Here is a 60,948-nt window from a genome sequence, read left to right on the forward strand (position 1 = left end):
TTCTAATACGAACTGAACATTCTGCACTTTTCTCTACAATCTGTGACTTTTGGAGAGTGGTGGTAGAAGCTCTCCTATATTACGTACAATTACAAAGGTAATGGCATCAAAACATAAACTACCAGAAGTAAAAGTACTCATTTGGTAGAATTGACCTTTTTTATTGTTTTGTGATTGATGTATTAATGGGCACGTCACTACAGGCTAATTTGATTTATTATTGATATATTTATTTGACTATTATATCTTTTAATCTGAATCTGGAGAGTGACTGGTACTTTTAGTTATCAAAGAAATTGAGTTGAGTAAAAAGTACAATATCTGCCTCTGATGCAGTGATTAGAATTATAAAGTAACAGAAAATGGAAATACTGAAGTACAGGTACCTAAAAATTGCACCTAAATACAGAATTTATGTAAATGTTCTTATTTCTACTGGTTTTGGTATTATCAATCAATAAATCTAGAAAGCTCTATGTACATTTTAGTACTTGCTGACACTGTTATTATAAAATTTGATTTGTGGTCTCACATACTATAGTAACATGACTGCAGATTATTATAAAATAATTCTGCAAGAAAAACAATAAAACTATTCATCTGCTTTTTAAGTTACATACTAAATATAAGTTATACAGTGATGATACTTCTCATTAGAAGTGCCTGTGATGTTTGTAAATATGAATGCAACATCCATTGAAATTAAATTAAAATTGATAAGTATGTGTACAAATTAAACTGTTAATAAATGTCAAGTACCACCTTGTATTATGTAAATGTATTGAGGAAATCTGCCTTCTTACTGAGTAGTTATATTACAAAAGAAAGCATTTTTGCTTGACACAAAACATTCAATCAGAATAGGCCTTTAACCTTAAGTTGAAAAAAGGCAAACATTGTTGACAGTTTACACAGCCACATAAACAAAATGGTACCTGTACAGAGGAGGGTAATAATGTAACTGAATAACACATGCGGTGCAATTCTGTGGTCTTTTTTTATTCATATCATATATTAAGTTCTTCTTTAGGTGTTCATTTCTTCTTCGCCTCGTCCTTCTTGTTGTCGGGTTTAGAGCCCGTCTGGGAAGCCAGGGAGCCCATGGCGCTACGGATTGCCTCGTTGTTTGGGTCGACTCCAGGAAGGTTTTCCAGGACGCTCTGAAGAAACTCTGGATCCTGCATAACATCATAGTCCTCTTCATCCTGGACAAAGAAAATGACATATTGTAAAGTTTGCCACGCACATTTCAATCTGGTGAAAAAGACAAATGAGAACTAATGAAGGCTTGTGCTTACCTTAGCCTTGCTGGAGTCAGCTCCTGTGTCCATGTCCTCTGCAAGAAAAATGGAACAGAAATGTTGTTCGATTCGGAAAAAATGGGGTTTATGGACAACTGTGGTCATTTTTAACCTGGATTGATTCAAAATACTTATTGCCAAAGGTATTGCATCCATGTGTCTTATCTTAAGTAACGAGAGCAATACCATGGTTGTACTCTCATGCTGTATTTAGTTTGAATAGAGAACTTTGTAAATATGGACCTTAAACTGTAACAAACTGCTCTTGCCAACTGTTAAGTCATTAATGACAAGTAAGATATGTGGGAATGTTTTCCAATACAATGTATCATGCCAGGTGTAGTAGAGTAATAAATTGTATTCGAGTGCCAGTACAAACAAGCCAATAACCCTTACAGCAGCATCTCCAGGTAATCATTAACCAAATTGGCAGTTAGATATATACACTTCTACAATCGATCATACCTTTTGTCACAAAAGGTTGACATACCATGGCTTATTTTAGATTCTGACATACAAATAGTACAAGTAAAACACATAAAAGGACACCCACCAACTACAAAAAAAAAAACGTTCTGCTTCCTCTAGCATGCCGTGAACATGATTTCATATTGTTGATGTGATGCATACTGAATCTCAGCTTGTATTAGAGGTTATCAATTCTCCTAGTAAGGGAAATAAAGAAAAGTCAAAATCCGTGTTTAACCTGCTCCTTCTCCCTGCATGGACATCTGCAAAGCATAGGCAATCTGTTCATCCTCAGTCATGCGGCTGAAGTCTGGTAGAGCAGGTGTGGATGACTCTGTTTGGGGAACGGACATCTTCAACAGGGCATCATCAGACTCTGCAACAGAAGGAGAGAAAACACACGATGTGAACTCACTCAAAATGGGAGCAATATATCTACTGAAAGTAGATGGGCAGAAATTGGCATCTATGATGGCAAATCAAGTTGTTGGACATTTTTCTCACCATCTGCAGCAGGAGAGGCAATACCAGCTTCAGTAGATGTGACAGCGGCTCTGCGAGCTTCATCCTCCTGTCGTTGTCTCTGCTCCTCCATAGACACTCTCAGAGCCTAGAGAAGAGAGGAAGAAATCAGAAGGTAGCATAATGCCACACACACACACACACACACACACACACACACACACACACACACACACACACACACACACACACACACACACACACACACACACACACACACACACACACACACACACACACACACACACACACACACACACACACACACACACACACACACACACACACACACACTGTGGTGTAGAAGGTAGGGAGGGAAAAACAGCAATATGGACGAATAATCCAGAAGATTTTAGAGTCAAAAGACAAGAGAAGCTGTAAGTTCAATAAACTACACAAACAGTGAGCCATTTTTACCCACTTTCCCCTGCTCTCTTACCAAGGCAAGCTCTGGGTCTGCACTGGGATCCACTCCAAACTCAAAGTCACCAGCACTCAGGCCCAACACTGCACCTCCCTCTCCAGCCAGGATGGGTGAGGACAGCAGGGCATCAGCCAGACTGGGGCCTGGAGGAACAGTGACCAGGTGGGAGCCTGCTCCCTCTTTGCCATTCAGTGTGTTGATGAAGACCGTCAGCTTCTCTGTGTTCATCTCCTGCAGGGGTGAGAAAGAACGAGGGTGAGCACGTGGACCAGACAACAGCGTAAGAAATACATTAAGAACATTCGACATTCAAGACGAGTGTTAAAATACCTCTTCTCCAAAGTTAATGATATCCACATTGACCTTTTCCTTCTTTAGACGCTTTGCCATTTTGACGAGCTACAAGAAAACAAAAGTACTTCAGTGACACATTCATATTTTATCAGAAGGCTGTAATGGAAAAAAAAATACTAACTCAGCTAGAACACAACACATTTAACTACACAACTGCCCATTTTCAATAATAATGTAGTTTACATTAATGACGTAGTCAGTCATTTCTTTAGGTAAGCCAAGTGTGAATAATTATGTGTAAAATATCAATTTGGTGCACACCAGGTAGCCGTGTTTAAAGAGCAGCATGCTTTTCCAAGATGTCGACCATCCCGTCCAAAGACAATCTCAATTGTGTGATATTTTTGAAAGTATCCTCCCTGGTTATAAATAACAAAATCCCAAATACATAAAAACACATTGACTTATGTCAGAACGTAGCTCACTTCTTTTTCGTTGTCCTCCACGGGGCTGCCAACAAACGCAATAATGCGCATCTTGTGGTTTTTGCCCTGTCTGTGCTTCAGTGCCAACTACAGAGAGAAACACAGCAAATTGGAAAAAAGAAACTTGATGAACTGAAAAAAAGATTTTATGTGACAAATAGGACGATGGATCGTTTCACCACAGACATTCTGACATGTAAACTACAGGTGTAATTAATAACATTTAGATGAGGCAGTTCTTTAACTGACTCAATAAGTCCCATTGTTCCATAATTTTACTCTCCATATCTCTCCCAGCTCCGCTATTGGTTTTCCTGCAGGAGCAGGAGAAGACTCACTTTGTAATGAAAGTCACAAACTCACGTGTGCAACCCTGATGCCGGTGCAGAAGCAGATATTTCCAATAGGCTGCACAGCATGCAGCTTGGACAGTATCCTGCCCGTGTCTGGAGTCAGTGTGGTCAGCACCTCACAGTTGCTGCACAGAGACACACAACACGTGTGCTATTTTATCTAAATATTTTAGATGTTAGCACTGTCAGTCAAACACATTGCCTCTTACTTTGCCATGGTGATGAGGCCCACGTTGTTTTCGGGGTTGGTGCGGGTCTTGGAGTGACAGACCATATTAACTGCGTCCTGCTGAGCCTGCAGCCGGGTGGGCAGAAAGTCTCCATTGCGCATGTACTCACTATTGTCCACACTAAGAATGAAAAATAGTGTCAAGAATGTAAACAATGTAAAGTACACTGATTGGACTAATATTGGTATAACCAACGTGCATCTCTAATAGGTACTCTGTATAACATGTGAAGGGGTGGACACTGAAACAATCAGTTCATTAATCAATTCAGTGATGGAAATTAATGCAAACAGTTTTCATAAATGATTTATCGCTGAAGTGATTCCAGCTTCTCAAAAGTGAGGATTTGCTGCTTTACGTTGTATATTTTAGAGAAACACGTTGCTTTGTGGAAATGTCATAAGCATTTTAAACTTCTTTCTAACATTTAATAGACAAAATGATTAAACTGTCAACATATTTCACATTACAATCATTGTTGTAGCCCCAGTGAACACAATAACCTGATCTCATACAATGTAACGTTGCGTCCTACAGTACTGCTATCTGTGAAAAAACATATTGTTCAAACAAAACAGAAGGTTTCTCCCTGAATGTACCCCAAACTGAGAGACAGTGTCTACTACTTGTGATAGCTGACTATTGTTTGCTAGCTAATGCTAACGCGTTAAACAAGAGACATTTCATCTCAACTTGAGGCTCAATCTGAATTTAACAGCTACGTTCTCGTAAACATAAAAGAGCAACTTCACATAGGCTAGCGTTAGTAATCATATAACTTGTTAAATGTGCATAACGTGACTAAACAGCCCTTTGTTAGCCGTGTGCAGACAGGTCCTCCTGGCTAATGTTAGCTAACGTTAGGTGATGGAGTGACTCAGGGAATAGATTGAGCATCTTAACACAGAGAAAACTAAATAAAAGTACAAATGTTTCAGCCAAACGACGTAAAAGAGACGAATATTTATTTGATCAAACAACAGCTCATTTTGAATAAAGTTACGCTTCTCCATTTATAACTTTAACGATATTTCTTATTCCTTACCAGACCATAGTACTTTCAAGCACCATCTTGATGTCCGTGGTTTACAACGTCATCGTGAGGGTTTATGGGTAATGGTGATTTCTGTTTTTCTATAAGAAAAAAAGAAAAACACCGTGTATTTCATACAATGTTAGGATTAAATGTCAGGATGATTAACTGTTTAAAAAAAGTGGGATACAATAAGCTCTAAAAGTTTGCTGTAATGCTCAAATATAATGACGAGCCTATAATGACAGTATCCTCTATTTATCTTGCTCTGTGAACCATGCTCACTCTCAAATGCCAAGGACACAAATGTAAAAGGGGCACCTACTGGGCTGTGCATGCAACAACAGATATCAATGAGAATAATAAATAACAAAAGACACATGTGCATATGTGTACACAGTGCTATCACAGGTGTGTGCATGGAAGCAATAATGTAGGTGCCCTATGATAGAAAAAACTGCTTCCTTTGTAGGTAAAAAAACAATCATGCAAGTGTCACGTTAAGAAATAGTTCTGCCCTTGATTCATTCACCACTTGGGAAATAGTACACAGTCTGAAGCAGATCAAACATCCTTAAACTGGGGCATCCAGGACAAGAAGCTGACAAGGCTAAGTCACAAGGTAACGGATAATTGAAACATCTTAGACCTAATAGTTCCACCTTCTTCAAAACAAGGGATTTTACTGATGCTTTACTTATTTTTTCTTCAAACCTAATATTTTTCTCATTCATTTTCAAGTTATTTGCTAGATGCACGTGATCCTTTGTTTTTTGTTGATTTGTTTGAATTCACTGTCATAATACAAATAACCAATTGAATGAAGTGACCATTTACTGATTGGTTGCTGGAAAAACAGTCTGAATTCACTTCCCTTTGTAAAAAAAAAAGTAAAACAAAGAAAACCATATAGTACTTGAAACATGCAGACGCTGCCAATGCTGCAAAAACTGTTAACTATTCTAACTAATAGGCCAACTAAAATATTGACTTTTGAAATCTCAGATGGAGAAACTCTTACTTTTGATGATGTTTGCAACATGTTGAGTAGCACCCCGAGGTATGTCAACCTTTCATCAACGAACAAAGCTTTGTGCAGAAGTCTGTGTTCACACAATAGTTAAATAACATCCCTCAAATACTTGTTTGTCTCAATCACAGAACATTTTAGTTCATGTAGTCAGTATTCTTGCTCACTCCCCTCTGAAAGAATTTCTTGGTTAGCTTTTCAACCTTTGTGGATTTATCAAAGTCTTTGTCTTCCCCAAGCAGACCGATATAGACCATATGAATCTCAAACCAAATTCAGCTCTGTGACCCGCCGTCTCTGGTGACTGGTTTTGCCATAAGAAAGCGTCTATATTCATTTTAATGTTTGAAGAACTGTTTGCCCCAGATCTCACCAGGAGCAACGGGCTCTTCTCTTTGTCTACTCCCACGCACAGCAATGACTTTGTGCTCTACAAGATCAACTCAGAGAATGTCATAAGAATGCATGCTCTGCAAGGGGTACAGACTTCCTGATGCTGCTATTTGCTCCAAACACCTGGCACTCTGACAATATGTTGGCTCAGCTGTGGACCGTCAAGAGATTCATCCAATCTGGGCCCATTACTGGAGCACCCAACACCATCCTGGGCCAAGAGCAGGAGTCCTTTGGCGGGGGTTTGGATGAGAATCAATCATTCATCGATACGATTACTAAGGTCCACATGTAGGACTACGTCATCTCCACCACTGATATCAAACGCTATATCGATGACATGTACTTCACTCCAGGCAATGTGTTCAAATGAAGAGCTCTGGAGTATGAAACAAGGCAGGTTTTGGTGGATGAGGAGTCTGATCTTATGTAACAGAGCGTAAGACATTGAATTAATGAGACAAAACGCAAATCAAACGCATTATACTCTCTCAAGATGATTTGTCTCTTCAGATACTTAAAAGATGGTAGTCCTTTCAGTAAACATGCACTATTATTCACAAACCCGTAGCTGGATAACACATAACAAAATGGACCAAAACAAAGATTTAGAAAATATGTTTAATCCTTTAAAATCAAACATGAAAACATCACCACCACATAACTGAAACATGGCAGGAGGGACAGGCAGCACATATTGCATGAGAAGGCATTTCCGTGACTCCTATGTACATATACACATTTTATACACAGTAAAAATATAGTAATTGAAGCACAACCAGCAATGTTGGCTCGTAAGCCTTGAGAAACATTCATGTAGAAAAAGTTTGGGAGATTAACGACCCAGAATCATCGTGGAGCGAATATATCCATATTACAATCTGAACCTTCAAATATAAAAAGTGAAATTGTCGATAGTCTCCCTTCAGAGGCAATACACGCTATAAAGTTTCAGACATTGTGTCAGTGTACAGTAAAGGTACAATCATCTAAAAAGGTACATAATACAACTTTTATCATTCCAGCCTGCAGCAATCATATTAATAAATATACTTCTTAGAACTGAACTGTGGCAGAGTTTGTGGTTTGTATATATATATTGCATTACTTCAAATATCTTGTAGTGTCCGCACTGAGTGCACCGCCCTCTAAGCACCGTAGGATGTTTCTATCGTGCCATGGTGAAGTACACAACAACTGCGACAGAACTGGTCTGCATCCGGCAATTACTTCGTACCACCCATCAAACAAAAGAAAACTACATAAAACCTCAAAAACAACAAGGGGACACAAAACAGAATCTGGAGTTTTCTAATGACAAAGAATTTCCTGGAGTTTTTTCTTTGGTGGCTGTTTGACTCTCAACCAACTAAATACAACTTTAAAATGACCTGTTTGAAATAATCAACATATTACACTTCAGCATATTATCAGAAACAATACATTTCAAGTACATCATCCTAATTACACAAAGGGATACCACGACTGTAGTGAATTTAAACTGAATTTCACAGGAATGTGGAGTTAAATCTTGAAACGTCTCAGGCCAAAAAGTAAACGGATTCTTCGATAAAGAAACAATAAATTGATGTCAGATACAGCTTATCAGACAAGAAATTAGTTAGCAAAAACAGACAAACTTCCAGTTTAAAAATAAATCCTTAAAAACACAGGTCAACCCAGTGTTATTACCATGTACAACGCATCAGTCCAAGCAGGTATCAAGGAGCGTCTGATTTCATTTTCATGTCAACTGCACTGGATCCTGAACAATCGCAGGAACTCCCCACTCTCTTCTTTGGTGCCACGACTGGCTTATGATACAAAAGACTCAGTCCTAAATCCTCAACTTAACACGAGTAGTTTTCCTCTCTGCTATATTCACAACTCACATTTCCCCTTCTCCCTCTCTGCTGCATAGAACAAATGTGCCTGCAACACATAAATAGTAATACCTTAAATGAGATGATGGCTAAGATCTTGAGTGTTGCTACAGTCACTTTGTAGTGATTAGAATTTCTGTGTTAGAAATACCTTGTGGGGTAAAAAGCTTTCTGCAGCTTGTTTAGTGCCTTAACCACATCATAAACACAAATTTTTTTTGTGAAAAAAAGCACAATTGTTATGAACAGCCAAGTACGAGCTGAGATAGACTACATACAAAAAACAAAGTACAAATATTAAGTTATACACATGGTTATTAATTGGTAGGGGTGTAACAATACGCGTATTGAACTGTTCGGTACGAGGCTCACGGTTCGGTACGCATGACGAACCGATTTTAAAATCAAGTACATTTCTCTGGCATTTATAGTTTTCTACTGTACCGAAACGTACCGAACCGTGGCTCCACTGTATCGTACCGAACCCAACCGTGAATTTTGTGAACCGTTACACCCCTATTAATTGGTCCAAGAACGGATGTGGGTGGGAGTCATTTCTGTAACCAGCAGAAATGACTAATGAAGAGATAAGACATCCTTACTGTCCGACATCCGGAGAGTTAACAGGATTATCTGAGCTGATGAAACACAGCGGCTGAGCACTCGGCATACACATAACCAAAATGTGTTGCATTCAAATCTGAAATTCTTTTTAAGCCCCGACTGTTGGTCCAGACATACAAATGGCAGTTTGACCACTTCAGCTGTAGTGATAAGGCAGGTTTTCTCTGTGTGACCACAACACTAACCTATACAAAATGTCAGTTATACGTCACATGTTAGGGAAGGGACAAAAATGTAAAAGGCACGGACATGACAGACAAATGACAGTAGCTGGAAAGTATTAATATTCTACGAGCTCAATACCACGACTTCATTTAACAGCATCTACTGGCCAGCAATGCTGCCAACAGCTCTTCTCTCTGTATATATGTATAGCACATATGGTCACATCAGAGGGGGAGATTTTCCGGGTTGTACAAATGTGGTCTGCTATGTTAATAAGACACATTCTATGTAAGAAAAACATTGTAGTGTACATTCAGCAGTGGCAAGATCCAGCTGGATCTTTTGCAGCACCACTGAGGCTTCCAGCAGAATAACTTAGAACATGAAACAAAATGGCCGTATAGGTCTGGATGAAGCCATTCCTCCGCTGTTTTCAAAATCCTATTCCAAACAAATACTGTTCATCCACAATCAGGAAGAAGAAATGCATACACGATTGCAGAGTCAACAGCAGCAAGTGTTGATTTGAACGAGGATCGCTCAGAGCGCCCCTGCTCATGAGTGACGAGGGGGGAAATGGAAGTGCGGTGACGGGAACACTTCAGCGTGAACCCACTTAAGACTCTGCATGAACACAGAGGCAAATATTCACTCCTACAAATGCAGGCAGTCCCCTTTATGTGCTCTTAAGTGGGTGCGTTCCCGCTGAAACGCCGTCTGTGTCGTCTCCCAATCGCTTCATGCAGCGAAACACAATGACGTCTCTTTGTGGATAACTTGACTGCCTTCACCATCCACTGGGGAATGGGGCTTGGGCTTTTAACAATATACAACTAATTAGTCTTTTATTTCCATCCAGGTGTATATAAAGACAGTTGGGCTTTGGGATGTCGATGGCTGGGAAAGCAAAAGCCTTCCGCATATCATCTTCTTCTTGATCTTCCCCTCGACTATTTAGCAACGGAGGGTCCGTGGTGGACGGGTGACTTTCACTCTCTTTATCCTTACCTTAGCCCACCTCAGCTCGTCCAGAAACATCTCGTCTTCAAATATCTATTTTCTACTGTCAAGATGAAACGAACGTCAATACCAGGAAATGTACAACTAATACGTCCCGATTTAAAATAAGGTCAGAAATAATCGGCATTATCGTGTGTAAGATCTAAACGTTTAGACTTACAAAACAGATGTTGGTCTCAGGGATGATGTCAGAGAGTGAAATTACATCTTCGTTTCCAGACAGGTTGCCCGAATTATCGACTGCCCCTTCTGCCTCCAGACTGGAACAGAGAAAAGGGAATTAACGCAAGAAAAGAATATATATATTTTTCAGTCTGTAATTTCATGACCCATCATTGCCTCCTGTACCTTTGATGGTCAAGCTCTGTGTTTGCCGATTTGTGCACCTCCACCCCTACAGACCTACGGGAAAGTAGTCAGAGCAAAGACACTTAAAACCGAGCGTGAAAGTAAGGTGGAAGAAAACAGTCACGCATTATTAAGTTGGTGATGCTTTACCGTAGGGGAGGAGAGGTGGAGGCGACTCCTGTGCTGCCGAGCGACGAGGTGGACAGGTTGGCCTCATAGTCAGAAGGGTTTTCTCCCAGCGGAGGGGTCCTCGGAACAAGATCTGGTCTGCCCAACTGCACACCTGAGAACAAAGTACAGTTCAGAAACCAAACACCAGTATCTCCAATCTGAGCACAAATGTGACGACAATAGATCTACTTGATGTCTCACCACTGTCTGCCTCTGAATCTGTGCTTTTAAAGTGGCTGTGGTAGACTAGTCTGCCGTCAACAGCTGACTGTCCTGTTGAGTGGGAGAGCAGGGTGGGAGCTCCCAGGGTGGGGGCCCTCCTAAGACCTCCCTGACTGCCGCCACGACTCTTCTTTGATGGAGATGGTTTTACTGCGGAACATGGAGGACAATGATCAATACGGGCAACTAGAGTTTCCACCCCTGGGATTTCTATCCAGGCAAGTAACTTCAGTGTGTTTGAAAATACACAGACCTGCATACTTACGTGGAATTTTCTTGAACGCCGTGTTGCACATGAATTGCTGGAAACGATCTGCATAGAAGCCAGGTCTGTGAACTGAAACTGTGTCCTAAAGTGGTAAAACAGAACCGGAGCCATGAGATCGTCAAGTCTAAATGCACTGAAAGACAAACAGCAGTATCTACTCCTTCATTTTATGTTTGTTAACAATTACCGATAAGTCTGATAAGAAAAAGGCCTTTTATCAGTCACTTAGCAAAATGATTTTTCTGTCAATCGACTAATCAATTAATTGACAAACCGTTCCAGTTCTGCATTGTTTACTGCAATTATAGCCGTGAATGATATATATATAGTACTCTTTGTCATTCTGCTCAGTGTCTCTGCTTAACAACACTTTGTTTAGCTTTATAGAACATTTAGTGTGTAGGCGCTTACCCCATCATGGACCAAGGCCTTCCAGGAGTGCTCCAACTTCTTAATAAACCTAAATAATAAGACACGATTAAACTAATTACTGGGAGTTACATAAATGGGTGATGTAGGTGGGAAGCTTGTCAGGGAATTAAGACCAACTGTTGAAACAAGGAACTGATTCGGCTGCTGTGAACAAACCTGTAGGACTGGAGAATGTCAATGATGCCGATGTAGATCAGCAGCCTCTCTCCTTTAGTATTACGGGATGGAATACCGCCCATGCTGAAAGGAGAAGGCCAGAGAAACAACAGCGGATCATTTAATTGTCGTGTCACAAATGACAACACGCGACAGACAAACACGAGTTGAACGACTCACTGATCTTCTGAATCCAAAGCTCCCTTCCCTCGAGCCTCCCCCTGAATGGACTCCATGGCTGTACAGTACAGACTTTTCTGAATTTGTGGCCGGCGCTGATCTGGGGTCACTGCTCCCTCCGACCCCCCACTGTCACCCGAGTTTCCGCCGCTACGCTCTCGGTCTCGACTGGCCTGGTCCATGTTGTGGATGCTCATCAACAGACTGTAATCCATGATCTTGAAACTCTGCAAGAGCTACATAAGAGATAGAAATACAATAAATGCACAGTTGTAGAGCCACAACGGAAATATAAAAACTACACAGAGCGGACATGGTAATTGAGATACCAGAGAAGATAATAAATGTGTGGTGAGAAGTCCATTTATACCACTGTAGCGTAAATTTAAGTGGGTTGGAGAAGCATAGTAACAGTGACCACAAAGACAGATTAGCCTCTAATGGAAAGAGATATTTTAAAATTCTAAGCAGCCTCTGTTACATAAGTTGTTTGGCGTGTGAAGGCACAATGATAATGTATTATGCTGGTGTACAATCTGAGCTTGTTTAGGATTTTTACACTTGCGCATATTGTAACGATGCATGTCCTGTAATCCCCTGTGGGCTGAGAGGCTTGAATAACGATCACGTCAATGAGAAACAAGTGTCTCTGTGACTCACCAGACAGTCCCTCTGAATCGTCTTGCACAGGGCATTGTAGTTGTCTGCTTCCAGCAGCAGACCGTCAGGCAAGTCCTGGATAAAGTCCAGGTCTTTGTGAATGGGAACAGCCTTTTCCCTCTCCTTAAGGGAAGCTCGTCTCTTGTAGGTGGAGCCCTTCAGGTCGTATTTCAGGTGCATGGGGATGTTCCGAGGCAGAAGATTGTTCATCACTACGATGCGGATATTCTTGCCTCCTGCCTGAACGCAATACAGTCCGTAGAACTTGGGCAGCAGGGTGCGCTTGTTTTGGTTTATGTTCTGGAAGGGAGTAGGAATATGGAAACAGATATATGACACACTTCAATTTAAAATAAATGATTAGTAGTCTCACTCTCCAGAACTACAGATGATGCAATAAAATTCACTCATATTGAACATGCATGATGATTACACTCGCACACTCAAGGCTCACCATGAAGTATCCCGGCAGGAGTTTCTGGAGGAACTCTGCCTCTTTGTGTTGAACAGTCTTGATTATGAACTCGTCATCACTGGAGACATAGAAGAGGGACCCGCTGGCTCCGGGGTTGGACAACTCGATCAGTGGCTCGTTACACAGAGAATACTTCAAGAAGAAGCGGAGTCTGCATTAGTATCCAATTGAAACAAAGCAAATATGTTGGCATATCCAGAGCTCTAATTTAACTAAACCAGTGGTTGTTAACGGGAGTATTTTTTTTAATTGACTGTTTAAAATACTTTTAATGGTACTACCTATAGGCCACGTCATATGAACAACGGCAGACTTCTGACAGCGACTCTAGATTGCTTAAATTACTTTGTTGGCATAGTTAGACCACAGAGAAATTGAGTGATTTGTAATCAGTGGGAGTGTGAAATTCTGATATTACAAAACAGCCAGCTTTGAAAGAATCAAAAGAAAAAACCCAAAAGCAGGAAATATGACAAAAAAGTATTTTGATTAAGGCTGTACTCAGACCTGTGATGGCCGGGATCTATCGCTGTGTCAACAATTTGTGGTCATGTGTTGCCGCTGATTTGCAAACAAGACACAAATTATCGCAGATAAGGGTTTGAAGATTAACCGATACGGCTTTGGAAAATCGACACAAGAGTCTTAGGTACGGCTGAATGGATACAAAACTCTGAATCCTTGAGAGGGAAAGATGCACACGCCTAATGGCAGGCATTACTGGATTCGCAAAACTGGGAGCCTCACAATTTAGGTGACAGTGTTCATCCCCAGAAGGGGGCACAGGTTTAAACCTCTGAACTAAACCATTCTACAAAAGAAAGATTAAAACAGTGATTAATGGCATCAGATATTTAATATGGCAGTGTGTGTTTGGTGTAAGTACTGACCAGATAGTCATCTGGCCGAATGCCAAAGAGCTCTCTGAAGTAACGAAAGGCAATAGGAGCGTAGGTCTTAAAGCGAAAGTCACTGTAGTGGTGAGCAGGAGTCAGGTTACTGCCTTCACTGAAAACACACGAGAAAGAGACCCAAAGGCAATAAAACTACATGAAATCAAAAAACACAAATTCATAATGTTTTTTCGACTACAACTTCAGTTCCCAACCTGGGGAAGAAGATGCTTTCGACCACCACGAAGTCCTGCATGAGAACGTCCCTCTCCGCCTTTTGGCTTAAGCTGCCAACTGTGTGCGTGATGCCCAACTGGATGGCACCTTTTAGGGCAGATGACGTGGTCTAGAGGGGTCAGAGAGGAAAAGACAGTAAGAACTAACTGGAACAAACTAGATTTTACCTTGCTGTTTCTTTCACCATCTAGTGAGAGGAATCCCCCAAACTAATTTTAGACCATGCACACCAAACGTTTACACTTTTCATCAATGCTGCTTGGTGCTGTGGGTGTCAAAAAAGCACTGGTGTCACCACAACCCCCGCCCTGTTCTAACCTTTTTATAGGTGGTCTCTCCTGTGGTGGTCTCAACACCCCGGTGTCCGATGGTCTTCTTCATACTCTGAGTTGTGCCTGAAGAACCCGGCAGCTGAGGAGACGGACGGAGAGAAAAAATGTAAATATGGCGTGGTCTGGCGTGTGCGTGTGTGAACACAGAAGACAAAGCGCAAGCTGTATGTAAACACCTTCACATGACAACCATATCCTGAGACGTTGCTGAACTCTCAACTTGTGTGGAGGAAGTAGGGAGCGAAAGCAATGTCAGTTGGCCTGGTCCATTTATGTGTGACTGATACCATTGTGTCTACTGCAATTAAATAAGTACCAAAGAAATTGACATTAATTGGTAATCTTTTATTGACAACATTTCTGACATCCTTACCTCTGAAGGGGCCATTCTTCGGATGCCACTGGTCCCTTAAGACAGAAAAACAAGTTAAAGACCGATTCACAATGTGAGAAAGACACTGAATCTCGAGAACCGAAAAAGGAAAAACACGAAAGCCTTAAGGAACCGCTGGTTCTCTTGTTCAGACTTAACTTCGTGAGGCCTGAATGTCAACCCATGCAGTCAGTGTAAATGTGATGCTTGCAATTATTTGAAAAGACATTACGTTCACAGCTATTGAAATGGAAGAATTTGTTAATGACTGTTTAAGAAACCCTGTGCTGGTTAATTAGCAGGGCTATTTCCAGTACTGGCTGATGACTCTGAGCCAAGACCTAAATATGGCCACAGTAACTTGCCCGACTGCTGCCCTCGATACACCAGCTCTACGTGAATTGGAACTACTTCTCCCCTGAGCTGGCTGCTCCAGATTCATCTGGTCCCTGAAGAAGATGTGTGTCTTCACTCACAACCTCCTTCTGCAGAACTACAACATATAGCTCTGTTTGTAGCATCTCACAGTAACTTTGCATTCTTTGCAATGCATCATTCTGGGCAGGCATGATAACAACCACAGCACATGGTAGTTTTGTAAGAAAGGCACACACTCAACATGATTCCCCTTATATAAACTTGCTGTTGAAACTCGCCCACTCTGCAAGCACCTCTAGTCTGTAACCAATGGCAACATGTACTTCAATGCTGCAGTGTCATAAGTCAATATACACAAAAAAAAGGATGTTGGGAAGATTACACACCTGCAATAACAATCCTGTGTGTGGAAATTAAGCTACGCCCAGCAAATTCATTTCCAGAATGAGTGGACACTTCTCAAGAAAGGTGGGCGTGTTAATAATAAGACAGACTCACTGAATGCCATGCATGTCTTCTCAGTTAACACACGCCAATCCTCACACAATGAGCATCATTCTGTCCACGTTCCCTCTCTCATTATGTAAAACATCACACTATATCATTACTACTCATGCCATTTCTGCTTACTCACAAAGAAACACTTGCACACACCCATGCGAGTACCTCGCTGAAACGCTCTCCTCCAGAACTGAGTCCTAATATCTGTGGAGTAGGAAACGGTCAGCCTCGACAGCTTAACCTAGTAAACAAGCAACACTGAACACGTGTACTGACGGTGTACGGGTACGAGAAAGTGTGTTTCATGTAGAGCTGAAATGATCCATCAATTCAAGGAAAGTTATACAAATAATTTTAGTATTTTTTAGTCTGCTTAAGCTTCATAAATATGAGAATTCATATCTTTGGGTTTTGGACTGATGGTCCAAAAACAAAACGATGCCTTGGGCTATCTTTTACTATTTTCTGCCATCTTATTAAAGACAAAACAGTTAATTGATTGATAAAGGAAATAATCAGCGGATTAACCGATAATGAGAATAATCATCAGCCGCATTACTCATTTCATCACATTGACTTTTTTTCAAGAGCCAAAGTTGAACGAGATAATAACACACACACACACACACACACACACACACACACACACACACACACACACACACACACACACACACACACACACACACAGGGTAGGAATTACCCAACTCAACCCAATTACATTAAGAATGACTTTAGCTCATCAGCCTTACAACAATAGGCAAACCATCTGTTCCTCTCTGTATACTAAACAACTCCCTGCCAGCCCCATTCACTTGTAGCCTGCAGCCTACACAAGGCAATAATATGGGACACGCGCACTCTCCTAACATCATTCGGAGCCTGTGAAGACTCCATAAATATACTGGTTCTTGCCCCGATGAGAAAACAAGGCCAATACGGGCTGGTATTCCAGATACCACATTATGTTACTGTCACTCAACTCTGTGTGCGTGTGCATGCGTCTGTGTGTGTGTCTGACAGATCGCTGTATCTTGTATTTGTACACTCTCAGGCTCTCAGCCATGTGAGAGACACTATTTTTAATTCACTGATTCAGACTGGGTGGTTACCAAAGGCAGAGCAACTCCTCTATACACAGAGGAGCTCATAAGTGGCACACAACTTAATGGATTAGCAGGATGCAATCTCCCCATTAGCTGTCCTGTCTACAATATCAGACAAATCTGAAAGCAGCACCACCACCCATCTGTGTGGGCACTAAAAACTGAGACAGACCAGTTCATGAGGGACTCACCATACAGATATCTGACATTAGAGATCCTAGATCAGCTGAAGAAGGATAGCAGAATGGTTTAAGCCTGTTTATAAACTAGATAAGGATGACAAGCATGTGTAATTGGTTTTAAGAATGTAGGAAATCAATAAGATCAATATTTGCTTTGATATCAAATCAGCTCGACTGTGAAACTTTGGAAAGTAAACTAACTGGCATGGTGCTTGTGCTGGAGGTACAAAATGGAAAATAGATTTGTCTGCTGGCTTTACCACAAACCTGGACAGACAGAGGAAGAGGAGGGGTATAACACAGGGATAACAGCGTTACGCTAGTTTCCATAGATGTAAAGACCCATTTCAAACAGCAGCCACTTAGCACGCCCCATATTTAGGAAACAACGGACCGTTATCTATTAGAGCTCATATCATCCTCCTCCGGCTAACTCATTAGCATAGAAACTACAACAAAATTGCCGGCTTGCCAACGTGGTCCGGGGAATAATTTCTTTACTAAGTTATTCATCCCAATATATCATTTGATGTAAATACTGGCGGCTAGCTAACTAAAGTGAGTAATACCAACACCAACTAAGGTTCATCAACAAGGCAGTTAAACAAGCTAACCCAGCTAGCCATCGCCTGATTCATTTGTTAGGTTTGAAAGCCTCGATGCTAATTAGCTAACTGGCTAACCGGGGGACGTAATAAAGCCAGTCACCGAGTCAAGACCTTATCATCGCGACAAAATGTCACATAGTTATGTTTGTGCGTTCGTTGGAAGACAACAAAGGAGGAAGATTTATCATTTAGATACCTGTCGGGGCTGTTGATCCACAGTCTGCTGTTTCAGCAGTCGCCATTACGATTTGACTGTTCTCATCCCAGGCAGTTGAGTTCTGATGCTCGTGCCGCAGCCGCACGACAGCGCCCCCAGTGGACGCACGTGGAACAGTTTCAGTTGTTTCAGTTTTACTGTAATGCTACAAATAATCATTTATTTACACCAAACCTTTTAAGTATATAATAGCAGGCGATCTTATTCCAGTAGTTTTGAATATTTACTTTACAATGAGATATGTTTCAACTATTTAATTAATAAAGTTACCGAAGAAGCTGGACTATGATTTCAAATGTGTTTATTCGGTGTTACGCTTCAGTTGTATCCATAATACCTTGTTTGAGTTACATTATGTATAGTTTGTATCTTTATATTTTTAGTCTGTCTTTACATGTCATTGTCATATGCTGGATTGAATCTGTGTTACATGTATGTTGTTTATGTGAAATATCATCAAACCAAATCATTTGTAGTTTTCATCTAATGTCACTAGGCAGATGTTAAAAATCATGAGTTGCAATGTTAAGAACACAATATTAAAACATATAGTATGAATGACTATTAGAAAATGTACAACACAAAAAATAAGCTAAATCATGGCTTGTTATTTGTGGAAATTTGTCCAAGTGATATTTTGACTTCTGTAACATCTTTCAAATGTCCACCTAATAGACGCCCTTTCATTACATATTTCATTGACTTATTTGTCTTCAACGCATGAACATTTGCTTCCCAAAAAATCGTCATCAACTTTTTGATGTTTAATTAACATGTCAACTCATTGTAGCCTACCAGGCACACCAATGCACGCTTAAACGAAGAACACAAGCCTTGCATGTAAGAAGAAAGTAAACCACACGGCAGGTACATGTAAAAACGTTTTTATTATAACTTTTGTAGATATGACCACCACAAAACCATATACGAAGAAGAGAACTGATCTTGCAGCTTCAACTGAATCAATAAAATGAATTCATACTCAAATATATAATGAGAAGCCTATAACAAATAGTGGTAAAATGACACAGACAACAGTCTGTTTTCCAAACTAAGCATTTAGCTATATTTTTGTTTCACTATGAATGTATTCTTGTGATAACAACGCTTCTAATGTGATCTCAGATGTAAAAAAAAAAAAGAAGAAGCAAATAACATTGGCAGTCAGAAGCCTATAAAGCTAGAATTTTGACCACATTTTCTTACAGACTTCTAATTGTTCCTGTTCAGTGATCTGAGGTCAACTATGCTGCTAGCTTGCCGTTGCCCTGAAATGCCCAGTGCCAGTAGGGTCAGCAGCAAAAGGTCATAAGTGTTTAGGAGAGAGGGCACCTCTTCTTCTTCTTCTTTTGGGGTAAGACGGTGGTTGCTTTGGAGATGGCATCCATGATCATTTTGGAGAAACACTGTGCAGACTCTTGTGAAGATCTGCGGCAACAGCGATGGATAGCTAAAAGAGAAGCCTTCCTTGAGGAACACACCCGTGCTATTTCCTCAAGCTGATTTCATGGAGAAAGAACAAGATGACAAACAAATGAGTAATAGCATTAGAAAATCGGAATACTGGTTTAAAAGCAACAGCTCCTAAACTTTAATTTTCAAATATTCCATTTGAAATTTTCCCAGCCCAAACTTTGTCTTCTGATTTGTCCACCTAGATTTTTGTACAGACTCACTTCCTTTTTAACTCACCTCGTGCTCAAAACAAGCAGTCTTGGATTCTTCAGAGAGGGGGCAGCATTGGTTCACCAAGCGCTTGAGAGGAAAATCAACAGGGAACCTAAAGCACAGTGACATTGTTACTGTTTCTAACTTTACACTGTGCACAGATTGTGACCATGTGTTAAGATCCATGACAACACTCATAACACAGAGAACGTTGTGAATAAGTGGCGACAGCACATTTCATAAGAGATATTCAATTGTGTTCTTCGACAGCAAAGAAGAAGGAAAAGAGAAAAGAGAAACTGTACCAAACAAAAAAAAGAACATGAAAGAGGAAGAGAATGAAGGAAAAACACAGACAGATGTCGGAAGTTGTGTCTTACTTCTTCTTGACAATCTTGTGAGTGTCACAGATGTTGTGAAGTGAGAGCTCTTCAGTGGCAGCGGTCATGTTATAATGTGGGTCAGGAGAAGCATCTTGGAAACAGTTGTAACGGTCAATTGACAAATCGCCCAAACAACAGAGGAAATCCACCTGTCCACCGTTCTTGTCGACACAATACTTGTTCAGCTCTTCACGCCACTAAAATACAAAAGGACAAAGGACATGGGAAGACAACAACAATGACTCATTTAAGCAAAATATGTAAGTATGTAGATTTTTTACCTTACCTTCTGATCAGCACAGTTGAGCACACCCTGCTTCTTTTTGCAGCACTGTTTGAATCCCTTTTCTATACGATTAATGGTCTTTGCCTGACGAGCCAGCCATTCGTACCCGACACCTGTCAGGCAATTTATTTTATAGAGGGGGCGCTGTTTCCGGTGGCGACACAGTGTCTCAATTGTGTCAGCGGTGGGTCGTCCAGGAGGAAAGCGCATGTTAACTTTCCGGGGAGCAGATGGTTTCTTCTCTATCTTTCTTCTGTTTTCTCTGGCACCCTGCGAAGTCATCACTGTCCTGTAAAGTATGAGGCATAAGGTCAGAGCCAAACCTGACCTGCTTCAGCCTCTAGGATGCATTTACTGTAGCTCAAAGGAATTGTGCTTTGCAATGTGATGTGCTCTACGCTTTGTTTCATTCAAGGATAGGTTGGCCTTACATTTGCCTTATTGTCATCAAATCCCATGAAAAGACCCAAACCAATGTCTTCGATTGCATTCATGTGAATAGGACCACTACACTGATGCAGCTGGCTCAATGCAGACGGTTCCAGCAAAAACAAAATGATACATATTTTGTGTTGTGGTGTCTGATAAGCCTTAAAACTTATGGATCAGTCAACTGGACTTCCTGGGTCACATTTCATTGTCTCGCTGGTAACTATAGAAGCACAATATTTTCTGATTTCTCAACCCTATCTCTTTCAGACCCGTTTCCAACTGAAGATGTAACTCACAAAAATATATATTGTTAAAAGAAGGCATGGTAATAGAAGCTGGGCACAGCTGGTTTTAGCAAATGTTATTCAAAGAAGGGTATGTTGTGCATTTGTCAATGGTCATTGTAAGGAAGGAAAATATCGCCCAGTAAAATAGTGTGGCCATCAACACTTTTAATAGTTTCCGGGGGAAAAAAAGTGTCAAAATGTTTGTCTTTCTATGGGATTTATTGACCATAAGAAAAGTATACAATTTTGCAGGGCATATTCTTCAAGGCATTAGCAGGTGTTAAAGCAACTTATTAAAAGCTGGAACTAATTTTGTCCTCTGAATAAGAGCATCAATGTTAAGTTCCATTTGGCAACTTTTAGGTGGAAATGTAGAAATATCATCGAAACTTTGTGACACTACTTAACCAAGACTTGATTGTCAATATCAACATTTTTATTGGTGCTCATTTGACATCTTTCCATGCATAGACTACCTCTGGCAAGTGTTAGGGTCAAAGCTGAAGTTGTCCTGAGAGGGAAGCGGTGGTACCGGCAGCTCCTCTGTTGCCTCGTAGTTTGGGTTTGGCGCGTCGTTTTGGAAACAGTTCAGCATCTCGTTGCCCCTCAGTTTGCAGCAGTGATAAATACGATGCTTTACTGATATGTCGTCTTCACAGAAGGATTGGACTGACAGCTCCCACTGAAACAATAACACAGACACAGGAGGTACGCATTAAATCCTTAGATACTGATATGAAGTCTGCATGTTGAGTGACTTGCCATCTGCAATTATGTAGATTATCTTAAAACACACTGAACCAAATCTGGAAAACAAACAGTGTAAGAGGGAGGTAAAATAAGATTATGCTTAAAATCTGAAGAATTTGAGACATGTTGTTTGGTTGCCTTCAGTCAGCTCCACTGGTGCTCATGCCAAGGCCTGTCTGATATGTCACACAATGTTTAAAAAATGTAAGTACCATCATCTCAGCAATGTGAAGAATGTTTCATGCCCTTTTCATGCTTGGGGTGATACAAAAGATGCACAAAAAATACAGTGCTTGACTTGAGCATATGACACAAGGTCTGCTACTTTACAGCGTGAGGAATTAAGTTATTATGAATGTAAAGTTACAAAAGTTTGCAATCATATAACATCTATGATAGCCTTCCTCCACATGAGGTGGATAACATGAAATGTATCTTGATATTTAGCATTAAATCATTTTGGTTTGGGATCAAATTGTATCTCCACAGTGCATGCTCTCACTGTGTCTCTCATCATGCTTCTTTAGAAAGTAATTATGTTGAGACGAATGAGAAGAGGCTGCAAAAGCATAATCAACAAAGTGGAATGAACCAAGAAGAGCAGAAATAGAGGCAGAAGATACATGATGTCATATCATCATTTTATATTTATACAGTGTAAGAAAGTGCTGAATTGGCTATAGGAGCTGTTGTGAAAACTTACTGCCTGTGTGGCGCAACACAGGGTCACTTCCCTCTCCCACGTCTGGTTCCCTTTGCAGCATGTGCGAAACCAGGACTCGGCCATATTGACAGCACTGGCCTTCCGCTTCAGCTGGGTAAAGCTAGAAACAGGAAAGTAAGACTTTGGGTAGGTGGGACGATGTTCTCCATTGAGACAGATGGCTTGGAGATTGTCGGAGGTCGGTCGCCCGAGAGGGAACTGAACTGGGTAGTTCAAAATGGGAGGACCACCAAAGGAACGAGGCACAAAACTCGGACGACCTTAGACGAAAAGACAGGAATCATACTGTTATTTGGTACTTTTACAACAGTAGTACAGGTGAAGTTAATGAAAACTCTAAAGAAAGAGAGGAACATAGATATGAACGTCCTCTAGGTGTCAAGACTCCCGGTCTATAGATTATATTACTAAACAGTACTTTTCAAGTGTTTTATTTATATAATTGCTGCTTTATTTTACAGGATTTAGGAGAGTAAGACAGAAAAGAGGAAGCAGATCGATAGATAGATAGATGGATGTATAGATGTATAGATGTATAGATGTGTAGATAGATAGATAGATAGATAGATAGATAGATAGATAGATAGATAGATAGATAGATAGATAGATAGATAGATAGATAGATAGATAGATAGATAGATAGATAGATAGATAGATAGATAGATAGATAGATAGATAGATAGATAGATAGATAGATAGATAGATAGATAGATAGATAGATAGATAGATAGATAGATAGATAGATAGATAGATAGATAGATAGATAGATAGATAGATAGATAGATAGATAGATAGATAGATAGATAGATAGATAGATTACCAGCTCTGGCAAGGCTATGAAAAAAGAGAAAACATTATGTAACAAATGTTTCATGTGGACATGCAGCTCCGTCGTTTTGTCAAAACAAGAAGAAGAAAATCAGTGAGAACATTAATAGTACCCTTTGGATCAGGAATGTATGCCACCGCTTTCTGCAACATGGAGGAATCTGGGTGTTCCATCTCTGAAAGACACAGGCTTTTTAAACAATGATTTACAAAAAAATGTTATTCAAAGAAGGGTATATTGTGCATTTGTTTACTATTTCCAGCAGTGGATTTATACACATGTGGTGCTCTAGTGATTATTTACAGCTCCAGGACAATGTATGTGGAATTGACTCAAAATAAACTAATGTCAATGGTCATTGAAAGGAAGGAAAATGTCGCCCAGTAAAATAGTGTGGCCATTAACACTTTTAATAGTTTCTGGACAAAAAGATGTGTCAAAATGTTTGTCTTTGTATGGGATTTATTGACCATAAGAAAAGTATATCATTTTGCAGGGCATATTCTTCAAGGCATTAGCAGGTGTTAAAGCAACTTATTAAAAGCTGGAACTAATTTTGTCCTCTGAATAAGAGCATCAATGTTAAGTTCCATTTGGCAACTGTTGGAAATGTAGATGTGTTTTCTTTATGTAATTGCTCCTTTATTTTACAGGATTTAGGGGAGTAAGACAGAAAAGAGGAAGCAGATAGATAGATCGATAGATCGATGTGTAGTTCATGTGGACATGCAGCTGTGTCGTTTTGTCAAAACAAGAACATGAAAATAAGTAAGACCATTAATAGTACCCTTTGGAGCAACAATATATGGTGAATCCACCTCTTTCTGCAACAAGGAGGAATCCGGTTGTTCCATCTCTGAAAGACACAGGTTTTTAAAACAATGATTTACAAAAAGAGTTATTCAAAGAAGGGTATATTGTGCATTTGTTTACTATTTCCAGCAGTGGATTTATACACATGTGGTGCTCTAGTGATTATTTACAGCTCCAGGACAATGTATGTGGAATTGACTCAAAATAAACTAATGTCAATGGTCATTGAAAGGAAGGAAAATGTCGCCCAGTAAAATAGTGTGGCCATTAACACTTTTAATAGTTTCTGGGGAAAGAAATGTGTCAAAATGTTTGTCTTTGTATGGGATTTATTGACCATAAGAAAAGTATATAGTTTTGCAGGTCATATTCTTCAAGGCATTAGCAGGTGTTAAAGCAACTTATTAAAAGCTGAAACTGATTTTGTCCTCTGAATAAGAGCATCAATGTTAAGTTCCATTTGGCAACTGTTAGGTGGAAATGTAGAAGTGTTTTCTTTATATAATTGCTGCTTTATTTTACAGGATTTAGGGGAGTAAGACAGAAAAGAGGAAGCAGATAGATCGATAGATTAATGGATATATAGATAGATGTATAGATGGATGGATGTATCGATAGACAGATAGAAAAATAGGTGCTTACTTCTGTCATTCGTGCTTTCAAACTGTTCTGGTGGGGACATCATTACCAGCTCTGGGAACGCTATGAAACAAGAGAAAACATTATGTGACAAATGTTTCATGTGGACATGCAGCTCCGTTGTTTTGTCAAAACAAGAAGAAGAATATAAGTAAGAACGTTAACAGTACCCTTTGGATCGAAAATATCTGCCACGTCCACCTCTTTCTGCATCATGGAGGAATGTGGTTGTTCCATCTCTGAAGGACGCAGGTTTTTAAAACAATGATTTACAAAAAAGCATTTTTTTTGTGTGTCTACAGGCACCAGAGACAGAAATACTGAGATTGTATGTTCTTTACTTGAACCCAACCTCAGATACATCAACTATATAACCTACAATCTTATCCTAACATTAAGGGAATCTCTAGTGATTTATTATGTCACTCAAGCGCCACAGAAGACATTTAACAGATATTTCAAAAAGCGAAGTATTCCTCGTGACAAGCAAACTGAACTTCATGTGTAAAATGAGTGGAGAGCTCCTTAAACCTCAATCTCAAACTGAACACTTGAAATAGCGTCTTGAAGTAGAGCGAAGGGTCAAATGCCACTCTGAACACTCTAAAATTCTAATTGGTCCTTGCAGAGATACTGCACTAGCATGTGAACACACGCACCTTGCATGATTTTGTCAAAGGTGACCTCACGCTGCTCCCAGTCGTGCTCATCTGGAAAATTGTACACACAAAGAGAGAAAGGCAGAAAGCCAGACAAAGTTATACAAGTCTTAAAGCACTAATTCGATTGAGAGACAACCAGTGGTGGAATAAGTATTCCTTTACTTAAGTAACAATATTACAGAGCATAAACACACTCCATTATAAGTAAAAGGCCATTTAAAACATTGTAAAACTTGGAAGTATTATCAGAAAAATGTACTCACAGTATTAAAAGTAAGTAAGTACTCATTATACTGTCAGTGTTGCATCATTGAAAATTACACCCTATATCTGTTTCACAATATTACTTTTAACGATATTAATGTTGCTGGTTGGGGTGGAGCTAATTTGTAATCCATCATATTCTATTACCTCATATGCAAAATCTGCAAAGTAGATGTATACTATATGAAATACACGGAGCAATAAGTAGGCCTATTTGCTTTTGAAATGTAGTGAAGTAGAAATAACATAACATACAAATATTCAAGTTAAGCATTAGTAGGCTACCTGAAAGTTGTACTTCGGTAATCAATGAGTTAGATTTCATCACTGGAGACATAAGAACAGTCGTGCTCGGTAAAGGTATAAAAAGGCCTTTAAAGTCAGTTTGCTACGGGATTAATATCAGGAGGGTCCACAGGCGAAATACACGCACTTAGTCTGACGCGAACAAAAATGGAGTCAGCCAAGAAGCAAACACAACAATTTCTGACAACAACAAAAAAGAAGTGTGGAAATAACAGTACGAACCATTGGATGCTGAGCTCAGTAAAATCAAGACAAACGCGGTGGAGCAGACGAGCGCCCCAGACGACCCCATTGTAAAGGTGGTAGTGTCGGTCCTGAGCTGTTTGTCCCGCTGTTGCTTCTGACTGTCCTGGCACAGTGAACAGAGGCCGCCCAGGAAAACACGCTCGGCGGGGCTGCGCTCAGACGGGCCCGGTAATTGGTCCAACGGAGGCTGCTGTGCTGTCCGTCTGTGAATGCGAAACAACGCATAAACAGATTTTATGGTTGTTGTGGGGTTTCAGGGGGGATGAGGCGGAGAGAGGAAAAGAGGGAGTGGAGGACGTTTTTTCAACATGACTCATAGGTGATCTGTTCAAATGCTGATATGTGGGAAAGATGAATTCATCTGTAGTGAAAGGCCGTCGAGCCTGAGCGCGTGTGAACACGAATCTCATTTCAATCTTTTCTATTCAGACTGTTCAGCAATTGTCTCTTCACTCATTGCTCTGCCATTGAGCCCAATTATCATCGATTGGAAAAGTAATCAATTGACTAATTGCACGATTATGTCACGTGGGATTGAAAGTGAGTTATTCTCATTATTATTATTATTAGTAGTAGTATTATAAATATTTCTTATAAGATAGTTGACAGTCCTCTACAAACAGGTTGTATTAAGTAAGTGAGCAATATCCAAGCTGGAAAATAAACAGATATACATGTCTATTAACAATCTAATTCCCCTTAAACAAAAATATGCTATTTTATTCTGCCCTACTCACCAAGGTTATAAATACATTTTTAATTGTCAATAAAAGACAGGATTCAACATTTGTCATATTGCAGCAGTATTGCATTTGACCCTCCCTTCCTGGTAAATGCTCATGTCTTTCAAACTGCACACATGTTTGTGATACAGGATTTTTGCCAAAGAAATTGTAGTCCTCCCATCTAACAGGTTTTGTTTTTTCAGACTTAAGACTTTAAACTGGATGTGTAAAATTAGAGTGCTCTTTTAAATAGTGGAACTTTTTTTGATAGGATTTAGTAAAACATTGAAAAATGTATCAATATAAAGATCATGCTGTTTTGTTACCTCGATCTGAATTTTGTCCGTGTTGGTGAGTAAATGTTTGCTTGTCAAGAGAGAGAGATATGAAAGTCCTTAAATTCCTTGTTATCTCACACTGAGTTTGAGCCCAGGGTTATTGTGACCTCATAGATTCCAGTCTAAACAGTAACCTCTTCACTATCCCTCCCACCATGTTCTCGTGAAAAAAAAGACACAAACACCAAATCAGAACAGAGAAGAACTCCCTGTGTAGCTGTGAACTGTCATGTAATGAGTTTCCAGCGTTTTTTTCTCTATAGGCCACAGTTTAATCCTGCCTTTGCTGCTCTCCCCACAGCTCTTTCATTTCCCATCATGAACAGTAGACATTAGGATCAAAGTTTGTTGGTGGTGGTGAGTCCGGAAACCGTACAGAAGTGTTTGTCCCGGGTAAGAATTCCCCCGAGAGGTCGGAGAGCAAACAAAACACAGACTCTCATACTCACACTGCAAAGAGAGTTTTGTGTTTTGCCTTGAAAGCATTGCGACAATTGAATTCAACAAATTTAGCTTCCTTTAAGGCTGCTGAAAACTGGCTTCACGTGTCAATATATGTGCGTGAGTTGACAGTTCAGTGTCCGGCTGTTTTCCTTCACTTTCAGGAGTAAAAATCGTATCAGGTCTTGTTTATTCATATTGCTTATTTAGCTTTAATGTCTCTATGGACTAAACAGATCCTGAGAAGCAAAAGTATCTTAGAAAAAAAAGAGAGAACATCACAACAAGCAGTGTTTACCTGATCTAATGTCTTTCCAACCAAACTGAAATATGAAAACAAAAACTACTGAATGTAGAAAGTTGCTTTCAGCAAACATCCTCACACAGAAGGAGATAAAAACACAACTAGCTTTCTAGTGTAAGTACATTTGACATAAAGTCTTTGTGGCTTTTCATAGGAAAATGTCGTATTTACCACATCCAATTGAGTCTTTTAATTTGCTTCCTCTTAACTTGGTTAGCAACAGTTGTTTGTCTATGACAACCTGACAACTTTCCACTGCCAGAGTCTGCTGAAGGGTCACCCACAATGACATTTCCTTTGTTTTGAATGCAACAGCAACAACTCTACAGTACGGTGCAGGGACTATGCTACGATCTTCTTATGTGCTATGAGAATGAAAAATCATGTGCTTATCACTTGTGAGCTATGTCTGCTACAATTAAACTGTGTTTTGTTGAGTTCAGGACATTTCTTATCATACCATAACAGGATATCTTTCTTTCTTTCTTGCATGTCTCAGTCTTACACAACTGTTTATGTTACACAATCAAACAAAGTTACCACATCTGCTTGGTATCGCAGCCTCAGCAGTTTATTAGCAGATTTACATTGAGTTATGTTCATTATAATCTCAGCCATTCCAGCAACAGAGAGGACTAAATCCGGATATACAGTACTTAATGCTGAAACATCTCATTGTTTCCAATTTACCCATGGCTTTATTCAGCGATATGTTAAGAAAGCAAAACATATGCAAGTTAATCTGGAAAAAAAGGAAAAGTTTGCACACAGGGGAAGAGACTTCTACTGCGTCTCTCACATTTTTTTTTATAAAATTTCTACTTTTAATGCAACATATTTTCAAAGCTCAACAGATATAAAAAGCCTGTGAGGACATATTCAAACACAGAGGATAACATTTATTAAGAGGTACTGCTGCTTTGTGGGACTTATTAGTCAATCGGACAACATCAACCTGAGGAGAGACATTTCTCTACAGACATACAGATACAAAGAGGCAGGTTATACACACCAATATTTCATGTTTTGTCGGGAATACTTGCTATGCAATATATTAAAGACACACTTAAATGTGTTTTTGATCTGTAAACTAAATAATGTGACTGTACTGTGAAGAAGCACATCAATGCTGGATTTAATTGGGTGTGCACAGATTATTATTCTGATTGCTTCATGTTGCTATTTTGCTCCTGGAATGTGATGTTTACTTCTCAAGGGGAGATGCATGGTAATAACCTTCTTGCTTTTTTTGCCTCTGCCTGCACATTTGTTGTCATTGGATGATTCTTTCTTTCTGTCTAAATTTTTCGAATTTTGTGTGGCTTTTTATATCTTACTTTTCTATCTAGCTTGTCCAGGACCATCTGCAAAGTCACCTTTTAACTCTACAGGAGGTCCGCGTTTTAAACTCCAAAGAAAGATTTTGGATGGACTTACATTTAAATTTTCAATTGACAACGATCAGCACCCTGCGTCTTTGAATTTCTATGTCCAAACGCACTGCGACACACATTTACTGTGACTCACAATAGCACGTATCCAGAGAAAATGAATGCTGTGCCTCACTGACAAGGAGCTGTCAAACAACAACAAAATGCATGTTTCCCTGGAATAATAAAAATAGGTTTAAGCTATCAAAATATTCAAATTTATGTTTGACACAATCTACCAAAAAGCTCTTTTGTCATTTATTTTAATTATTAGAAAAATAGATTCTGTCAGGATATAATGAAGAGACTTAAAATAACATGTGTGTGTATGACTTTGCGTATACTGGTTAATCATCATTGAGTGGTCCCCGGCAGCAGCTCTGCCTCAGAGGCGAACAGCTCCTTGTAGAGTGGAGGGAACAGCGAGTGAGCAGTGAGCGGGTACCGCTGACTGAACCACTGCAGTTTCTCCATGTGCAGACTGCACAGTGAACGCAACACTGACATCCTCTGGTACAGCTGCAGGGAGAACACAAACACAGTTAGAAATACGCTGTCTGCTACAGTGAGGAACATGCAGGTCAAAGAATAATGTGTTTGGACAGAGTAAATCAAGAGAAGGTATCTAAGACATGTACCTTGGGCATTAGACTTTCTTGGTTGTCTCGGTGTAGAATGTGTGTGAGTCCAAACTGCACGCTTCTTTGCACTCGCTGAACTCTGCCTCTGTCCTCCAGACAAGGACGATCTGCACAGAAAGACACAAAAAAAAGAAGCTAATTTGTTTTAAAACCTTACCACACACTCAAATCATTCAACAATCATGTGAATAGTCCTGGCTCACTGTGTGGCCTGTTATATTATATCGTTTGCCACTGGGGGGGGGGGGGGGGGGGCAGAGAGGCTAATTGTGTGGGAATGAATGAATGAATAACATGTGATGGAACATTTTATAGTTTTGATTCAAATGGAAAGCCGAGAGGCTTTTTAAAAAAGCAATATTTTCAAAAATGTTAATGTTTTGGTCTCAAAGATGATCATGACACTGACACAGACTAGATAAAGCTATCAATAACCATCAAAGTAAAGCTGACACGTGGACCAGGGTCAATCCCGCAGAACAAGGAAAGAAAAATCTGCTTCGTAAAGTTAAACAAAATGAAGTGGATGTTGCCTGATTGAGATTGCAAAGCCTGTTACGTGTTGCTTATCCTCCTGCGATAGTGTCTTCCCACTATTTTAAGTAAATGAATAACATGCAACATAATGGAGGCACAGGTGAGTTGATCTTACCTGTGTTGATCAGCACAAGAGCACTGAAGAGAGCAATCTGCTGCTCCGTAAGCTTTAGATCACACATACCGTGAGCAAAGTCAAACACCGCTGTGATTAAATCACCACAGGCTGCAAGACAACAAACCACAGAGCATTGATAAAGCACCATATTTATGTATTGTGCTCACTGCACGAATGGGTTCAGAACTTCCTTTGCGTGTAGAGAAATCCTCACCCAAAGACTTGAAGACTTCAGCTCCAGCAAACTTCCCATCAAAGAAGACGGTGTTGTTCTCAGTGTTGAAAAAGCGACTCATCCTGACCAGAACCACCTCCATCGAGCCTGAGGGAGGAGGGGAAACAAAGAATGCGTTAAGAGAAGGTAAAACAGAGAATAAAAGCATGTTCGATTATGATTGACGGTGACGTTTTGTAAGTGACAGGTAAACTCACCAGTCTTCAGGAGAGAAATCTGGTCGTTCTGGTTGAGCAAACGGAAACCTGGGATGTGTTTTGCAAACTCCACCACATACTGCACGGCATCAGTCAGTCGGATAGCGCAGTGCTGCCACATCTCATCCACCGACTGGGAGAGAGAGTAAGAGGGAAAATATGTTGTATTTGAACATAACATTTAAATCAACCAAAATAGAGACTCAATTATTTTCCTCATCACACATAAAGTCATCCTCACTGTCCAGTCTACTGATCTTTGCTTGGAGTTAGCACAGAATGTTTCTGTATGGTATCTCTTTATCAAATGTAATTAAATATTTTAACATATGTGCTGCTGAAAAGCATTAGCTTCAGCTGTGATCAAAGAGGAAGAAGAAGAGGAGAGGGGAAAATGACAGTTCCTCTGTTTAATGAATCAAAAGTAGCCTCAAGATCATTTGAAATGCCGTGTTTTCTTTTAAGGTCACACAAATGTGAGAGGGAGTCTGAGAACCAGAAAACAGTCGTCGGGTTGGTATACTTTGCTCTGGTAGGCTTGGATCTCCTCTCTGCTGAGCAGCTTCCATCTGAGAGCCTGCAGCTCCTCCACTCTGTACTTGCTGGTCTCTCTGTGGGAACGCACAATGCTGGCACACAGCTCATCTGAAAATAAAAAAGAAACACTTGTAAATATTACTATACAACACACCATTTTTCACGTTATCCCACCGTGCTGTACCTGAACCTATATTCCTCAGAGAGTGACTATAGAGGCTGTAAGAATCCTCCGTAGGGTTGTAGGGATGAATCCCCACAAGATCATGAGATGGCTGCCTGGAGTCAAACCCTGACATGAGGAATGAAGAAGACAAATGAGAAATAAGCAGAAAAGGACAACGTACACAAGTGTGCTGTGTGTACACACATGAGAGCCGTACCTCTTATGTCAAGGTGTCCGCTGTTGTCCCCCCTCGCTTGGGATCTCGATGCGGGAGACACACCGGAGCCTCGGTAGATCATACCCGACACCTGCGACTCGTTCGGGGAGCAGACCAGGTAAGGGTGAACATCAGCGCTGTAGGACAGCAGCTCGGCCTCCCCGGTGAAAGAGTAGGTTGAGGCCATGGGCTGAAGGCGCTGTGGGGAGCGGTCTTGACGGGCCTTGGTGGAGAAGGACAAGAGAGACTGGGCCTCTCCCTGAAGCTGCTGCTGCTGCTGCTGCTGCTGCTGCTGCTGCTGCTGCTGCTGCTGCAGCTGTCGATGTCTGTCCACTTCAGCAATCAGAGCGTCACGCTGACGTTTGGACATCCGTCCGAACTTCACAGCTGAGGAGGACAAAAACATGAACACAAGAAAATAAAGAAATGCTGTGAGTGGAGTATATATTTTGTCTGTCGGTCTGCATGTCGGTGTGTTTGTGTCTCACCATCTCTGCTCATGCCCTTTGCTAAGCACTTCTGCAGGCGGCAGTGTTGGCAGCGGTTACGGCTGGCTCTGTCGATCTGACAGTTGTTCTGCCTGGAGCAGGAGTAGGATACGGTAGGCAGCTGGCTACGCCGGAAGAATCCCTGAGGGTTTGGGTTAGTATGGCATGATTAACAAAGCCCAACAGAAACTGGATTTTAAGGCAAATACTAATACTGACATTTAAGACTTACAAACACGTGATAATCGACAGGGTTGTATTATTTAAGATCGGTTTTGGTCTCAAGACCGGACTCAAGACAACTTTTTGAACGTCTCTGTCTCCTCTCGACCGCATTTTTACTCTCGGCCTCCGTCTCAGACAAGGAGGACTCAAGATTTTATATCAAGACCGGTCAAGACCACAACTGTGGGGATATCTCTAAATTGCCTGTGCATTGTCTAATTTATTTGGTGACATCATGACTGTGATTGCTCAAAACAAAACAAAAGAAAATCCCCACACGCAAAATTCACCTCTGCAATGCCTTCTGATTATTTTATCAAGATATTTCTCACGGTACACTTATACACTGAGTGAAGACCAAGACCGGACCAGTGTGAGTCCCACACTGCATGACACACTGACACCAAAATGTGGAACATGCAAAGCATAAGCACTCCTCAAATTGACATGCAACATATATATTTGACAATATACAGTAAGAGGTGAATGAAAACAAATCTTTATTTGTTTTCTGTGGGTGTTTTTATGGGAATGTGGATCATTCACAGCTTGAGGAGTGACGATGGGCTTGTGGGACTCGCACTAGTCTGGTCCTGGTCTTGACTTGGTCTCAACCCCTTCAAAGTCTTGGTCTAGTTTCTAGTCGAGCAAAATGATGAAATGCTCCTTTAATACCGATAAGTCTTGTGTGTGTGTGTGTGTTTGTACAGTGTGCGTCGGATGCGGTCATCTCACCTTGCAGCCCTCACAAGTGATGACTCCATAATGCACTCCAGAGGACTTATCCCCGCAGATCTTACATGGAATAACCTCAATCTGGGCTAAACAAACACAGGAGTAAAAGCAGTGTTAACATTTTCAAGTGCATTCCACATCTACTTTCCTCCACGCGGGTACCACTTCACACTCACTCAGATAGCACACCAGGAGGGACGAAGCTACTGAGCCAACTCGATCTTCAGGATCATTCATGCAGTAGCTGACCAGCATATGAAAAGCTAAGAGTTCTCAATGAAATGAAACAGTGCAATAGTTCATGTTCTTGGAATAACATTGAAGAATTCCACATGCCGTCTGTTTCATAAAATCATTTTAATATCCATGAAAACATCAGCGCACAGCTTCTCACAGTTGAAGTAACATAAGCCAACACGCATCCGAATGACACGTTGTATTTTTACCAAAAGAAGTCATCTGAGCAAGTGATGTGAGAACGTCTGCTGTACTTCCCCCTTAAACATGTATCATTTGCCGTGTGATCAGAGTGAACCAAAGGTATTTTCCTCTCATACACCTCCTGCCTTAATAATAATGAAGAAAATAACATCAAATACGGCAAGGAGAGGAGTCTTCTGAGGACGTGGAATATTTGCAAACGGAGAAAGGCGAAGAATACGAAGGTGTCAACCTCAGAGTCCTTTCAAGTGGTTCACTGGCTTCTCTTTCACTGTGACTGTCCCTCTTTCATGTCAATTCTTTCTTTGTGAATCCATCTCTGTCTCGCTCATAAAGGACACAGCTGCCAGTAATGCACTCTCTCTACCTTCATCACTGCCAGTAACGGCCCACCCCCCCTCTCACCTCCCCCCCTTCGTGCCCCTGATCTCGGGAGCTCTCACGCCCCTCAATCTTTTGCTTAGTGGCGATTTTTGTCAGAATCAGATGTTATTTGATGCATTAAAGTACCAGAGAAGTCTAAAAGTCTGTGTTGGTGACAGGCGTGAACAGTTTTATAGTATGTCCTGAGAAACATATCTCCAATGAAATGATAGAGTGCTGTGTATAATTACTTGATATAATGAATTTATAGCAATATAGAATGGCACACAACCAGAAAGAACAGCTTATAGCATTGTCATTCTTTACTAGATAACCTCCTTTTATCTATTCCTGTCATCTTCTCTCTTCCTTCCACAAATGCGCATACGGCGTGTGATTAACTTCGGCGAGACAAGCTCTTATGTCTGATACACAAGTACTTGCGTTTCCGTGCATAACTGTGTCAGATTTTCTCACGTGTGTGTGTTAGTGTGTCAGTGTGTGCCCTCTTTACCTGGTGCCACAGGGATTACCTGAAGGCTCCCGAGGAGGACAGCCGGTCTGAGGTAAAATACACTTTTTTTAAATGCACACGTAGAGTACAATGTGTAACGAAGCATGAGATGAGTTTGCTGCGTCTACCAATAGAGCTGATTGATTGACCTCAAGATTCACCATGATAAGGATTAGAGTATTTCACAAATACAAGAAGTTACGGACACTCCAATACAACTGGATGAAGCAGAAGCATTTCCTGCAAGCTAAACATCATATACAGTATATGATCAACTATCATTTAAAGTTACTGAGCTGTGACTATGATTGTATTTTTTTCTGTCATGCAAGATAGGCGGAGGGAACATGAGTGGTCTCTGTTTTTTTTTCTCACTATTTCACTTCTGATTGTTAACCTCAAAGAACAGGAAATCCACCGTGACCCACAACCTTTCACTAATCACACACGTACTTACACACACACACACACACACACACACACACACACACACACACATTCATCACATATACTGCTCGTCCATAGCTCTGATAATTCTTAATATGTCAACCTAACTACAGAGCACGGTATCTAAAGCAGTATCAAGTTAAATCATGACTTATTTTTGGGCCTTTTTATACTTAAAAACAAAAACACCTGCAAAACAGGGAATCTGCATCACGACACCAGTATCTGTAAGTGGAAATGAACTTAAGAGCGGACAACACTGAAGCTCTTGCGAGCTTTTTTTTATGTCTTACATTGTTATACAGCCACAGGCTTAGATCAATCACACCCAGCATCTCCTGGTGTGTGTGCATATGTGTGTGAGCCAGATGGAGAGATAAAATACTGAACTAACCCACCTTTATTTCTTCCATTAGTGTCTTTGTCAGTGATAGAGAAGGGTTATTGTGTCTAGCAGCCAATACAGACAAAAAACGTATTTCATAAATCCCCTTTACAAAAAGGGTCAGAGCGGACTCTATCTGCTGAGGAGACTTGGAGTGCAGGGGGCACTCCTGAGGACCTTCTTTGACTCTGTGGTGGCATCAGCCATTTTTTATGGAGTGCTCTGCTGGGGCAGCAGCATCTCGACAGCCGACAGGAAGAGACTAAACAAACGTATCAAGAAGGCCAGCAGTGTGCTGGGGTGTCCACTGGATATACGGTGGAAGTGGTGGGAGACGGGAGGATGATGGCTAAGCTATCATCCCTGATGGACAACACCTCCCACCCCATGCGGGACGCCCTGGCAGCTCTGTGCAGCTCCTTCAGCTACAGGTTGATTCACCCCCCGGTGTGTGAGGGAGAGGTACCGCAGGTCCTTCCTTCCTGCCGCTGTCAAACAATACTTGTTTTGAACTTGTTTTTACTATGTCTCTTGTTTGCACTATCCACTATGCTGCTGTAATCCTGTAAATGTCCCCACTGCGGGACTAATAAAGGATTATCTTATCTTATCTTACATGTAAAGATGAATCTAAATTAGCTTATTTTTTTTACATGCAAATGCCTCAAGCAGATATTGGTTCACCCTCATGTGGCATCTCTGCTCAGCTGCTCAGGTTATGAGCCAATTAATAATGTTAAACATATGTCTTTATAGATCTTGTGTGCCCATGTGCTCAATCATTAATGAAGAAATAATTTAGCTTTCCAGTGTGCTTTATCCAAGCAAAGCTATTTACTTGTGTTGCATCGTGACTTACAGTATGTCTTGACGAACATTCAACATTTTATATTTCCACTACGTTCTAGTAACAATGTACAGTATGAAACCAACCATAAACGCACCACATAAAGCTATATTTACATATTCATACTGAAGTGAGATCATTTAAACAAAACAACCACTCCAATCAATTAAAATCCTAAAATTGATTTTGTGTGAGATGATGTTATCAAGTGAAGATGTTTGAGTACAGTAGATGAGCAGTGGTGGAAATGTTCTGGTTTGTCTGTCAAAATAAAAGAGCGCCACCTCCCACGCTTCCGCATACGAGACGCTGTGGACTGACTTATGTCTTTTGATCAGGATTTAGAGTTATCGATGGCTTAAAAAGTACATTTATCATTGTCGTCGTATACAACGGAAGCTTCCGTGTATAAAAGCAAATACACATTGCGAAACATTCACAGGTTTCTTGTGAGTTGAATGACTTCCTGCTGAACGCTGGACAATAACTTTGGTTCTCAATTTTTGTGATTCTTAAGCTTGTTGACAAGACAAAGTAAAGTGAGCTACCTCCTAATATGATAAATCACACTGAACAAGCCTGAAAAGGCAAAAAAGAGTCATTAATATATGTATGACCTTAAATATACTGAAAAAAGCATGAGAAAGAAGAACGTAAGGAAGGTTTTGATCTCTCGATTTCAACCTCGAAAGAGTGTATTTCAGTACGCTCACCACTTTCGTGTCAAACGGTGTGCGTGTTTGTGTGTGTGTGCGTGTGGGTGGTGGGGTGGCTGAGGTGATGCGTGGACGATGCAGATTTACACTCTCTTGCCTAAAATCACCCCGTCAGCAGTTTGTTCTTAGACTGTAAACGGATACAAAATCTAAAAAACGTTCCTCTGACGGAAGCTTCGGTACATGCGCAAGCAAGAGTGCAAACAAAGTTTGTATACACAGCTCACACCATCACACACACACACACACACACACATATGCTGCTTACACAGTGATGAAAATATCAACTACGAGCTTTTTGGCATGCAGCTGACCAACTAACACACTGATTGTGTGTTTGTGAGAGATTAGCAGACTGTTAAAGTTTTCAAACAATACGTTATTAAACCCGGGCTAGGAGGATTGTCATTTAACTGATCTACAACATCCCTGCAAGTTAAATGTTTTAATAATGTGTGTACCACGATTGAAAATGGTTTCGATATTTATTTGACTTATTATTATTAATAATAAAGACAATTTTTTTTAAGTTTGTGTCGCAAGTAATTCATATAAATTATACTAGACTTGAATTTAAAACCTTGCTGAGGCAAGACGTTGAAAATATTCATCATTACTTGCGTAACAACCACAATCTATTTTATATTGGAAAACAATATATATATATATATATATATATATATATATATATATATATATATATATATATATATATATATATATATATATAGGGGGGGTAAAGTAGAATATGTCATCTTTGTAGTTAACAAAATAAAATAGCACACATACTGATCATATATAAAATGCAAAAATAATCATTCCAAATCCAACATTAGATTCATTGGTCCTGCCGTGCAAAGCAGAAAAAGATCTCTCTGACTTACTGACACAAAATTTAAATAAGCAATCATTTATTTATTTTAAAAGCCATGATTTTTGAATTTCTAACTGTAAACTGTATTTAATGATCTTTAACAAAAACCTTAAAAAAGAGAAAGAAACACGTTAGTGCAAATCATGACAAACTGGGGTATTTTAATAAGAACTATTTCTTACCACTCGTCTGTATTGAATATTTTGTTACTTGACATTTCTGGTTACATTTATTGCAACGCTGACTGCAGATTTAAAGGTGTTAAATACCTTTATGCTTCAAACTGTGTTGGTTGTTAGATTTATGTGAGAACTACTGAGTTTCATTCATTATTTGACACCAACAAAGTGAGAGCAACTAACCACAATATGTTATCTGAGAAAATGTGAACTACCAAAGCTAATCTGAACATCAATTAGCACCAGATTAACCATATTTGACTTTGAAGTGCAGGCTGAATTTGGGGGTGTTTGAAAGAAGTAATGTTTTGACAGTTGCAAAGTGTATGAATCAGCTCAAGTGCTCTTTTACCATATTTTGGGGCGAATGTGTCACCTGCGATTTTCATGTTAGCTTTGATCTGAAGCCAACCGCTTTTGCCGCTTTGGAAGTGCTGCACAGAGGCACAAGGAAATCCTTTCTGATAAAGAAACTGTATAAGAATTTACGCAGGAATCCCCCGAACAGAACAACAAAGCCATATGACATTTGCATGTGCGTAAATTATGATGGCATCAAGCCCACTGTAAGAGTGTAAAACCAATGAATTAGATGAATATATGTTCATTGATGAAGTGAAGACACAAGAAGTTCTGTTTTCGGCAATGGGAGCCTTCTCTCTCTTTCACGCACACATCATCCACACACAGCTGCACGGCTGAGATATGCTATATCTAGGCGCCATCTAAAAAGCAGCTGCGGATCTGTGTGTGCTTGTGCATCTACGGTATACGTGTGTGTGTGTGTGTGTGTGTGTGTGTGTGTGTGTGTGTTTGCAAGTTGCAAGAGAGACCAAGTGTGTGAGCAACTTGCATAGAAAAGATTATTCAGTTCTTATTGTTTCTTCCCTTCGTGCGTGTTGTGTGTTTTTATTCTATTCATTTTAAATTAATTCGTACAACAAATGTGATTTTCTTTTATCATTTTCACGATCACATTTTCCTCTGCGACCTGTCTATTGTATGTGTGTGAAGTTAGTCCATTCAAACTGATGCACTGCGGTTGTGAAGCATCCTGTTTTCCTGTCTCTTTCGTTTTTACTTTGATTACACTTCGGTGGAAGTGTTTGCAAACAGGTTTGTAACATTTCAAATGTAATTTTAGAACCTGGTCCCTTGGGCCTTAATAAGTTGCATGTGTTAATTATATTACTTATCATGAAAATGTGATGAGTCTAAACAAAACATGTTTTGCAGCAAACTCAAAATGTATGGCATTTGTTTAAAAAATATATACATTTTAACTTATTGCACTCTGGTTCTCAACATCTTAAATCAGCTCAGCGTTCTGAGGTGTATGTGGGAGGGAGAGAGTGAAGAAATATCTGAGACATGATTCAAATCTTAATCCATCAAAGGAAGCTCAAAATTGAGTCATGTTACCAAATCCTAAAACTGAAACACATATATTGATGTGAACATACACAACAGTCAGCCAATCAAGAGACCCAATTACGTTTCAAAACAAATAAGAACATCTGCCTTGATTAAGGGTACTTTAAACAAGTTGAAACATCAAATTAAACATTCAAATTAGTTTGACATAAGTGCAAAAATTGTCACATTTTGAACTTTTAGTTTCACTGTTCAACCTAGTGTTACCTCAAAAATGAAAAATAGAAACATGAACTGAAAAACTGCCTTAAACCTAAAAGTGACAATATTGGTCCGGATAACTATATGATGCATCAGAAGCATCACTTCAGTCATACAATCACTTTCAATGAACTCTAAAATCAGGGTTGATGGAGAGAAACTTTGAACACTAACATGCAATTGATCTAATTGATCAAATATCTTTGATCAGACTGCCCACACACATATACGCACACTTATACGCACACACACAGACACGCCAAAAAAAAACTTCATCCCTACCTCGCACCATCCTCACTCCTCCACTTGACGTTTGTCGAACAATACTCTGTCTTTTGACACACTTTTTCCGCACCATCTATTCTTTCAGTCTGTCTTCTGTCTTTTTTTCCTTCTTCCTTCAGCGAGCCGTGTCAGGTGCTCACTGCAGCTCTAAGCACACTTATTCAGACTTTTGAGTAACAGTCACCGCCTCACCTTCCTTGTTAGCGTGTGTGTGTGTGTGTGTGTGTGTGAGAGAGGAGACAGAGAGAGAGGAGACAGAGAAAGGAAGGGGGGGGACTGTCCCCTGCCCTGGCTTCTTTCTCAAGGTACTTTTTCCTGATACCTTTGTTGTTATCGTTCACCCCCTCACTCTTCACCACACGTTTAAAAAAATCTGCTTTATAGTGTCTGGCACCTTTAGGACTCTCTCTGAGAATTTAAACTAAACTATTTTCAACAGGAATAAGCAAAGTAAGTTACAAAAATATTTCAGTAAAGTAAGATTTTATATACTGTTACTCACACATGAGTTTAACTGAAGTTGTCTTGCTGATGCTTATGATGCACATGGTTGTTTATTTACACTGGCAGGAATAAGATAAAAGTATTGAGATAAGCAGAAAAAAACATTATTTTACATTACTCTCCTATAACTGAATTTTAAAAATTGTACTCATCTAAATGTTTTGCCAGCAAAATGTAAAAAAAAGTAAAGTGTACTTAAAGTAAAGGAATGGCCCCCATCACAGCGCGTTATCACATTAATGGATTATTATTAATGCTGCATTAAGCATCATCATTGTTTATGATCAATATGTTTATCGTCACACTCAACACAAAGGTTGGCGTGTGTTACACAGCATCTCGCTTGATAACACACCCAGGTGTGCTAAAGTTGTGGCAGAAAGTGTTAAACCAAAGAAGTTAAAAAAAGATGAGACGTTATCTCTGCCATCTGCATTCAGATGCCAAAGCCCTAGTAGTTGATATTTTCGTCACTGTGTGTGTGTGTGTGTGTGTGTGTGTGCGTGTGCGTGTGCGTGTGTGTGTGTGTGTGTGTGTGTGAGGGGGGCAGCACAGGTGCAACACACAGCACACACACTGTGTTGCTAATGCAACGGCACTACACAGTGTGTTTGTGTGTGTGTTGTGTGTCTTGCTTGTCTTGTACAGGTGCAATGTTGTATGTTCACTAACTATGGAGTCAACCGCAATGCATGCACAAATATCTAGCACAAACACAAGCAATGTCATTACCACATTCAGACACACATACATGCCAACACAACATATTTCATAAAGCACTTACTCAAATGAGTCTTCTTGGACACAACTCCTCCTGAGGGAGAAGAAATGTTGTTAGTGATTCAAAACTACACAACACTTACTGTGAACCTCAGTTCCACGACAAGCTGCACTAAATATGTGCATCTGGGTGAATATTTTAGAAACAGAAACACAACACGCAGTGTATTCATGAGCTTTACAGACTACACTTAAACTCAGGCAAAACCCTGAATTCAACCCAGGACTAAACAGCACACTGGTACTTTTTTAAAACGTTTTTTTAATCCTGCTAGTGTTACAAAAAAGTTAAGTGCATTTACTGAAGTGCAGCACTCAATGACAGTTTTTAACATACAAATGTACCAAACAACCACAACACCACCAAGTACAACACAAACGTACTGCTTACATGCTGATGCACCAATAATAATGGTTCGCTAATATATATAAACACTGCCGGTGGGGGCTCTGCATAATGAGTACTTTTATTTTTGAAGTACGTGTTGTTGTCAATACTTCGGGTACTGCGGTAACATTTTAAATACAGGACTTTTGCTTCTCCTAAAGTTTGTGTTTCTAAATGATCTGAATACTTCTTCCACCACTGAAACCTGCATTGTAGCAGGGTTAGCGTGGCAGTGACAGATCAAGTTTCCAATTTTGTAAAATCATTGTGATGCTGTAACAAATGTAACAAAACATATTAAATATGCAAATTAGAATATAACTATGTAAAATCCTGAATATTATATACACAGGGTTGACTTTTAATCAGGGGAGTAAATAAAATTAGCATGACATGTGACTGAAACTAAGCCGGGCTTCAAGTTACAGATTCAGCTGTGATAAACTCTCCGTTGTCAAATCCTTAGTGGCAGTTTGATACAGGGTTTTCAGAATGCACTACTTTTTTCTCAGTATTTTTTCCAATGTACAAAGGCCTGTGGTCAGATAAGAAGCCTTACTGATAGGTTAAATTAGAGGATTCCTATTTACAATGCTGCGTGTCTATGTTCTGTTCGTGTGACTCTTCGGCACCCATACCCACACACACAGACACACACACACACACACAGGCGATAAAGGCAGAGAAGGTGGGTGTCTGTGAAGCAATAGGTCCTCTTTTTTTCTGCCTGTTTGACCGCAATTGTGAGAAAGTTTGAATTGCAGTGAGCGTGAGTAAACGGGCGGAGGGACGATTCTGAAACAAGGGGTTTATTTCTGAAGTTGTATGTGTGTGTGTGTGTGTGTGTGTGTGTGTGTGTGTGTGTGTGTGTGTGTGTGTGTGTGTGTGTGTGTGTGTGTGTGTGTGTGTGTGTGTGTGTGACAGACAGGTCACACACACACACACAGGTTTGAAGGCAGGCGAGATAAGTATCAATGGAAGACGTAGAGCTAGCCAGTCTTTGTCTGACACCATCAGGCCCTCTGTGGTTTCCACTGTTTTCCTCCCCTCATCAAATCAGTTTTGCTTCATAAGCAGAAAGCATGGAATGAAAGCAGAGCAGTGCACACACAGGCGGAAAATGTGAAGACATTTTAACACTAACTGTGCAAATGGTTGAAGGGGACTGCTAAATAAAATGTACAAGATTTATGTTCAATGAAATCATGCTTTAAAAGGAACTTTTTGAGGTAAATATAAGCATCATTTCTAAATCAAAAGCAATACATTGTCTTTTATTCTTTGATGGGATTTAAATGTTTTCAAAGTTAAAATGTTAAATACATAAGCATTGTATTAATATGGTTTCAACGGAGCGTAAGGACTGATTGTCCTTCTTTTCATTCGACAGTTATAGAAATGCACAAATCTAAATTATCATCTGATTACCAAATTATAAAGCAGTTGGTTTTATGGATATATTTGAATTGTTATTTGCATATATATATATATATATTATTCTTGTTTAAAAGTACTTGTGTATATAGTTTCTTTTGTTTCTTGCATATGTATCTGTGTAATGTGTTTTTTATTACTGTTTTATTAATATTTCCTCTTGTCTAATATCTAATTACTTGCTTATTTATAATTAATGTTATGTTTGTTAAGATTGTTTTTGGGGGATTGGAGGGATGTTCTTTCTGGATGTTTGTTCTGTTAAATAAAAATGAAAACCAATGAACAATATGTGAGAAAAAAAGCTGTTGCTTGACGGTTGTTTATGTTTTTTGAAAGTCATGAACTTATCAACAGAAATGAACCAGGGTAAGTGATTTAAAGTAACCTGCAAAATACAGAATTTCGGGCTAAATCCTTGTCATTTTTTTAATTTGGTATTCACAATTTTAACTTAATAAAGATGATCTCTACGCTGAATGCAATTGACAGTTTGCAGTGTGTGGCTTGTGGTGGAAGAATAATCTAATGCGATCACCAACATCGTTCTCTGTACAAACTAAATGTGACACAGCATGTACAAATTTAGCAAGGCACCACCATGTCCACACGGACACACACACACACACACACGGACACAAACAAACTATACAAGACTACATGATTACAGAGGCACAAATTGAAACAGCAATCATCAGTCAAAATCGTACTAACGTCTCTACACTCTGACATCTAAGCTGACTGCTGAAGTGACAGTTGCTGCGTTACATAACAGCACTGAAGACCACTGAACCCAGAGAGTAGGTCGACTCCTTCGCCGGCATACAAAACCATGAGCCATAGAGCACAGAAATAATACAAAATGTACATATATTGAAGTCAGATTAGCTACTTCATTACCTTCTCAACAATCTTCAACCTTATGCCAATGTAAAATAATGTAGAAGTGAAAAAGCAGATCGTGTTTCAGTCTATGACAATCTGTGTAATTAAAATAAGTAAATCCGAAAGAATTTAATTTATTTACAATACAATGAAAGAGTCAATACCATACTGAATAATTGAAACCGAAACACACATGTGTAAACTCAATTAAAGCCGGCCTGATGAAGCTGGTTTGGATGTTTGTCCAGTTTAGATTATAGGTTGTTGTCTAAAATGAGCAGTAGAGTGCTGCATTCAAATTTAGAAAGTGCACAAAATAACGCCATTTCCTCCGGGACCGAGTTCGTGCAAGGCGTACACTATAAAACGCAGATCGGCAGAGATCTTCTCCAGACGTGGTTTGTGTGCGAGTAATTGCAGAATTGCGGCAGTGTATGGTTGATTGCGTGCAGCGTAATGTCTCAGGGAGACATCGATTATTGTTTCAATGTATGTTTTAAATCTCCTTTACTTTTGCCTTTATGCTTTTAATGGTTTCATGTGAAGCACTTTGAATTACCTTGTTGTTGAAATGTGCTATACAAATAAACTTGCCTTGCCTTGCCTTGCCCTTGCATGGTGCATGGCTGAGTGTGTTTCAAGGCCAAACCCAGAAGTTAGCATTGCACTGGCTCCCAAGACAAAAACCAAATGGGATTGTTTCTTTGGATTGTGGATTACCAGGAGAGGTTGGAAGGAGACATAGGATGGAAGGTTATACAAAAATGTGATCAAATAAAAGCAGGATTCACAGTTTTGAGGTGAATTAAAAGGACATTTTTGATGTAAGCATGTTGGCCTATAAGTGACTGACTGAATGTTTAAAAATGACTTTGAGGAGTTTCAAAATACATTTGTAGAAAGGCCAAACATGATTGTGATTTTTGTAACTGAAAGCATTTTTGGTCCATAAATTAAGATTTATTGCAAGAAATGATCACGCTTGATATCACTTTGGTTGAGAGAAAGATTCTACCGGCTGACACTATTGTGTCAATAAACACCAATACATTCATAAATGACTGCAGAATAACAGAGAGAGTATAGAGAGAAAAGAATCGGACCCACAACAGATCCCTGAGGGACACCACAGACAGCAATTGAACCAATAATGAACAGTAGCAGAGTTTTAACCTGGCAGGAGGAAATGCAATGTGGAGCAGTACCAGAGACTCAAACCCAGCGCTCAAGAATAGTGAGAAGACACCCACAACCGCCACTAAAACCAAGACATTTGTCACCTTAAGAAGGGCTATATCAGCAGTATGAAAAACTGTACGACCACACTGAAACTCACTTAAACCAGATTGAAATGCCATTACAGCAGTTCCAGTATCTGAAGTTAGCTGATGCTGCTCTTTCAAGAATAAAAATGTAACCACTAAATCTTTACCCTCTGTATCGTTATTGTTATCGTTAAGGTTGTTGAAATGGTCTTTTTTTCACTCCGTCTGACAATATTGTGCATTGTGTTGTTCCAGCTCCAGCTGTCTTGAGCATCATTTTAGACAAGATTCCTAAAAATTGATTTCAGTCATATCAAATATAAAAACTCACTTTGTTTTCTTCGGTCTGCACTCTACACCCAAGGGTTAGGATGTAAACATAGCAAAAGGTGTCGAATGAGTGTAGTATGAAAGGTGTGCAGTGGGTTTCTGTGGCAGAAGGACAAGGTGTATTTTCTCAAGTGACAGTCAACAGTTTGATTTTAATCGTAAAGCATTGACCAAAAACGGAAGCAAAAATAAGAACTAATCCTTAAGGATTACTCCGGTTTACTGCCATTCTTACCCACTCACAGCACCTTAACCACACTCCGTGAAAGGGATGAGGGGGGTTAATGGGGATGGATGAGAGGGGAGGGAAAGAAGATAATAGTGAACACTTGTGAAAGGGAAGACAGATACTCAGCGAAGGAAAGGTGAGCAGTACATGAGTACATAAAGAGTGTGAGGGAGGAGATAGATGTGGGTGGGAGTAGGCAATGCTGAGAGACAAGGCTTAATTTGTGTTACAGAGAGAACGACATAAAGACAAAACATAACACAATATATAGAATGTAAATATGAGACTAAAATAAACTGTAAGTAGCTCAACCAAGTTGCATAATCCTTGTAGAGGCACAACAGTTCAAACAAGTTGCAGAATAAAAGCTCGGTGATGGATCCTCTTACCTCTTTTGAGGGGGCTGTCAGAGGGGGGCACGTCGGACTCCTCATATTCCATTACTCTCCTGTCAAAACACTGGGTGGCCCTGCACACACACAGACACACAGTCAAACGACAGTCGGTTTTGAACTCCACCTGCCGCCATGAGACTTAGACGTTAACGTGACAAAACTCGAGCTCATACTACCTGTTGGTTGTTCTAGCGCCCGGGCCGGCGCAGGCATTTGAAAACATGCACTGCCATCTCGCCTAATTCCTGTCCTTACAGCGGGTCCCAAACCTCGGTCGTCATCCCCTCTCTGTCTGCCTCCCTTTGTTAAACAGCACACCTCCTCTTGTTGGGTTGTTTTGAAATAATTGAATTCCACCCGAGGCAGCAGCAGAGAGGAGAGAGTGCAGCTGGACCGGCCGGCCGTTCACAAGCCGTGCGCCTCGGTCTCTCCCCCAGCCCTCCCTCCCTCCCTCCCTCCCTCCCTGCGCTCTCTGTGCGCCCTGACCGTCCCAGGCTGGAGAGAGTTATGTCACCGGCCGTTACGTAATAGCAGCGGATCGGGTTTTGCTTTGTAGCCTAGTGCTCAGTTGACAAATGTAATCCCATGATGCTGTCACAAATTCCCGCCACACTAATCGAGAATATCCAATGCACAGAGGAAACATTGAACTCCAATGCAGGTTTGGCCTTTCACTTCATATTGAATAAACCTACTTCCACGAAATCTCTCTTCATATGCTGGTACAACTCTTGTGGTTTGTTATGACCACCTGCAGGACTCTGTACATGCAATTGGAGGGGGATTGTTCTAATAATGGTGTGCAATACCTCATTTTATCCGCGGTAGGAAATCAACTGCAAACACAAAGAAAACGATGAATAATCGATATGTCTTCTCGGTTTACAACATTGTGCTAAATGCTCCTCTAAGACAATACACTGGGTCCAGACACACATGCTGAATAGTCAGTGGTTGGATAACTCAGTGCATTTACTCAAGTGTTGTGGGCCTACTAAAGTACAACGTTGAGCTATTCTTATTTTACTTTATATTTCCACCTAAGAGTCAATCAAGTAATCCACACACGATGTCCAATGAGGAGCATGTCTGTTTAAAGCTGTTGGTGACTAGAGGCGGTGGAGAGGGCCCACAAAAATCCAGTATGATAGGTCATGCAATCTTTTTCTTCCCATTACTACGGTAATTAACTTAGAAAAAAATACTTTAAAAAACATGACCATTACCAGAGCCCAGTCATTTCTCTAAGCTGCTCATGAGTCACCAAATCCTCACAAGAGAGCGGTGAAGTGGAAATGTTTAGTATTTTTTTACTTGATTGACATTCACAGTTGCCTCTGATTCATTTTCTGTAAAATGACTGGTAATTGATAATTGTTTCGACACAATATAGTCTATTGTTAAAGAAATGGACCCGTAGTAATATTTATTTCTGGATGCCAATACTCTGATGCCAAAGGTGACAATCAAAAAGATAACTGTTCACTGTCAAGTCACTGACACCTCACTATTCTGTCAGGTGAGTACACTTTTAGCAGGAATTTAGATCACGGGTAAAAAAAAAATAAAAGCTTTCCAAGCACTATCTAAAGTAAAATCACTTCTGGAAGTGCTACAATAGACAGAGCTTGCTGCAGGTGGTTTTAACTGAAAATTGAAAACAACTGCCCCCACACACTTCCTCAAACCCAACTTGACCACATGAGCCTTCAGGGGAGAAGAAGAAACTGCTGGTGTTCATTTGTCCTGCATCTGCCGCCACCACACACACACACACACACACACACACACATTACTAAGGTACACAAACTAGCATTTCCATCTGCACTTGTACTGAGGTTAAAGATGTGAGGGGCCCTCAGAAGACCACCAGGCCTGTACTGTGATGAGCCCATGTACACTCAGAAACCACACATCAGAAAAAACAGTGTGAGAACTGAAGTTATTGCGTGCAGGGTTTACTATACTCATAACCAATGATTTACTGAAAACAAACACTCATTCAGCAGCATTGGCTGATACGCAACACTTTTCTGTGTATGAAATGGATGTAATCGGAATAGGAATTTGTAAGTGTCACATTAATTTAAGGATTATTCAGAGCGTATTAGCCATTTACTTAAACATCATATAAAAGAGTAATATTAACAAATGCCAGAGACTATTATAAGCTGCATTTCAAAAACATCAGTGGATTTTAACAGTTAACAATGTACCGATATAACAAGCAGTGACTGAACAGAACAGGAAACATTAATATAACTGATACATTTCAAGCTCCTTTTTATTACATTTTACTAATCCAGCGTAATTAATTGACATGCTTGATGAACACCAACATTAGATGCTGCTGTCTCTGGAGTTGCAACTCTGTCATCTGATAGTTTGTGAATAATCAAGAGGAGGGCTTTGCTCCGAGTTGTGAGAAGTTGCCGGCTGTTTGTTTAGGCGACAACAAAATGCAGTTAAAAATGGTCAGATAAGTGAAAACACATTGGGATGTTAAATTTGCAAAATGAAACAACTCCCTCTTACAGAAAATATAAACGAGCTATTTCTCTTTTTGTAATTTAATGTTTTTGTTCCACGATGTAGAGATATTAACAGAACATTCACATTTAGATGTTTCATAGTCCAATATAAAAATCAAAGAATGTAGTGTCTTCAACATATAGGCAGTGCCGTATATGTTTAACCCAAAATAGTCTCACAGCATATAATCTCACGGCATCGTGGTCTGCAGTAGCTGCCTGAGCAGCACAGATCTCTGTGATGTGGACAGGTTTACTTTTTACGGCATATCGTGGGACGCCTCAGTCATTTTTGATTGTGGAAAATGTTCAAAGTGTCACGAGTGAGTGAGACAAACCAGCCTGTGAACAAAATGACAACTGCGATGATTTTGGGTTTGGAACCCCTTGTGTCTCCATTTGAAGTCACGATATTCTCATGACATGTAAATTCACACCCCGTATTCAAATACAACCACATCCACCACATGGTGGGGTAACAGTTAACAACCCACACCTGAACATCTAAATTAAGACTAGTTAGAAGCTTGAAAGTCTGGTTAGCTGACATGTAGAAATGTACATCTCCTTGATTGCACCAATGTATCAAAGTGACAGCTAATTTCTTTATTTATTCATCCTCTATGTGCACAACTTAAAGAGAGCCAACAGCACATGACATTCTGCATTCATCCGTTTGTTTTTACAAAAACCTGACCCAAATATAGCAATATCAGTGTCAAGCAAACCTTACTACTGTATGATGTTGGTTATATTAGCGGTCAACCCCTGACCAGGGGATTAATTATAAACAAAACATTTACAATAATATGTTCGATATTTCAAAAAATGTATCGCACAAAGAGAAACTTTAAATGTTCTTTAAATGGTAAGTGCAACACATCCAACTCAAGTATTTTTCTAATGTTCAGAAGCAAAGCCCTCAGAATATGAATGAAAAAAACAAAAACGCAATTTTTATTCCACGCTGCAAACAATTCAACTTGTTGAAAAACACATGCTTTGCTTAAATCATATAATACCAATAGGTAATGCTTTATTGTAGGAAATCAAATATTCACTTCAGTACACTTTGAGCAATACTCTCACGTCCTAAGGCACCAGTGTTACTTAAAACCACAAATATTGTATAAGTTACAATAAATAAAACCTAGCATTTACTTTGCTGAATAATGCTTAGATATGTACTGTCTATGTGTTAGCAACACGAGGTAGTTACATAAAGGTATTACATTCATTACTAATAATAACATATTGGATTGTAGAGAGCGTATAAGTATTAGGATATGAATGTATCAAGATATCACCTTGCAAATAAGCGCACACACACTCCAAAAAATACTCCAAACTAATAACACACACACACGCACGCACGCACGCACGCACGCACACGTTGTGGCCTCAGGTTGCTGAGTGTTTGGGGAGATGGCAGTCTGGTGTGTTTGTGTCACGATCCCAGTAGTAGGTTGCTGAAACTGATTGACACGAACAGCGCTGCATATGAGGCATGAAAGAAAAGAGGACAATACAGAAGGTTGGCGAGCAGAGACGTGACCAACCACAATCTTTCACACAGACATGGCTCATCAGACATGTTATGCGTGTAAAAATGTACCTGTTGTGTCTGTGTGCAGTTTGGAGCCGTCGCTGCTGTTCACTTTGGATGTAATAAATATTTTTTTGCCTTCTTTCCCATCCAGAGAGGCTTCAAGCAACACGGTGCTTCCCAGTGGGATAGGCCTGGGAACAAGACAAGTGTTTGTCAGTGTAAACTGGACATAAATGATAATAGTCATACAGTACAACATACAACATATGCCCATAAGGCCGAGCAGACACGGAGACCCTGACTGCTCATCCTAAATATACATTAAAACTGAAATAAGACAATTAGGGTCTAATCCTAAATAGAGGTTGTTATAGATGCAAAGGTCTTCAAAATGTACAAAAAACTATTGTCTGTCATTACACTAACCAATGAAAAGGTGGCATATTCAGTGTATTTAAACAAAGCTACAAACATTAATTCTGCTGGACCATATATGACAAAAAACTGAATCTACTAACACAACGTGTTAAAGGTTAAAAATATGTTCTTTCTGTACTTGCGGTAGTTGATGTTGAGGTTGGCAGTCACAACAGGTCCAAACAGTGTGAGAGCGAGAGCCCCCGTCACAGTGTCGATCATGGTGGCTATTGCCCCCCCGTGGACATGTCTGGAAATACACATAAGTTCTATTAGACCCCAAATACAAAGGCTAAAAGGTGCAGTTTTGTAAGCTCTGAAGATTTAAAGATACATTATCTAGTGAGGTTTTTCTTTTTTTATTATTATTTTGAGGCATTTTGCCTTTATTCGAAAGCTGATAATAAAGAGACAGACAGGAAATGTGGGGAGAGATTGAAAGTTACGACATGCAACAACAGCTTTAAATCTTTTAAAACAATAAAATATAAAACTACCTTCAAGGTAATATTATTGTGTTGTATGGAGTACAGTTAAATATGAACAGTATGTAAAAATACAAGAAACGCATTAATTTAAAACACAACCAACATGAACGGTTATCTCACCCTGGCGGCCCCTCCAGTAGGTGTCCAGCCTGGAAAATACCCACACACCTCTGCTCCTCTCTATTGAAAAATAAAACATACTCAAATGCTACCCCCGGGTCTCCGGTGTTCCGGGTAAAAAGACGAGCCTTTGACTGGATTATCTTATCAAGATGAACTCCACCTGATGGGAAAACACACACGTGAACTGTCAGCAGCTTATCATCGTCATAAGGGGGAAAAAAACCATCATAAGTACAGGTGCATTTACAGATTTATGTGTTCATATCAGCACATACCTAGTTCCAATCTTTATTGTGGTTTAAAATATACTATATACCATAATTCTATGATACCTTGACAAACATAGAAGTCATATTGCTTCACTGGTCATATATAGCTGGTTACACGTGCGGGGCTGATACAGTAGAATCTGTGTACGGCTTTAAGTTCCATGATAGTTATGCCTTCAATTACACGGTGATAAGTCATCTTCAATTTAAACAATAAAATACAACAGTCAAACAATGCACTTTACCCTCTTGTCCCATCATTTTGCTGATATTCTCATGAACAAAACAAACAAGCAGAAAGACAGACAGTGAGACAAACGTCACAGTCTGCACGTTTACCTGGAGCATACTTGATTACGCGATTGTAGCTCGGCATTCTCCGCCACGGCCCCTCCTGTTTCACTCCTCCTTCCATCACGACCTCACACTGGCTGTTATAATGTTTATACAGCCGCATCATTTCTGAACCCCATGAAGAGTTCGGCAAGCTGAAGTCCCGGGGCTTAGAGAAACAGGACGACGGCAGCCCCTGATGAACAAGGAAATCCTTTACAACAACAGTGTGAAACTGGGTCTGGGTCTAGCAAGCTTTGGGCAGTTAGTGGTGGGAATGTGTGGGTCATACGATGCATGTCATACACTAGAGGTGTGGTTTCAAACTATTATCTTGTCAAGCACCACTCTGTGAAATATGGCTTAAAATCCTTGTAGTTCAGATTTGTCTTGCTTGATCTACATATTAATATGATGCAAAAATGTGTCTTAATTCATCAGTAGTAGTAGATCGAGTAGGATATTTTTATCAGTGTACAATTTATGGCTGAATTGTTTCTGAACTGTGTTTTGCATTGCATGAGGTGTTCCCAGGTGTACCCAAAAACTCAATATTGTAATGTAAAATAATATTTTGTTCATATTGTGATACAGCATTGTATGAATGTTCACCCCTTATAGTTTAATTCATAAATTATCTTTTTACATTTTGACTACGTATGAGGACAATATTGATTCGATTTTTATATTTTTTTGTTCACTTTCATGTCCCCAGTGTTTGTACAAGAACGCGCTGAACCCATCACAGAAATGAGAAACATCTGGAAGGAGTGAGAGGAGACTGACTGATCATCCAAAAAACATCTGACCAGTCATTTCAAGCTCATTCATTCGTCAAAACAGATCGTTGCTACCTACCAACATGGTCCTGACTGAACCGCTGGTGGCCGGGTGGCTGAGTTGAGACTGGACAGACGAGAGTGAGCCGAGGCGTTGAACGCCCTTGCATATACGACCGAGGCTCCATGCCATTTGTACACTTTAAAGTGCCGAGGATGGAGGACAACGTGCCTGTACTCTGAGGTAACGTTGGCTAACGAAAGTCAAACGCTTTTGCGAGCTAACGTTTGCTAGCACCGTATCAAAGTAGTATCGCTTTAATAAACACTGATAAACCGCATCAGCATATGGTATATAGTCTACCTTAAGCATGTTCAACACATGTTACTGTTTAGCTACCTCGAACAAATAAGAATGCAACGAACGACACACTGACGTTTTACCGGTGACTTTCACCTGTCGGAAGACAAGCAGCTGCTAACAGAATGACAACTTCCGGGCACAAGAGTAGGTCACGTGGTGTTCATCTTGCACTCTGATTGGTATCAACCTGTTCTCCAGGGCAAATACCTTCTTCACAAATGAAACATTTGAGCAGGTGAAACCCGGCATTACATCCATTTGTAACTATATGGATTCTTACGTCAAGATTGTTCATCACAAAACACGAAAGCGCTGAGGACTTATGAACTACCTCAGCAATACAGTGTTTTAAGTTGAGATGCGTTATTTTATTTTATTTGAAAATATATATATATATATATATAAATAAATAACTCCCTGGCAGTGTTGTGTATATTTTCCATGTCTCTAACCCAGGCAATGTTTTCTATTATAATGTACTGTATGTTTACTGTGCTCCTTATTGTTAAGCAATAAAGCACAGAAGAAAATAACGGTGGTGGAGGAGAGCTGGGCTCCCAACCAACAATAAGTTTCTTTATTACCGTTTTTTTACATGCATTTATCAAAACAGAGTTCAGACAGGCATCACAACTGCAGTCATTGTGGACTTCACTGTGGATAACATCTCAATGCTTTGACACAAAATGCATTTCATGACCAAATATTTCATGAGGAACAATTTCACTCAACACCAGCTAAATTAAATATGACAGTGGAAGACACGTTATTGTTCATCAAAAGTGTCACCTACTACTTAACCCACTTACAGTGTACTATTTCCCAGAAAGGTATGTCTACCATAGCACTCTGAAGGCCTAGAGTGCTCAGACCGGCTGCACCAAGACTGAATATATTTATAGATTGAGCTGAAGTGGTAGGACAGGAAGTGGGAGCGAATCTATGCACATACGTTGATCTTAATCATGACTGAAAATTGCAAAAAGACTGTCAAGTGTGATCTTTGGTTCTGCACTAGGGGGCGGTAGAGGAACATGCCATTAAAATGCTATTATTTACTATATCTTGATTTCTGATGAATATAAGAACATAACGTGTCATGAATTTGGGCTCATTACATTCATTTTCAAATTGTCCATCCCCAGATGGACAAGAGTGAGCTTTTTAATTAACTGACAGTTTTCACACTCAAACATGTGATTTGAGGGTTTTTACATAAAGGATAAGCTTATTGTTCAATTCAAGGGGGTATATTTGGTGAACAAATTCTTCCACAGACACAAGGCCTTGGAAATTAAACAGATGCCCATTTTCTTTTGCGGTTGCTGGTAGACACTAATGTTTCATCAGGAGGCAGGGCAACAAAAGAAATGCGATATGCCTCAGACTGGCATGGCTCAGGTGCTACACAATGTGGCTTTACCAAGTCAATCAGGGGAAGCTGACATCTACACGAAAAAATCTATTTATTTGTGAAGGAGTGTAATCCCAAGTATATCTGACAATGTGTTTTACAGAGAAAATAATGCATCATATCTAACCGATACACAATCACATTACAAAATGATATAAAACTATACAACATATTTCCTCATTCCCTATTTCTGTGCCATTTGTCCAATGCATTAATGTATAAACAGTGTATTTTTTCTCTAAATTAACATAGGACTTTCTCATAAGGAATGAACAGAGCTGTACTCACATCTGTGACAGTACAAAATATATCCTCATTTGCATGGCATGCTTCTTTTATTAAAAGTTCAAATTCAATGTTGATTGTTTCTGAGTTAACTTTGTATTGGAGCTTCAGGGATTCTACACAGCTTCCTGCAAAATGGAGAAAAGGAAAAAAATAATGTTACTTTGTTGTCCAGAGTCCTAATAAGATAAGGTCTCCTTACATCTTTAGTTTTACAGCCATACTATGTCGTTCAGCTCTGTAATGATATTGGTTTTGACTGTTGAAACTCTGATGTTCTGGACCACATATCTCAAGATGCAAGTCGGCATTTCTGATCTTACCTTGCTTCCGCATTAGTTGTATTTGCAAAGACACAAATAGCTTTGTCTCTATCCAAAATCTGTTTTTTCAAATTCTGAATGTCCCCTTCAGCATTGTTTTTAGCCACTCCGTGGTCCGCTGAGGAAATGTATAACACAGAGAAACAATGTTAAAAAATGTCTGTATTCAATAAACAATAAAAGAGTAAAAATGGGAGCTGCTACTTTTGCTAAGCTCAGTGAATAAAACTAAAGAACCGTGAGTCTGGAGCCCTGTAGTGCTGGCACAACTAGTTCTGCTGGTTTCTAATTGTCAGGACACACGATTGACAGATCTCAGCAGCTCTAAATGAACCTCTGTCTTTTAAAAGGCCAATAGATCGCCTGACTAACTTGTGTAGAGACACATTATAGTTTGTCACATTCTCTTATCTGGCTCAATTTAGAATTGACCAATATTAGTGTACATAAGCTCACTTTAACGACATGCCCAGAGCTGATACCAGACCAGAGGTGAAACACAAAGCTGCCTTACCTTTGACTTTAACAATGGCTTCTCCCGCGCTTGCCTTCTTCTTCTGAACATTGTCCTGATTAACGCACAGGTGAAAGTATTTGTCAGCAGTTACAGAAGGTACAATGACAACATAAATCAAATATTTGGATTTAACAGAATACTGAGCGGATCATGACACGCCCACACCACACAGTCAAATAGTATCACGTGCATCAGGAAGAGTGATACTTTCCTGTCAGTAATGGTATAATTGTAGTGTATTCATATTAAATAACTCCAATTGTGAGTAAAAACACGGATGCGTGTCGGTGTGTCCCTTACCATGTCCGTGGTACAAGTCTGCAGAGCTTTAGTGAAGTCCTGTGCAGATTTTAGAACTTCTTCCTTCCTTTTCCTCAGCTCATCTAACTTGGTGTTGATGGACACCAACTCCGTCTTCATGGCCTTGTCCTTGATTTTCAATTCGACAATGGACTCCTCTTTCATCCTGACCACTGCATGGGATTCCACGACGCGGCCTTTCAAATCATGAAGTTTGAACTCCTGGTCCATGGCCAGGTAAATCATTGCAACCATCACAGTCACACTGAGGCCGGCCAAAGCTATCACGAACTTCATCCTGATCGAGACGAGGAATAGATTGGATCAACGTGGGAACAAGTGGTGGTCAGTTGTTCCTCATTACAGGTATCTTTCAAACCGCTTCGCTCAGTGTGACCGTGGCTGCTGTACCTGCTCCACCTGCTCAACAGGATGGGCGTGGTGACACACGTAGCCTGTTGTCTCCCTGCGCGCTGGAATAGATTGAAGCCATATGATCACTTTACTTCCTGATATCTTATAATGCCACATACTGCTTAGTTTTAAGAACAAGTTGATGTAAAAAATAAGCAACAAGAAACTGTATGATAGCCTACCATTTGTAAAATATCAAAACATTTGTTTTCGTCGAGACTTAAATTGACTCAATCTCCTCCGTAAATAATTACGATTGATATGTGTTCGTTTTATGTTTTATTGTTACACCTTTTTGATTTGTTGAACTGTTCCTCTAAACTGTGGTGTAACAGTTTAGAGGAACAGTTCAACAAATCAAAAAGCACATTTACTCTATTGTAGCCTACTTGAGTCCGTGCTTAACCATTTTTAGCCATTTTGTAAGTACTTTTTAAATTTCGACATTTAATTACCAATACTTCAATACTTTTACTTAAGTAAAGATTCGATTGTTCCCCTTGTAACTGAGTGTATGAGTCAAAGTCGGACACTTTATTTATTTTAGGTGTGTGGTGTTGTATTCACTGTTCAAATGAGGTAGCCTATTACACAAATGATTTGTCATATCAGCTTCAGCTTGTCAGACGCACAGTAATAAAACGCAAGCTTTCCTGCTTACATACACAGGACTGTTTGTTTGTGAGGAGGACATTACAAGCACCGGGTGAAAGCAGATACCTGTTCTCCATGCCGTAAAAGAAAAGGGCGTGTTTCCAATGACACAATAGAGCAGCTCATACCCAACTCATGTGAATGTCCAATCGGACAGCCCAGGTGAGTCAGGCACCTTGGTTGAATTTAATTTGGCAAACGTAGAGAAGTGTAACCAGGGCGACACGGATAGCAGCCTTGTGTTCAGATTTAGCACTTGCCGAAGTTTATCCATCATCAAGTATAAACAGCTCACACAGCTATGAGGGTCAAATGTGTGCTCCCTGTGACATTAGTCCTGTCTCTCGCTCTTCTGGGGATCACGAAAATACGGAAATTTCACCACGAACAAGAGGAAAGAGCGAACGGGTTTCAAAAAACAAAGCTGCGGGTGACCAACGATGTGCTGGAAGGCTTTGAGAGAATGGCGATGGAGACGGAAACCCTCTTGCAGAAGACCCGAACTGAGCAGAAAGCGCTGGAGGAAGAAACGATCAGGCTCGAGTCCGAGGCAATTGCGGAACAGGGTAGATCAAACACCTGCAATGAAGGCCAGGTGAGGAGAAACTGAGAGACACAAGCAAAGAGAGTGTATGAATAGCTTTGCGATTCCTTGCGAAAGTTATGTGGGATTTAGTTTACACAGAGAGCCAGACAGTAGACTGTGTCATCTTAACAATGAATTCAAAGCTCACGGTTGAAAAAGGAATATGAACTTGAGGGGTTACATAAACTATAAAAAACAAAATTCAAACCTTTATAATAGTTATAAATGATTAGACATGTCCTGCCAGTGAAAACCAAAGAACACACAAAACCGGTTAGGAAGGAATTCATCATCACCACCCAGGCTTGTGGTGTAGCTACTATCAGAGCAGGGACTGACTATAGACCTATGACACAAGTAAATTCCAGCAATAGTGTACCTTTTTCCTGCATTACTGTATAATTTGTAAACTATTTATTGTTGAAATTATTAAAACTGATCTACTATCCCTACCTTCAGGGTACCATAGGCCATTTTCCTTATTTTACGACATATTTTTGCTATAATACAACAGATATAACAGTGTTTTTTTTATTTTAGAACAAAACAATTATTTTATGAATTGGAAATATAGGACTTGTCTATGCCCCTGTCATCCTGTACTGAAATGTGGCTCCTGTGCATAGATGGGTCTTTTATTCATATTTCTAAAAACTAAACTTCTTAAAAGGGCAATACAATATGTGTATCACATAAAATAAATGTTCCTCTGCTCAGTTGTCTCACATAGCCAGTACTATCTCTGGAGGAAGACGAAGTAGTTCTTTGGTGTTGTGTGCAGATCCGGTACATGTTATGAAAGTAGCATTCAAATATTTACTCAAGAAGTCAAAAGGATGTGGCTGCATCAAAGTCGAAGATGTGCAGATGCAGGATTGTTTTAGTCTGTGTAGAGAAGATTTCTCCAACAAACTCAAGTTGGCGTCGCTGACATTCTCGTTTCTATACTTGCAGAAATTTGCGACAGATGAGCTGACATCAGCAGAGACAGAATTTAAAAAACTCCAAGGTAGGTGCCGATTGATGTGCCTCAATGCCAAAAAGTGGTCATGTATTCAATATCTGAGAGGACACAAAGAAACCTTTCCCTCTTTTACTGAGCACCGGTGCTGATTCAAATGCATTCAAATTGATTTCTCTTCCAGTTGAAGAAAAGGAACTTCAAGAAATGCTCCTAATTCCTTTTAATTTGTAACACTTAAAATTCCACTTGTCATGATAATACCTACAGATGAATTCGAGAAGGAGAAGACCAACTTCAAAACAGAATTGGATACACTGAACCAGCAAATAGCAGCAAAGAGCCCAGTGTGTGGCTTTTTGAAAGCAGAATCAAGGCCAGCAAGGTATTATTAACACTTTACTAGACTTATTATAACATCAAAACTTTACAAATATATATATATATTGATAATGATAACCACTGTATCCATTCACTGCATTTTCTATTGTTGAACTTTTTTTTTAAAGCCAGATGTGTGGCATCGTAGATGTCCTGAAACCAGAGGAACCAAAGGCAGAGGCCCCGAAACCAGTGGAGCCAAAGGCAGAGGCCCCCAAACCAGAGGAACCAAAGGCAGAGGCCCCCAAACCAGAGGAACCAAAGGCAGAGGCCCCCAAACCAGAGGAACCAAAGGCAGAGGCCCCCAAACCAGAGGAACCAAAGGCAGAGGCCCCCAAACCAGAGGAACCAAAGGCAGAGGCCCCCAAACCAGAGGAACCAAAGGCAGAGGCCCCCAAACCAGAGGAACCAAAGGCAGAGGCCCCCAAACCAGAGGAACCAAAGGCAGAGGCCCCCAAACCAGAGGAACCAAAGGCAGAGGCCCCCAAACCAGAGGAACCAAAGGCAGAGGCCCCCAAACCAGAGGAACCAAAGGCAGAGGCCCCCAAACCAGAAGAACCAAAGGCAGAGGCCCCCAAACCAGAGGAACCAAAGGCAGAGGCCCCCAAACCAGAGGAACCAAAGGCAGAGGCCCCCAAACCAGAAGAACCAAAGGCAGAGGCCCCCAAACCAGAGGAACCAAAGGCAGAGGCCCCCAAACCAGAGGAACCAAAGGCAGAGGCCCCCAAACCAGAAGAACCAAACTCTTAGGCCCCTAAACAGAAAGCACCTAAGAAGAGATGAGATGTTTCAACCTGTGTTTTCACAGCACATTGCTTCACTGGGCCAGTATGAGCCTCAAGTAGGACTTGGTTCATGAATGGGATGTTCATGAATATTCTATCTTTTTTTGTTTTTATGCAACAAAATGAGGAGTTAAGTTACATTTTGATGTGGACATATGTTTTTGTTTTTGTTGTTTGTTATTTTTTGTTAGAAACAGATTGTACTCATATGAATATTTTGCACTGGCCAGATTCAGGAGTTATCTCACATTTGTTGGAAATTCAAGGCAATTAGAGGATTGATTTATACAAAGCTTTCTTTGCTTCATGTTGTCTGTCGCTTGGTTTTCTCAGCAGCAACAGTGTTTGTCTGCCGTAATTCAGTTATAAATACACAGTTGTAAGCCAATGTTTTAAAAAATTGGGGTGATGTGGACACAGTAACTTGTCATTAATGTACACACTTTGAAGGCAAGGCAAGGCAAGTTTATTTGTATAGCACATTTAAACACCAAGGTAATTCAAAGTGCTTCACATAAAACCATTAAAGGCATCAAAACACAAGGCAAAAGAAAAGGAGATTTAAAAACATTCATTAAAACACTAAAAAGCATTGTAAGAAATAAAATACAGTAGTAAAATGCAGAAATGCAGGAAATTGAGTTTAACTTAAATAAAAACAAATATTTTCCAGTAAAATACATTTTTATTGATGACTATTAAAAATATGCAGCTCCTCTTGATTAACTATGTTATTCATGTGCAGTGGTGGAAAAAATATTAAAATCTTCTACTTTGGTAAAAGTAGAAATACTAAGATTTAAAAATGCCTTCATTGCAAAAGTACAGAAGTATTATCTGCAAAATTGACTTCTGAAAAGTTAATGTACTCATTATGTAGGGCAACCCTTTCCAATCAATATGTTCTTGTATTACATTAATGTACAAACAGCATTAAAATGTTTTTTACTGTTTTATATTATTTTGTGTAATTATATCTTATATGTATACAT

At 39.9% G+C, this 60,948-nt stretch overlaps 7 protein-coding genes across 10 annotated transcripts; 1 reads left to right on the plus strand and 6 right to left on the minus strand.

Annotated features, from left to right (window-relative positions):
* Window positions 1–178: 178 nt before the first annotated feature.
* LOC306782827 (26S proteasome non-ATPase regulatory subunit 4-like) lies at window positions 179–5,211 on the minus strand. The gene is made up of 10 exons (XM_079276300.1): window positions 5,123–5,211; window positions 4,057–4,197; window positions 3,858–3,972; window positions 3,495–3,581; window positions 3,046–3,114; window positions 2,731–2,946; window positions 2,274–2,379; window positions 2,008–2,145; window positions 1,299–1,336; window positions 179–1,205 (listed from the first exon to the last, which is right to left on the minus strand). The coding sequence occupies exons 1-10, from the start codon at window positions 5,146–5,148 to the stop codon at window positions 1,035–1,037; spliced, it is 1,107 nt and encodes a 368-aa protein (XP_079132426.1). The 5' UTR covers window positions 5,149–5,211; the 3' UTR covers window positions 179–1,034.
* A 2,001-nt stretch (window positions 5,212–7,212) lies between these two features.
* Window positions 7,213–17,972, minus strand: pip5k1ab (phosphatidylinositol-4-phosphate 5-kinase, type I, alpha, b). Of its 3 annotated transcripts, none has more exons than XM_079274829.1 (17): window positions 17,944–17,972; window positions 15,985–16,055; window positions 14,973–15,007; window positions 14,586–14,678; window positions 14,246–14,376; window positions 14,028–14,145; window positions 13,117–13,269; window positions 12,663–12,962; window positions 12,003–12,238; window positions 11,823–11,906; window positions 11,646–11,694; window positions 11,232–11,316; window positions 10,946–11,116; window positions 10,724–10,856; window positions 10,574–10,627; window positions 10,386–10,485; window positions 7,213–10,265 (listed from the first exon to the last, which is right to left on the minus strand). In XM_079274829.1, the coding sequence occupies exons 3-17, from the start codon at window positions 14,985–14,987 to the stop codon at window positions 10,251–10,253; spliced, it is 1,737 nt and encodes a 578-aa protein (XP_079130955.1). In that variant the 5' UTR covers window positions 14,988–15,007; window positions 15,985–16,055; window positions 17,944–17,972; the 3' UTR covers window positions 7,213–10,250. The 3 variants fall into 3 exon arrangements, 2 of the variants coding, with proteins under 2 accessions (XP_079130955.1, XP_079130956.1); XM_079274830.1 differs by having other exon boundaries at window positions 7,213–10,268; XR_013772234.1 differs by having other exon boundaries at window positions 10,229–10,265; window positions 10,574–10,619.
* Window positions 17,973–18,832: 860 nt separating this feature from the next.
* On the minus strand, window positions 18,833–26,474 carry LOC306781914 (extracellular matrix protein 1-like). Its single transcript, XM_079275032.1, has 12 exons — window positions 26,230–26,474; window positions 25,435–25,485; window positions 24,946–25,014; window positions 24,779–24,838; window positions 24,111–24,179; window positions 23,436–23,498; window positions 22,474–22,754; window positions 21,497–21,702; window positions 20,302–20,590; window positions 20,013–20,212; window positions 19,657–19,744; window positions 18,833–19,463 (listed from the first exon to the last, which is right to left on the minus strand). The coding sequence occupies exons 1-12, from the start codon at window positions 26,297–26,299 to the stop codon at window positions 19,281–19,283; spliced, it is 1,629 nt and encodes a 542-aa protein (XP_079131158.1). The 5' UTR covers window positions 26,300–26,474; the 3' UTR covers window positions 18,833–19,280.
* A 2,235-nt stretch (window positions 26,475–28,709) lies between these two features.
* On the minus strand, window positions 28,710–46,809 carry rorc (RAR-related orphan receptor C). Its single transcript, XM_079274746.1, has 13 exons — window positions 46,660–46,809; window positions 46,478–46,557; window positions 41,562–41,591; window positions 33,588–33,673; window positions 32,628–32,769; window positions 32,140–32,526; window positions 31,941–32,048; window positions 31,743–31,864; window positions 31,220–31,352; window positions 31,002–31,109; window positions 30,785–30,895; window positions 30,130–30,239; window positions 28,710–30,010 (listed from the first exon to the last, which is right to left on the minus strand). Exons 1-13 carry the CDS (start codon window positions 46,704–46,706, stop codon window positions 29,846–29,848), a joined length of 1,629 nt encoding a protein of 542 aa, XP_079130872.1. The 5' UTR covers window positions 46,707–46,809; the 3' UTR covers window positions 28,710–29,845.
* A 3,135-nt stretch (window positions 46,810–49,944) lies between these two features.
* On the minus strand, window positions 49,945–53,420 carry them4 (thioesterase superfamily member 4). Of its 2 annotated transcripts, none has more exons than XM_079274745.1 (6): window positions 53,052–53,420; window positions 52,200–52,389; window positions 51,670–51,751; window positions 51,120–51,230; window positions 50,630–50,754; window positions 49,945–50,508 (listed from the first exon to the last, which is right to left on the minus strand). In XM_079274745.1, the coding sequence occupies exons 1-6, from the start codon at window positions 53,163–53,165 to the stop codon at window positions 50,462–50,464; spliced, it is 669 nt and encodes a 222-aa protein (XP_079130871.1). In that variant the 5' UTR covers window positions 53,166–53,420; the 3' UTR covers window positions 49,945–50,461. The 2 variants fall into 2 exon arrangements, with proteins under 2 accessions (XP_079130871.1, XP_079130870.1); XM_079274744.1 differs by having other exon boundaries at window positions 51,589–51,751.
* A 491-nt stretch (window positions 53,421–53,911) lies between these two features.
* On the minus strand, window positions 53,912–56,575 carry LOC306781929 (uncharacterized protein). The gene is made up of 4 exons (XM_079275050.1): window positions 56,176–56,575; window positions 55,873–55,927; window positions 55,359–55,476; window positions 53,912–55,163 (listed from the first exon to the last, which is right to left on the minus strand). Exons 1-4 carry the CDS (start codon window positions 56,470–56,472, stop codon window positions 55,124–55,126), a joined length of 510 nt encoding a protein of 169 aa, XP_079131176.1. The 5' UTR covers window positions 56,473–56,575; the 3' UTR covers window positions 53,912–55,123.
* Window positions 56,576–57,410: 835 nt separating this feature from the next.
* LOC306782725 (uncharacterized protein) lies at window positions 57,411–59,921 on the plus strand (the record flags this gene model as incomplete). Its single annotated transcript, XM_079276170.1, has 4 exons — window positions 57,411–57,838; window positions 58,784–58,838; window positions 59,061–59,175; window positions 59,300–59,921. Exons 1-4 carry the CDS (start codon window positions 57,545–57,547, stop codon window positions 59,919–59,921), a joined length of 1,086 nt encoding a protein of 361 aa, XP_079132296.1. The 5' UTR covers window positions 57,411–57,544.
* Between the last annotated feature and the right edge of the window lie 1,027 nt (window positions 59,922–60,948).

The sequence above is a fragment of the Melanostigma gelatinosum genome, assembly GCF_949748355.1.
Source record: "Melanostigma gelatinosum genome assembly, chromosome: 9".
Lineage (NCBI taxonomy): Eukaryota > Metazoa > Chordata > Actinopteri > Perciformes > Zoarcidae > Melanostigma > Melanostigma gelatinosum.

What these genes read in the sequence shown, in the direction of transcription:
- LOC306782827 (XM_079276300.1), bottom strand. Translation starts at nt 5,148, where the DNA reads ATGGTGCTTGAAAGTACTATGGTCTG. An exon ending in CTTGAAAGTACTATGGTCTG is followed by an intron (nt 4,198 to 5,122) that starts GTAAGGAATAAG and finishes TTTCATTCTTAG; the next exon opens with TGTGGACAATAGTGAGTACA. An exon ending in TGCCTCTCCTGCTGCAGATG is followed by an intron (nt 2,146 to 2,273) that starts GTGAGAAAAATG and finishes CTTCTGTTGCAG; the next exon opens with AGTCTGATGATGCCCTGTTG.
- LOC306781929 (XM_079275050.1), bottom strand. Translation starts at nt 56,472, where the DNA reads ATGAAGTTCGTGATAGCTTTGGCCGGCCTCAGTGTGACTGTGATGGTT. An exon ending in AGACTTGTACCACGGACATG is followed by an intron (nt 55,928 to 56,175) that starts GTAAGGGACACA and finishes TGCGTTAATCAG; the next exon opens with GACAATGTTCAGAAGAAGAA. An exon ending in ACAACTAATGCGGAAGCAAG is followed by an intron (nt 55,164 to 55,358) that starts GTAAGATCAGAA and finishes TCCATTTTGCAG; the next exon opens with GAAGCTGTGTAGAATCCCTG.
- them4 (XM_079274744.1), bottom strand. Translation starts at nt 53,165, where the DNA reads ATGGCATGGAGCCTCGGTCGTATATGCAAGGGCGTTCAACGCCTCGGC. An exon ending in GTTCAGTCAGGACCATGTTG is followed by an intron (nt 52,390 to 53,051) that starts GTAGGTAGCAAC and finishes CTTGTTCATCAG; the next exon opens with GGGCTGCCGTCGTCCTGTTT. An exon ending in ACTGCACACAGACACAACAG is followed by an intron (nt 50,509 to 50,629) that starts GTACATTTTTAC and finishes CCTCATATGCAG; the next exon opens with CGCTGTTCGTGTCAATCAGT.
- pip5k1ab (XM_079274829.1), bottom strand. An exon ending in GGCGTTCAAGAAAATTCCAC is followed by an intron (nt 11,117 to 11,231) that starts GTAAGTATGCAG and finishes CATGTTCCGCAG; the next exon opens with TAAAACCATCTCCATCAAAG. An exon ending in AGATTCAGAGGCAGACAGTG is followed by an intron (nt 10,857 to 10,945) that starts GTGAGACATCAA and finishes CTTTGTTCTCAG; the next exon opens with GTGTGCAGTTGGGCAGACCA.
- LOC306781914 (XM_079275032.1), bottom strand. Translation starts at nt 26,299, where the DNA reads ATGGGGTCGTCTGGGGCGCTCGTCTGCTCCACCGCGTTTGTCTTGATT. An exon ending in CTTTGACAAAATCATGCAAG is followed by an intron (nt 25,015 to 25,434) that starts GTGCGTGTGTTC and finishes TGCGTCCTTCAG; the next exon opens with AGATGGAACAACCACATTCC. An exon ending in ATATATTGTTGCTCCAAAGG is followed by an intron (nt 23,499 to 24,110) that starts GTACTATTAATG and finishes TGTGTCTTTCAG; the next exon opens with AGATGGAACACCCAGATTCC.
- rorc (XM_079274746.1), bottom strand. Translation starts at nt 46,706, where the DNA reads ATGTTTTCAAATGCCTGCGCCGGCCCGGGCGCTAGAACAACCAACAG. An exon ending in GATTTCTCTCCTGAAGACTG is followed by an intron (nt 31,110 to 31,219) that starts GTGAGTTTACCT and finishes CTCCTCCCTCAG; the next exon opens with GCTCGATGGAGGTGGTTCTG. An exon ending in TCTTGTGCTGATCAACACAG is followed by an intron (nt 30,240 to 30,784) that starts GTAAGATCAACT and finishes CTTTCTGTGCAG; the next exon opens with ATCGTCCTTGTCTGGAGGAC.